Source organism: Lutjanus erythropterus, chromosome 8 (assembly GCF_056507025.1).
Source record: "Lutjanus erythropterus isolate fLutEry1 chromosome 8, fLutEry1.hap2, whole genome shotgun sequence".
NCBI classification, from domain to species: domain Eukaryota; kingdom Metazoa; phylum Chordata; class Actinopteri; order Lutjaniformes; family Lutjanidae; genus Lutjanus; species Lutjanus erythropterus.
The window spans coordinates 24,046,689-24,118,777 of NC_139324.1; the positions used below are offsets into that span (position 1 = coordinate 24,046,689).

The 72,089-nt window shown below is 39.5% G+C and overlaps 2 protein-coding genes across 2 annotated transcripts; both read right to left on the minus strand.

Annotated features, from left to right (window-relative positions):
- Window positions 1–8,893: 8,893 nt before the first annotated feature.
- Window positions 8,894–18,812, minus strand: LOC146322860 (leucine-rich repeat-containing protein 58-like). The gene is made up of 4 exons (XM_084724970.1): window positions 18,068–18,812; window positions 11,902–12,030; window positions 11,438–11,715; window positions 8,894–10,444 (listed from the first exon to the last, which is right to left on the minus strand). The coding sequence occupies exons 1-4, from the start codon at window positions 18,541–18,543 to the stop codon at window positions 10,251–10,253; spliced, it is 1,077 nt and encodes a 358-aa protein (XP_084581096.1). The 5' UTR covers window positions 18,544–18,812; the 3' UTR covers window positions 8,894–10,250.
- Window positions 18,813–21,554: 2,742 nt separating this feature from the next.
- On the minus strand, window positions 21,555–55,803 carry LOC146322861 (follistatin-related protein 1-like). The gene is made up of 11 exons (XM_084724971.1): window positions 55,645–55,803; window positions 55,467–55,526; window positions 35,024–35,125; window positions 34,775–34,904; window positions 32,839–32,871; window positions 32,315–32,445; window positions 31,301–31,419; window positions 29,985–30,097; window positions 27,402–27,512; window positions 27,194–27,288; window positions 21,555–23,024 (listed from the first exon to the last, which is right to left on the minus strand). Exons 1-11 carry the CDS (start codon window positions 55,645–55,647, stop codon window positions 22,983–22,985), a joined length of 939 nt encoding a protein of 312 aa, XP_084581097.1. The 5' UTR covers window positions 55,648–55,803; the 3' UTR covers window positions 21,555–22,982.
- Between the last annotated feature and the right edge of the window lie 16,286 nt (window positions 55,804–72,089).

Below are 72,089 nucleotides of genomic sequence, written 5' to 3' on the forward strand. Positions count from 1 at the left end.
TAAAAGACAGAGCTTCTGTCTGAGTGCAGTGAGCCAGCAGAAATATTTCTACATTTGTCCCGGCAGCCATAAGAAGCATAAAGGTGTTATTAAGATGTCACAGAGATTTATAGTGTGAGCCTACATACAGGGTCATTCCTGATGAGGGAGTGTCACCACCACTGACAGCTGTAAGTGAAGAGCAGAGACACAAAGAGAGACTCTAAAAGAAGAGGAAGATATGCAGATATTCATTCATCCAATCATCAACCCCCACATTCAGTCACACGCACACGCAGAGTTTTCTTTTTCCTGAATGCACATCACATCAGACAATACAAAAATTGTCCTCACTTTTAAATGACAATTAAATCCTGGAGAAATCTGAAATCAGAAATCTTTTGAAGCACTGAACCACTAGCAGTCACCAATCATGCTTTCTATTGTGACAGCTTTTTGTTTGCACAAATTCCAGTTTCTGCCAATTAACGTCAGCATGGGGGCATTCTTTATAAAAGAAAATGAAACAATACGATACAATACGATACGAAATGATACAATACGATACGATATGATACGATACGAAACAATACAACACGATACGATATGCTAGGATGCGATGCGATACGGTACAATATGGTACGGTAAAATACGATATACTTAACTGTGCCTGTGCAAAAATTTAGTTTGGATTGAAATGTTCCAGACATTCATCAACAGAGATGTGTTTTAACGCCTAAACAGTAACCCCTATTTCATTGACAGGGTACAGTGCAATGCAAAAAAGTTTTAAAAGTTTAAGTTTTATGTAATTGCTAATGCTATGCTAAAAACTCCTGTTTCTGTCCTGTTAGTTTCAGTCCTGGTACAAAAAATGCCTAAGACTGATTATTATACATTTTGAATAGTTATACATGCATGTTATTATAGAGTGCTGAAAAAATGTTTATTTAATTAATTAAAAGTTTAATTTTGAAAACTTACAATATGCAAATGGCACCACTTCTGCAGAATGGCCCAGTAACTGTAATTGGTGGTAAAGCAGCTATAATCATGTCAAAAACCAGCAGTAACAAATACTGAACTAATCCACTGACTGTCAACCCGTCAGAGATGAAAAACTCTTTGGCACAGAAATTACAAACTCTAGAAGAAAATGAGACATTAGCCTGTAAAGTCAACATTTTCACTTATGTGTTCAGATCAAGTGACACCACGTAAGCAGCCCATTGAAGGACTGAAACACTGCTGTCAGCTCTGTTACACCCAAAGCGTGGCGATCACTCTCAGGTTTCCTCCAAGATCAGGTTCAAGATAGACTGCAGGTGGACTGCGCCGACGCTCGGATTACCAGGAGCTTGAATATTTCATCTGTGGACATGCAACTGTTACTCAAAAAGCAGGAGTCAAAGAGGAGAAGCTGGTAGGAGGAGGGTGAACTGGATGAAACAGGACACGTGTCATTCTGCTGAGGTTACTAGGGATCAAGTCTAACATTAAGATGTCGTAATTACCAAACACAGATGTCACTGACAGTTGCCATTTTTTTATAAAACTATCTATCAGCTGGAAGTCCACCAACCAAAACAAATAACACGCAAAGGTTTTAGTGTGATGCACTATTTCCTGTTGAACCACTCCTGACAGGCCGCACCACCACATGTTTCCTGAGATGGAAGCATCTGCAGCTGTGATTCAACATCTGACCACAGTGCCAACAAGTCTGTCCCACTATTCTGTATAGTGCTTAAGACTGCGTGGGTGGAGATGCATTGTTCTCTGTGTATGAAGCATCATCAACCCCTGTCCTTGCCAGAGCGTGGACGCTCCCCTGTGACATGCCCAGGTTTGCCCACTAACATACTCAGAGACAATTCTTTCTCTGGAACACTGTGGTTCCTCCTGCGGTGTTGCTATGGACCTGGATTAGCAGGATCAAAGCTCCCCAGCAGGCTCCATTCATGGTGTTTCTACTGAAGGCAACAATCATGTTAAATGTTGGGAAAAGCATCAGTCTATGACGCTCTATTTGCAAGAAATGAGCATAGCAACTGATGTTGCAATAACTGCTAGAATATGTGATAAGTGACTCTGTGAATGAGATGAAACTGCAGGTTTAAATGCTTATGACGTAGAGACAAACTCATATGTAACTTTAGCATATTATACCAGAATTTAACATAAAACAATAATTACTTAAACCTGCATTAGCTGTGTTTTTGGCCACTTGGAAGCAGTGCAACAAGCTGTAGACACAACACTGACATTATGAACATGCTGAACATGATATATCTAACAGACAGAGAGAGATATTTGATATTTTTGACAGAAATATTAGATTTTTTTTAGTTGCTAAATACTTCACTTTATTCATTAGGTAATTTCTAATTTTGTCTGTCTGATGTTTCATGCAGGGCCAGTAGCATAACCATTTGATCCATCTGGGAATAAGAATTTGATTAAAGCAGATTTGAGGCTTTAAAATTGAAGCTGAAGTAACAATAAACATTATGCGACACTGAGCCTTTCTTGCTTGCCAAAAGTGTAACAATATTCAAATGATCAGCTCATCATCAAGCCTCTGCAGAAGCCTGACAACAGCCTGATCATTTGAATCAGGTGTGTTGGAGCAGGGAAACATCTAAAACATGCAGGGCAGTGGGCCCTGAGGACCAGGGTTGGGCACCACTGATCTAGATTCAGTTTATCGCGTTTTCAGTCTCTGTGCCTCTGTCTTCTCCTACATGCTTGAAAGTGAGATAAAATGTTTGCAATCTGCAAGCTCACCACTGGATGCCACCAAATCCCATAAACTGGTCCTTTAATAGTTTTTTTCCAGAGCTTTCAAGAGTAATGTGGGAAAGAAAATACTAAAGTTCCACTTACCAGCGTTTTATCTGAACTTTCCACAGTTGATAAGACAAAATCTTCATAAATTAAGAGCTATTTACTATCACCTCCAGAGCTTTCAACAATAATTTGACAAAAATAAATCAGGGTCCGCTTACTAGCTTTTTTAGATTAGCGTGATGTTTTGCAAAGAAATGAGTTTTTCATCTCCATGACAACTAAACAGCATTAAGAGAATAAAAATTCTGGGAAAACTGAGGGAGACTGCAGTTGAAAGCTCTGTTGAAACAAGAAAATATGTTTTTTCTTTCTTTTTTAGTGATTATTACGTTATCAGTCAAAAATGTGGAGGATGGAAACAATATATAAATGCCAACATCTCTCCCCACCTGCTGTCTGACTCTTTATTATCGCTATTTAATGTAAAATGTTCAGAGGTAAACTATTATACCCTTCACAAGTCACAGTCCCAGGTTTGCCTGATAATTTTATCACAGCGTGCTTTTTTTGCATATTCTGCACAGCTGGAGGAACATTTTCTGATGTTGTGATGTTATAACAGTGTCAGCTAAGAGACGAATGAACACAGGAATGATGTGGGGTCAAGAAGTTATTCGCAATCAAACATTGTCACGCAGCAGTGGGTGAGTATTTGCCCACCACTTCTTTTCTTTGCCCTGCAACCACCTCCTCCTCGCTGTCGGCTCCAACCAGACTTTTCTCCTGGCAGGATTAGCCATGTGGACAACGTGTGATTGTTGTGAGGGTGTCTGGAGTGTGTGGCTGTCGTGTGTAAAAGTTCAGCTGAGTGTAAATTTGAAACTCGTCATGTGTGAGGTCTGGCATGCATGCTAATGCACACTGGCTATACTGTGTGCTGATATGAGCTGGTATGCCCCTGACTGAGGGCGATAAGAGGCTTAGAGTATCAAACATCCATATGCTCTTTGATCTGCTGATTACCTGCAATGCTGTGTGTATTGTTCACAGTTGCTGTGAGGGTCAAGAGACTGGTGCCCCCTTCAAATTCAGAGACCAAAAAAATAATTTAGACAGATTTAAGGGCACCAGATTCATTTCATTCAAGTGTCAGAGCCAAAACGTCTGTGTGTGTCTGTTTTAGCGCACACTGTATACATTTGATTGGTGTGACAATGTCCTTTCTGATTGAAATTTAAATATTTTGTTTTGTGTTTGCCTGCTTTATTTGATCTAATATCTTCATGTGGACAGTAATGATTGAAACATATTTTTTTTGAGTGTTGCGAACATGGTTGTCTAGTTATTATTAAAGGGGTGCACTGCAGGGAAACTATCATTTAATATATATCTTGAAGTGCCATTTCCCATTACCCATACACATATTAATAAATCATTTATCAAACCAATAACTACCAGCAGTCAATGTCAGATAATCGTATACTTTAGCAGTTACCTTGTGATGACAAAACGTTAAAAATATACATATTAGCAGTTGCTCCCTGACTCCCTGGAATATGACATTTTAACAGTTCCTTATGTGTCCAGAAAACACATAACTCTAGAAACACAAGATGAAAGGCATTATATGTTGATAGATTTCATTCAGCTTTAGTATAATCCATAAAGACAAACGGTAAGATTTATATTGAAGTATAATATTTTAGATTTTTTGGTGCTTCAACCAGCCACCAGCTGAACTACTTTCATTAACACCTTGGGAATGAGAGGCAAAGCATTTAAAAAAATAAGATTACTGAAATATGTGGTGGTTGGTGGATCAGATACATACCAAACAAAGACTCATAACACTGTTGGATCACCGTCTATCGTGTGTGTATGAGACAATATTTGAGTTTTTTCCGGCTGCTACCAAAGTAACTACACTGTTTGTTGAATTTTTGTTTAATGATGGAGATAATCTTTAGATATTATTAAACATATTTTATTTTACCAGAACATCAAGGCAAGAAAAGGACTTTGGACTGAGTTTAATGCCCACTTAACAGATGATTCGATCGCGTAACATTTTGTTTTTAGATGTGTTGCAGATTTGGAAATAGAGAACACCTCGCTAGTAAGAGAGATGCTGTGTGTGCACTTAAGCACCAGGCACAGCAGTGCAGCTTCATTGATTATTTGTTTCTGTTTCCTCTGGAAATTGTTAAAAATATTCATACATAAATACAACACATTACAAAGAATCACCTGAAAAGCTTGGTAACCATGGCTTCCCAACTTCCACGGATGCCATGGATTTAATCCTTAAATTCAACAGAGATGGTGACAAGGTGTATGAGAAATATGACCACACATTTACCTTGCAGAGTTGTAGACACCTAAAACAGAAACAGCATCTTCCTTCTTCAGACCAGTGCCACCTGAAATCCTTTTTTCAAGGCCCAAATTCAAGACTTATCTTATGCTCTACTGTGACTTTAAATATAACCTCAGCTGAAGCTTATTTGACTCCTGAGAGTTGGTGGCAGCAACTCTCCTCATCTGCCAGTCACAACTCATTGCTTCCAGTTCATCATGGTTGCATCAGAGTTGCATCTCAGGTTGCATTTGTGACAGCATCCTCCTGTATCACATACAAAGCATGCAGTGTGTCAGCTCATGCACACACAAGTCTGAGGTGTAATATAACTCCACACACTGCGCTTGAAAGTTTCCTAGGTGCCTGCTGTTTGTAGACAGGTCCTATATGTGCACGTGTTTGAAAGATGTTGAACAAAGAAACAGTGCAGGAACACTGGAACCCAGCTGTGACCTGGTCAAAGACCATTCAAAACAAACAAAATATGTGAAATCCAAAGCATCACTCTTGCCAGCCAGTCTGAAAGAAACAGCGAGGTGAAAAGGAATTGAATGAGACGCTGAGATAGGAACAGAAAGTGTGAAAAGAATCGAGAGAAAGTAGCTAGTGGCTCTTGGCAGGTGATGTTGAGGGATTAGCAGATTGTATGAGGCAAAATGCACTCGCCCTGGCATCTCTCGGTTCTGGGTTGCTGAAAGGTCTCACCAGTATTCAGCCTCCAGAATGAACTCACCTTCATATGCAAATGAAACCTGGACACATTCAAACTACAAAATAGTCTGATTGGTTCTTGTAAACACACACACACACAAACTCACATTTCAAACTGTCCAACAGTTGTTGTACCTCTTTTTGTGCACAAAAACCACATTCTATGTGTAAATATCTTGCCTTTTAGCAACTGACAATCAAAATGTCTAATACAATGGAAACTTTAAAAGGTAAAACAGTAAAATGCAAATATTTTTAACATTTGTCAAGCTATGGCTAGACAAAATATTGATATATTGATATTGTAATATGAGACTAGATATCGTCTTAGATCTTTAAATTTAGTCTTTTTCTGGTTTTAAAGGCTGCGTTATAGTAAAGGGATGTGATTTTACCAGACTGTTCTGTATGTTTTATTATTTGTCTTTATGCACTTAGTCATTATATCCACATTACTGATGATTATTTATTAAAAATATCATTTTGCTAACATTTTGTGAAAGCACTAATAGTCATCCCAACAACACCGTCACAATAGCAAGAAGGATTTGGTCAAAAATTGTGATTTTCTTCATATCACTCTGCCTTAACTCCGCTACAAATAAATGTTTTGCAACTAAACTTTAAATGCCTCATTTGCAACATTTTCCTAAAAAACAATGTACAGATTCATAATACATAATCCCTTTAAATCATCTGGAGACACCCTGCTCTCTGCCTGTATTTCCTTATTCTTTGTCATTGTTTCATTGTGCTTGGGATGTTTCACCAGCCCAAAACACTGGTATTTGACGTACTGATGTGTTAAAGAACTCAAACAAATCCTACTGACTCTACTTTAATAAAAATATATTAGTATTACAGCAAAATTTACTTAAATTAGTCACTGTGCAATAAATTGGTCAGTCAGTGTTCTCCTGTTATCATGATGTTTTTGGATTAATATTACTCCTACGCATTAATGTATATGTTGCATTTCACCGCTGTAGATGTTTAAAGTTGAGCTCATTTTAACTACTTTATATGCTGTTTGGTAGTTTAATCTACAGCAATATAACATTTTCCATATGACCATCATATTATTGCACCTCATGTAACCTATTACAGAGAAAGTGTGATATTAAGATATTTACTGTGTATGATGAAATAGCCTAAAAATATTGAGGTTACCATCCAAATTCCAAAAAAGTTGGGATGTTGTGTAAAAAGTAAATAAAAACCGAATGCAATGATTAGCAAATACAGTACTTTGCAAATTGTATTCAATTGAAAACAGTGCAAAGACAAGATGCTTAATGTTCAAACTGATTCATTTTATCGTTTTCTGTAAATTCTACACTCACTCTGAATTTAATACCTGTGACACATATTAAAAAAGTTGGGAAAAGGGCAACAAAAGACTGGGAAAGTTGTGCTAAAAAAAATTAATAAAACAACTGTGTGAAACATTCAACAGGTGAACAGGAAAACTGTTAGTAAACAGTTTGTGGCTGCATCTACAAATGTAAGTTAATACTGCAAAAGTGCATGCAAAGTTAAAGCCATACAGTAGATATCAACAACATCCAGAAACACTGCTAATTTCTCTGGGCCTGAGCTCGAGTGACGGAGAGTGTAAAAGTACGCTGTGGTCTGATGAGTCCACATTTCAGATGATTTTCAGAAATCGTGGATGTTGTGTTCTCTAGGCTGAAGTGAAGGAACTTCCAGATTGTTACCAGCGCTGTCTGCAGTTCAGATCGGTTTCCTGTTCCCAAACGCTTACCGAGTATTGTTAAAAAAATGCCCCAAACAAGACATCAACTCTCACTGCTTTCATTGTATCACAAAAGGCCACAATACACACTTTAAAGATATTACAAGCAGTCTTTATTATTGTTATTATATACTGTACAGTCTACTTACATGATCTGAATGGGGTACAAGTACATACAATTAATATATCTCATTATTATAAATTCTGTTTAAGTGCCATCTATTCCGCAGGTCATTTAAATAAGCAGAGTGTTAAACATTTGAAAAAGAATTTCTATAACAGCTGTTCATTTTGTTATAAAAAGGTTAAGTGTCCTATTTCTGTTTAGAGTAAGCTGATAAGTACAAAATCACTCAAAAAGGAGTTTATAATTCATAATGTTATTCTGGTCACATTTCAGGGTGCATATATCACATTTCTTCATACTCAGTTTCCCTGTGTTAGACGTCACCATTAGTAAGGCACATAGATGCTCTAGAATAGGTGCTATTGTAACAAAAGCCACGGGAACCTTTGGAGGAACTCTGCTTTTTCACCACAGGGACTGGGGTCTAAGTTAGGTTTCAGAATTGTCCCTGCTCAGAGGGTAGTACCTTCCAAAAGTACAGGAACTTTGGGGGTGGGGCTTGCAGTGCTGAAAATTCCTGATTGGCGTTCTGGCTACTCCCGTATAGAGCAGTGCAACAATTAGCCGACTCATCAATTAGTCAATCAAAAGGAAATAAGTTGACAACTGACAAATAAAAATGTAAAACTTTTTCAGTTTATTCTTCTTAAATGTTAGAATTTGCTGCTTTTCTGTGTCAATAATAACAACTTATAATGACAATGATAGTCAGTTACAGCTAGAGTATCATTTAAAAAATGTCAATATCAGTACCCTTAAAGTGATACAGATACCAATGGAGTACTTTATTAGATAACTTTTTTCAAAGGTTCTTCTGTATAAAGAACACTTGTGGTAATTGGCTGCAAGCAAAACTTTTTAAAGAGTCTTTTTTTCGAGGTCTGTGCACCGACAGGATCGAATACAGATATCGTTTGACTGGAGAACTTTTGTTACTCCTTCGCACTGGGTAATTTCAATCAATACGGTTACCTAACCCTAGTTGCAGCCCTACTCCCCTCCTGTCACCTTATAAGGTGTGTAGTTGTTGCATAGTCATGCACTGATGGTCAAAGAAGCTGTCACTTTTTCATACATCAGCAGACAGCTTTACTTAATCTTTATGGGTCTTTAGACCAAGGTGGAAATGCAGACAACATGGAGCTGAAGAAACCGTTTAGTTCTTTGGAATGTAGTCCCTGGGACTAAAAGTTCTGTGTACTTTGTAGTTTAGTTTGTTTAGAAAGCAGAGGAATGCTCCTCCGTAGCCGTGTTTCCACCCTAAGGTCTAATGTGAAGCCAGTGGGAGGTTTTCCTCCTCACTAACGGACACAAACTGTCCGGGAGGCTGTAAAATCTCCCAGCTTTACAAACAAGCAGAGATGTAACCAGGAACAGAAACGGTTATTTCCTGTTTGAAATCAAGGAAACTAAAAGGTTAGTTCCCTTGTTTAAAAGTTTAGTTTCCTTGTTCAACACGAAGGAATTTCTGCCTCAAAATGAATCAATTCAGAAAAAAGAAACTATCTCTGGCTGTGGGCTCCATTCACACACATCTATATTCTTCTGCTCAGAGAAAACCAACAGCTCTCAACATAAACATGAAGCCTGCCACTGTGTTTTGCTGAATAGCTATTGTTTCTGAGTGAGCACAGTGAATGGCTTCCCCTGGTCCAGCCCACATCCATTTCCTGTGAGTAAGCCTGGACGAGCTTTCTTCCACAAACTCACATAAACCATATTCTCTGTTAATTTAAAACAACTCTGCCATCATGGCAAGAGTTTTCAGGATTGGTGTGCAATGACCCAAACCAGATAGACCTCGATCTTTCAATATTGTGTGGGACAGACCTTTGCCCAGCAGGACTACACACAGTGTAAATAAGGCCATCTCACACACCGTACTCAGTCAATTTAGACTGCTGTAGTGTGTCACTAATGTCTTAGTTTCTGCTGAAATACTTTTAAAAAAAATACCAGACTCCTGGCCTAGTTGGCATAGCAGCTTTGATGCTCAGCTGGTAAGAGAAATTTAAATGAAAGTCAGCTGTGTGTTACTAGCTGCTGGACAAAAACCACAGTGTTCATATCCAAACTTTCAGAAAAAGCAGAATTATGTGCTGTAGCTACTAAAAAGCCCATAGTGTCAAAGGAAAGATAAAGTATGCAGCCATGAAAAGGAAAAGAATCCTGCAGCTCCTTCATTCCTCACTGAGTTTTACTGCCCTCCTCTGACCAACCATGAGAGCAGCACTTTGATGGGGTCATGATTGGCAGGCTGTGGATTTGCATTGCTACATGGGAAATACGAGGTTTCCTTTACTCATGATATGTAATGATGTGTGGTGAGAGAGGGAATGGATTCCTTTCCAAAAACATGTTTTCAGGGTCACAGCAAGAAGAACCGCAGTCCGTCTGTGCGTTAGTTTTAGCGATTTTGTGTGTGTGTGTATTTAAGCCTGACAGCCAAGTTCATCTCTCATCTGTTGAAAACTGACAGACTGACAAGGCTAGGTTTGGCCAGGCGTCAGAGGTTCCTCCATGTCATACTATCCCAGAAGGACCCTCTGCAGGCGGTAAGCAGGCACGCTGCTCTCGTCCTCCGACTCTGCGTCGCTCTGCGGGTTGGAGCTGCAGGGAGAGGTGCACTCCGGGGAGCACAAGTAGTGCATGAGGGGCAGCCGGTACTTTCCACAGAAGTCCACAAATTTGATCTGGCGCACACATGAGTCAAAGTAGACGCCTGGAGAGAGTCAAGAGTTACAGACAAACAAGGCCAGGTTCAGCTGGAAGGTCAGTGACTTGTATTATTCTGTGCAGATATATGCTGACTACACATCAACACAGTACAATATTCATAAATTAGCAAGACCGTACAAGAAGGCAGGAAACGAGAAAGGGAAAAACCAACACAGGATATATTATCACAGTGGTTCAACCCCACAAGGGGTCACAAGACAGAATTAATAGGACAGTTTGTCCCAAAATCAAAAATACATGTTTTTCCTCCCACCCGTACCTGTAAGTACTGTTTATCCAACCAGACTGCTTTAGCGTGAGTTGCAGTGAGTACTGGAGATATCGGCCTTCTTTGGAATATAAAGGCACTGGACTTAAGGTGCTCAAATGGCAAAAAAAAGAAAAAAAAAATCGACACCAGTGTCTCTTTCCAGAAATCATGATGCAGTTACTCAAAATAATGTACAAATAAATAATTATTGTGAGCAGTTTAATATAGGAACTACAGTAGAATCTACCAGAACTACTTTCTTTCTACTAGAAAGAGAATATTTCCCACTTGAAACTACTCACAACAAGGTCTGTCGATTATCTTGAGTAACTGGGTCATGATTTCTGCTGCTGAGTTTTTCAAATGTGTTTGAATGTGTCTGTGTCGAGTGCCGTTTAGTCCATATTTTTAAGAGCAGGCATATCTCTAAAACTTGACAACTCACACCAAAACAATCTAGATGGATAAACAGCACTACAGGCCAGAGAGAGGAAACATATGTATTTTTGGGGGAGGAACTGTCCTTTTAAGGGGTCACAAGCCATGAGAACCCATGTGTTAATGCATATTGGTGGAAAAATGACAGAGCTACACATATAATAATTAGAGATGGACTCAAGAACAGGTTCCTCTAACAATATTTTTTAAAAATCTTAACATTTCACAAAATAAAAACAACTCAGCATCAGCATCTTCTTCAAATTCTGAGGAATAGAGGAGTCTTACCGGCACACTTGGGGTTGGGGCACTTGCTGGCCAGGTCGAGGTAGCGCAGCAGGTTTAAGGGCAGGTCGCAGGGCTGGTAGGGAATATTTCGGCTCTTAATGGTACGTCCTGCCAACTCTAGCAGTGACGGGGGGTCGTAGGTCATCTCCTTGACAAAGCGCACCACCAGTGGGTTGCCACGGAGACTGAGCTCTTGCAGGTGCACCAGGCTGAGGATCTCCCTCGGCAGGTAAGTGAGCAAGTTGTTGTGGAGACTAAGAGATCTCAGTGAGTGGAGCCTGGAGTGAGAGAGAGAGAGCGAGAAGTTTGAACTGCTGTAACCTAAAAAAACAAAACTACAGGAAGGTGCAATTATCAGATCTGTGCAGGGCAATCACACGCACACATTTAGCTTTAATGTAATCTTTAAGGATTCAGGTTTACTGCAGAGAGAGTTAAGAGACTGGTGGTGTTCGAGCAGTTACCTGGTGAGCTGCGGGGGGACACTTTGGATGCGGTTGTCACATAGCACCAGGTAGCTGAGGTAAGGCAGGTTGGCCACTTCAGGAGGAATGGCTGAGATGAGGTTCCCACCCAGATACAACAGCTCCAGGCTAATGAAAAAAAAGAGGAAACAAGTCCATTTAAAATTTGCTATTTTATTTTATATTTTTATTTTAAAATATATACTCATCTGTTCTGAGGAATTTTAAATCATAATGTTACCATGGTCGAGGGCTCAGTGGATGATGACTGATGGCATCACCCTATTTGTGTTAATGTAAACTATAGTTTGAAAAAGAAAACAACTTTACAGGCCACAAGGAGAGGAAGATATTTTTAAAGAAAGACACTACACTGCGAGACACTAAATAGTTTAAGATAAGATATGCCTTCATTAAAAATTTGCAATCACAGTTGAGAACAGGTAGCTAATAACACTTAAAAACATTATTTTATGCTTTAGAAAAATAATAAATACAAAAAGCTGTAGCCATAATTTCCCAATGCATTTTTTTAGAAGTTTGACTTCAACATTTGCAGTTCTGCAGTGTCACAGTCAAGGTAAAGTTACTCTGGCCAGCAAGGTTGATTAATTAAAACTAATACACACCACAAGAGGGCGTTAGAGATGCACGGTTTCAAGCTGAAGAGTTCGCGTGCATGGCACTTGAGCTCCATTGTGTCAAAAGTTGTTTGTAGGGCCATACTAACAAATTGTGAAAAAGACAGAGGTAAACAGATAAAAGTCCAAAATGATCTCTCAGAGTCAGTGTGCAAATATACACAGAATAAATTTATATCTGTATTCATTTTCTTAACAAAGATAATGTTGATTACATATGTGATGACCCAAAAACTACTGCTTTCAAGTTTAATGACAACAAAACTGGTAGGTGCATGTTTGTTGTATTAAGACAACAAAGGACCCTGGTAGGTTAATGGAGGTATGAAGTACACAGGGGGGGTAATTGGGAGTGAAACAGAGAGATGGGGAGAGAGCAATGGATGGCTGGTCAGCAAAAGTAAGCTGTCAGGCCATCTGCCTGCTGGAACTGATGACACAGCGACTGCGAGACAGGAAGCCATTATACTGTCCTTGGTGGCTGAGCACTGAGCAAGCCCCCTCTGTGACAGGAACTGAGACATTCAGGGTCTGCTGACTGCCCTCATGGACACAGTGACACAAATCAGCCAACAGATATGACAGCGGTTAGTTATGGTGTGTATCGGGGACAAAGTACATTTTCACAAGTAAGAAAAATTAAAGCCTTTTTTCTGGGCCATCCACCCAAGAAACACTGGGTCAGTGTTTCTCCCCTACAAACACAGAGTCATACTATGAAATTTTAAATGTAAAAGTGACAACAATCCCTAGAAATGTGTTGAAATTGAATGCAATTTGGCCTTTCACACACAGCAGGTGTTGAGGCTTGTTAAATGTAAAACTAGGTACAACACAGATGTTACTAATAACATTAATGATGGCTCTGTTCTCTGTAAGCATGACAATATGACAGTAAGCCAGCATGCATAAAACCACAACCCGGAATCTGTAGCAGCTAAATGGAATTCAGCTACAGCCATCATTAATTCAATTACTTACACCTGTGATTTTCCTACTGTGACATGTCAAGAAGTCCTCCATCAAAAAGCGGATTTGACACAGGTTGAGGCTGCACTAAGGTTTTATTCATGTTCCCGTTTAGCCAACCCACTGACTTCCTTCCTCACTCTGATGTATCCTGTGTTTCCCCTGAAGTTACAGCAGTATGTGACCAAATTAAATGTCCTGTTGCCTTGAATTAATTACAAATTTCTCTGGGTTTGAACAGGGTTGGAGACATCTGGGATAATTTAAGAGCCAGGGCCTGCCCTGGACTAGATTTTCCTCATCAATTAGCAGTCATTAGTTAAAGCTAACAGTCGACTTAATATTGCATGTTAAATGCTAACAGCAAAAGCAATACTGATTCTGAATGTGTCTGAACAACCAGCAAGGAGGCTGAACATTTTTGCTTATTTCAACACAGCAATACCCTTAGGGCTGAACAACTAACTGAATTTGTATCAAAATCAAAATATGTCCTACTGCAATTTTAAAATTGCAGGAGGTGCAGTGTTTGTTAAAGGCAAAGTGCCATTTTAAATTAGATATTGTCATACTGCAGAGACTTCCCAAAAAACAATGCAAAAACTCATAAAAATAACCCCTCTAAATCATCATCCACGACTCACCACAAGTGTGGTGAAAGGTCCATGTTGCAACAACACCCCATGCCAAACAGCAAGGTACAGCCCCTGAGAAGAGGTGTTTTTTCAGCGACTTGTAAAGAAATGAAAATATCAACTAAGCCTCTTCTCACCATCTACTGGTTTAGTCAACTATTAAGGGGAAGCCCTACAAGTGTAAATGCAAATGACTGTGGAAATGTTACATTATTGCATGTTTAAATGGTATTTACATCATATGGCAGCTCTTAGCATAATCAAACTTAATACTTGTGGGAAAGAGTGTAAAAAAAAAAAAAAAAAAAATCAACCATCTTTCCAACCTGTGTTTGACCAAAGTCTCCCATTTCGGTTAGATTTTATAAAGCCTGAAATCAGAGCCAAGAGGAGAAGCAGAGGTCTAGTTTTCATTATTCTTACAGGTTATTATGGAACTGACACCAAAGATAAACTGCTTATCCCAGCTTTAATGCATATTTATTTGTAGAGATTTTTTGTGCCGACAACTGGCCAGTTCCAGGCAGCGAAAACTTAGGCTTTATAGAGAACTGAGACATCCTCAAATTAATAACGCATGATTTCAAGTTATGTGCCCTTTTCAACTTCTGCCTCTTTACTCACTTCAGTACAAAATGAGCCACACTCGTGTGCATGTGAGAAAGACTGGGTGTTTGATCTTTGGCCTAACAGTGGGTCACCATGAGTTGCTACTGTTCAACTAAATGATAAGATAAAAATAACTTAGAGGTGGCCTGCTTTTCTGTCAGTTCCCTCCACTATACAGAAGCAAACATACACCTTCCGAAAGCTTGAAACTGACTAACACAATAACTGTTCTTTTGAAAATAGTGCCCTTTTTCCAGTTAGTGTTGTGTGTTCCTTCTCCATTCTTTTTATTTTCTTTACAGAATAATTTGGTATCTCCTCTGCGGCCACATGGTCTCCATAACCAGGCCGTGAGTTACTGCAATCGCTCATTATCCTGCACACACTGTGAGTCATGATGTCTATGGGATAAACTGACTGGAAATGAACGTGACACACAAACAATTGTGAAAGGGGTAAATACCATTAAATTCGTAAGAAAAGAGAAGAGGGGGAGCAAATGACCATATTTAGATCAGATTCAAAAACACTACAGGTTGCCTGGGTGTGACTGTGTAATGCTTTTACAATTTTAATGTTGTTGCCAGGTGAAAGTGGTAGGTCAACCTGTCTGACTCACGAAACAGCAGGTCAAGTATGACGTAAGTGGGTTTAGGGTGTTTTCTACGTCACAAGTCATAAAGGGAGATTAAAAGCTTTTCAATGCAGCACACAGATAACTGCAAGATAAAAGCCGACTCTGGCAAATACAAACTAAGACAGCATCAAACATTTTAATCGCCAGGATGAACTTTTGCAATGCATGGAGAGTAGAGACTGGTGCTTTGCTTCTAATGTTTGGCTACAGGCTGACATGGTTGGAAAGTGGACTCTGAATGTGTATTCTCAGAATAGGCATTTTATATGTCATTATGTCTACAGCCAGAAAGATATATCTGTCGGCCAATATCATTGGCCTATCACAGCTATATCAGCCTATATCGGTGTCTGTGTATTGTCCGATATGCAAACTTTTTTTGACAGCCCACAGTGCAGGTTGTTGGCCTATCACAGCTATATCAGCCTATATTGATGTCTCTGTATTGTCCGATATGTGCTGATATGAACATTTTTTACTGACAGCCCACAATGCAGATTGTTGGGGACTGAATGTGTGATCTCTGCTCTTTATTCTAGTTATATGTATTTTTCTTTTTTTTTTTATTTATAACTGTTAAAAATACCAGTGAAAGTTTACTATATTAAGTTTATTGTTAAACTGTAAAATATTCTACCACCATTGCATATCTTTGTCACAAGTGTTTGATGAGCACATCTGAGGGATCACTGCAATGTCGGCTGATATTGGAATTGTTCTACTCCCTAATATCTGCATCGGCCCAAAAATCCATTATTGGTGGGGCCCTATGTCATTACATTAAACAAAGAACAACCGTTAATCCTCACAATTAAGAATGATAGATAACTGCTTGAAAAAAATGTAAATGAATGATCACTCATCACACTTGTTTTTGTCACATAAATTACAGAAAAGTACGGAATTGTTTTGCTTGCAAAAATTATTTCAACGGATTATTAGACCTTCTCCAAGGCTGCCATATTGATATGAAATAGTAGAGCAAACACCAGTGTTACCAATGATACTAATTAAGATCCCTTTTCATTTAGTGTAGCAGGGCCAGTAAGACAACATAATAACATCCTGACTTTGTTTGACTTGAATGGAACGGAACTTTAATTAGTATTATTATCAACACCCTACTATTTCAGGTGAAAATGGCTGCTATGGAAAAAGGTCTATTACTTATCAAAACAGCACATTCATTTTCTGTTGACTAAGCAAGTTATCAAAACAACCATCAGTCATTTCAGCTCTAATTTCACATTAACTGACTGATTTATACGTTAGTTGTCTGTCAGCAGATTTACCACCATTCTAAGTGAAGAAATTAAGTCAAACGTCATACAAAACCACAGGTTACCATAACAACAGCACATGGGAACCACATGACAAACCAACAATAATTTGAATAACTGTAGGTTAATTGACATCGGTATAAACTCGTTAATATGCCCCTAGTTGTCCTTCTAAGTCTTCTGTATTTATTAGCCAGCTTTGGACTATTGTTGATTGGGTGAGCGTAAATGGTCAACTAGCATTAGCTACAAATAATTAGAGTATTCTGGTAACTTACTTGATTGTCAGCTGTTTTACCGCCATTGTAAATCTAATCAGTGAATAAGTCATATAAAACAGCAGATTATGATAACAATAGCACTTGTACCAGATAACTGAACTCATCCACAGGATAAACTGACATCAATCTGGATGATTCACATCGGCATAAACTCAGTAATATACTCTCAGCTGTCCTGGTATGAAAACTCATCATGACTCTTGTCTTTTTCATCCTTATTTATGTATTAGTATACAAGTTAGCTAGGTATGGATTAGCTACAATTGTCACATGGCTTTCTTACGTGCTGGATTCTGATTGGTCAATTACAGCATTCTAAGGTCTGTTATTTTTGTATAACAGCGTGTTGTTATGAAGAACAGACCGTTGCTATGGACTCAGACCATAGACTCTGGAGGAGCAATAAATTCAGTGTTAAACTACTAAAATCATTTTAAAATTAAATGTTGATTTTTCGGGTACATGACATGATACAGGCGGGATAATGTACAGCAGGTCACTATTGTGAAATAAAGCCATAAAATCATTTTAAAATTAACGTTTTGTGTCACATAAATGCGCGACACACTTTTTGGTAAGTAACCATGTAATAAGCGGGATAAAGTTCAGTGAGGTCATTGTTGTAAAATAAATTTATTTCACAAAAATGACCCAACTGTATATTGTCTCTTGCATTGAGTTTATAGGTAAATTAGTTGTCTGTCAACAGTTTGTAAATATAATCAACCAATAAGTCAAATAAAACAGCAAGTTACCATAGCAACAACATGCTCTGTACCAGTTCACTGCAACAGACCACAGGCTGAACCGACTCCAATCTAGATAATGGTAATTGACATTTGTCTAAACTCTATTATATAGTGCTACTTGTCCTAATATGAAAAGCTACAGACTCGAACTGAAGCTTTCTTTCTTCGTGTATTTATTAGTATACAGCTATATATGAAATATCGTCAACATGTTACAGCAAATTGCCAACTAACGTTAGCTTTAAAGAGACTAAACTCAACGTTAGCCTACTGACAGTCGCCCCTTGCTGGACGGACACCTGGCCTTCGTACTCATTGGACTTTTGACAAATCTGCTACTTGTTGAGACAACCTCCATGACCTACCTTGTTAAATTTTCTATCTCTGCAGGTATACTTTTCAGTCTGTTTCCTCCGAGTGAAAGTGACTGCAGACGCAGCAGTTTCGTGCACTGAAGCGGGATCTCCTCAAATCGGTTTCCACTGAAATTCAACACCTCCAGCTGCAGAGAGCCGAACTCTTTGGGCAGCGAAAACTCGTCCAGGCGGTTGTTCTTGGCTATCAGCGTTTTCAGCCTGGTCAGTCGCGTAATGCCCTCGCAGATGGCCGACAGTCCGTTGTTGCTGATGTCTAAAAACTCGAGGTTGCAGAAAAGGCTGACCGACGAGGGGAGCGAGGCTAGCCGGTTGTAGTTCAGGTAGAGTTGTCGGGTGTCCCTTTTCCTCTCGTCGCTGATACTGTCAGTGCTAAAAGTGTTCAGACTCAAACGAGAAAAGTCCAACACGCCGTCGCCTGCTGCTGCTGCTGCTGCTGCCGCTGCTGCCCCTTCTTGAATCTCCATTTTGGTGATTTTTAGCGTGAATTTAAACTCTGAACGAAGTCCTTGCAGAAGTTTGCCTGTAAACTGAACGCCCCCGTAAACGGCGAGTTAGCTCCAGGACTTGGTTGTTTTTGAAATGAAGAAGAGAAAAACCTGTATACACCCGCCGGAAACATTTAACCACATCTCTAGCATAAATCTAGGTCACTCATTTAGTAGTGAGGACAAGCTACTCTAGCTACATGTCACTACATTGCATGCAGTGTAGCCGATTTACAATGCAGCCGTTCATGACGGGAATATTTGCTTTCGTGTTTAGGGATTGGCTAATTCCCCCACAGGCCCCGCCCGTGCAAGCCGTCGATTGGTTAATCTCCCAATCTGTCATTTTACAACCGTAAGGGATCGTGACAGGGTTATTGCACTTTTGTCATTTTACAGCGGTACACGTCGTAACTTTGCGCTATTTTGATGATTAAGTTTTAAAGTCTTGCAACAGCAGAAGAGTGGTGGCTGATGATCCATCATGTAAGACACCCGGTTTGGTCTGCCATTATGCAACACCCCTCTTCTGTTACATTATGCAATACTCTGCTGACTTGAACGTGCGTGGTGTGAGAAATAGGTACAGAATAACCGGGTCCTCCCACTGTATTCAGATCAGTCCATATGGCCGTCACAGCTCTAGTCTTTTCATGGTACTGAATGAGGAGAATTAGGGCAAATTCTAAGGGTTGAAAGTGAGATTACTTAAATACTGTAAATGGACAGAATTGAGGAACTGGTTTTGTTGTAGTTACTATGTCACAATGCCATAATGTTAAGTTGTAACATTTCTTTTTCTTCTTCTTCTTTTTTGATGCCACAACAAAAGGTCCTTGCCACACTATATAAACATATTTCCTTTTTTCCTGTTTAAAATGAAGAACTGGCACACTGTTGGTACAGAAAGAGTCACTGAGCTAGGGCTACAACGAAAATTTATTTTCTTTGTTAATTAATACATCGATTATTTTTTCAACTCAATTAATTGCTTGGTTGTTTGATCCATAAGTGGTGAAAAATATTGATCACTGTTTCCCAAAAACCCAAGGTGATATCCTCAAATGCCTTGTTTTGTCTGCATCCCAAAGATATTCAGTTTACCGTCATAAAAGAGTGACGAAATTAGAAAATATTAACATCTGAGAAGCTGAAATCTGTGAATTTGGACATTAAAAAAAAAAAAAAAAGATAACGACTGATTGTTCCAGCTCTTCACTGAACACTTATTATGGAAAGCCAAATTTCAGGTAGGACAATATTGACTGAACCGAACTGAGGTTTGTAATGACTTACATTTTTTTAATATCTTCAGTACTTTCAATAATATATTGTGTCGTTTTAAACATGTGGTATTGAAAAAATATTTAAATATCAATACTTTTGACAATTTTACTAGTTAATATGTAGACTTAGATTTTAGTGTCAAAACATGACATACTCTTTATAAGATAAAATGCTTTGGGACTGTTAAAACAACTGAACAGTATATGCAGATAGACTTGCACTACATGCTCATACGGTGAATTTTTAAAATTGCTTTTAATATATTTTATTATAAGAATGTATCCATATTCCATGACATTATAATTTTGTGTTTTTCATTAGTATTAGTTTGTATATCTCCAAAAACAGGCCTGGATAGTTACTGGAACAGCTTCAGTGCACAATTATCCTGCACCCGCTGTAAATCATTATTTATATTGGATAATGATAATAGAAATGAACGCCAAAGACCAAAAACAGTGGGAATGTTTCTGGTAATGACAACAGTCCATATTTGAACTGAACGGGCATTACACGACTGGCCCCTATGAAATATGTAAAGGTTTATGTATTTTGCACTTTTCCAAACAATATTTCACAATATAAAAAACAACAACAACTGACATACTATCAAACAGGAAAAGCACTAATGCACACAAATAACAAGACAGAATTTAACAGACAGGTCAACCCAAGATGTCTACCCTCTGTATATTTCTGTCACGTGGCTTGTGGTGCTCAAAGTGTCAAAAATCATCACCCAGTTACTCAAGATAATCCACACACTTTGTTGTGAGCAGTTTCATGTAGGAACTGCTTTCTTTCTACGGTGGAATCTACTGGAACTACTGTGTTTCTACTGCAAAGAAAGTAGTTGCTGTTGTTTTCCAGTGGTTGCTAATTGTTTCTAACCTGACATGTCAGATGGTTTGTTACACAGAACCATCTGGGAAGTCGACCATAGGAACTGTGTGGAAAAGGGCATGCACTTTCAAAAAAGCACTTGGCAGGTGATTGGATGAACCATCTGTCTATCACGTCTAACACGGGTTAGCTTCAACCTACCAGATCAAACTCTTGCTGAAGCCGGGTGGGAGAGGAGCAGAAACATCCTTTCCATCAAGAAAAACCTTCAGTGCTCTTCTTTGCTCTTCTTTCAATGAAGAAATACTCTCAAGTTCTGACATAACTGGTGTTATTGCAGTATCCATGCAAACTTCCTCAGGAGGAAGATTTCTGGAAAGGAGCACTGGTGTTGAATTTTTCCAGTGTATTTTTGTGTCACTTTGAACGCCACAAGCCAAGTGCCATTTAGTCACATTACAGTGGACAGAAAGCAAACATCTCTACAGTCTGTCTCCTAAACTTGGCAACTCATATCAAAACTATGGATAAAGGTCACTACAGCCCAGAGAAAAAAATATGCATTTTAGATTTGAGGGTGGACTTTCCCTTCAAGAAATAACAATAAAAAAGTGAAACATTTATGAATAAAGGTACACTGTGCACTATACCTGATGGGTAATACAGTACACTGGCAGGTGGACCCCCTGCGCTGCTGCGTTGTTAGAGGACAGAGTAGTAGAGTACTTTTAATTCAGACCGCTTTCTAAGTCAGACGGTTATTCTCCAATAAAAACTTCTACTTTTACTCTTTTACTCACAATATTTAAAACTAAAATTTGTCAGATAAAAGCACACAAACATACAAAGTGACAAAGCTATGTCGTGGTGTATGGGCTTTATTGGCATACATACATATTCCTTACAGTCTCTGCACTTTTAGTGGAGTATAAAGATTTAGCTTGAAACCTAGTAATGCAACTTTCACACAGATGTTTATCAGGGATAGAGTCACAGAGCACTAGTTTACTGCTAAACTTCAGCAAAGCACACTCATTCTTGCTATGCCACATGGCATAACAATAGGCAAAGGTAGAGACATACTGTTTGCAGGTCTAAGGCACTGATTTTTATTGTCAAACCTCCCAATTTAGAGACAGGATTTTAACAAATAAACACATTTAACAAACCAAACTACTCTCAGCATCACACTTTCATAGCATACACACACACACAATCATGCACACGCACACACAATTTCTATGCACCCAGTTATTGATGCGTCTAAGCTACTTTAGCTGACAGTGAGGCTAGTCCTTCTGTTAGAGTGATTTTGAAAGCACAGGTATAGTGTTGTTGCTGGGTCCAGAGTAATGTGTTACCTGGAGAATTTTGTACATCATTCAAACATCAAGACTTTGGTTTCAGTTTTCACCGTGCTATATTCAGATCAGGTCTCACTTGAGTGCAGTTGTGCTGCTCCACGCTGAAACATGGAACATTATGTCTTTGTCTTAGACATGTTAAGACACAGACGGAGAACTGTTTAACTGAAGAGCACCAGAGAGACTCATCTGAGCATAACACGGGAACAAGATTGAGTTCTAACTCAAGCCAATAACATACTGTACATAGAAGCAAACGTTTCTGTAGCAAAATTATTTTCGCATTAAGATATAAACAAATTTCAGGCTTGTGATAACCTAAAGCCTAAGAAAGCTAGAGAGAAAGAAAGCGAAGTGCATTGGTCAAGTAGTGGCCTAGTGTGGCAGTTCTAAATGGCAACAACATCACTAGTAGCTTTACCTTCTTATCAAACCTCTCAAACCAAGATGCTCACTGTAGAAACCTGTGAGGGTGCAGAAAAATACGCCGCACTTGGTGTCAAGTGGTCAGCTTTCTCTGTGCAGCTCCCTCATTTCAACAGCTGGATTCTCCAAACTCCTACCCTCACTACCTACTCAAACAATGACTTCCATATTCCAAAACAGTGACAACTTGATTTTTTTTTCATAATAACTGTAAAAATATAAGGATTGTAGTAAAAACAGCCCCAGGGCTAGTGTGGAGGCGCAGTAATACAATGAAATATGACAGTACTGAACACGAGGGAATCCTATAATACTCTTTGATTGCCCCTGAATCTAACAAACATCAACACAAACACTTAAACAATGTAAAAAATGTATAATAATTAACATAGCAGAGAAACATGAAAAAGTCAGTTTAATAACAACACATGGCCGCAAGGTAAATCAAGTATGGAGGAAGGGTGATGATGTGCATCCTCTCGTTCATTGCGTCCTCATTTAGGCCTCCTTTGTGCTGCTCTTCATCTTCTCAACTGTTTCCTGTATTGAAACAATGAAAAGAGTTGACATCTAGTGTATCATTTGACACAATGAGTAATTTGTAAGTGAGTAAGTAAGTAAAAAAACGGATCACTTGAGCTTAACTCAACATAGCAACAACAAAGTTGTATTTTGAGTCAAGGTTCAGCATACAGCTGCCCACACCAAACTTTTACCCACAGAGCCACATTTGTTTACGGTGGCATTAAAAGCTACCCTTCTGGAGTACAGAGTACATGACCTTGCTGACTCAGCCATGGCCTCAAGCCAGAGCCCTAGTTTTACCTGAACCTCATGCTCTCATGCAAATAAAGAAGCAAGCATTCTTTTATGTTCTGTGTGTAAGTGAACTGATAGTAACACCAAGTCCCTTTCAGGCATTTTTGGAGCCAAGTGTTTCTAATATTGTTTTATTGGTCTCACAGAGCCAGACCTTTATTCCAGGGCACTAAATGAACAGCAGCCAAAATATGCAAGTGACTGGTAGATCTGCTTTCAACAGCTATTTGGCTGGTGGAGAAGAAAGTTAATTTTGCACCCTGTTGTGTCCCCAGTAACTGTGTCAGCGCTGGACAAAGGTCAGGCTGCACACATTGCCGTTCTGCTATAAGGGAAATGATCTGGTTTGTTTGTATTTCTTTTAACCAATTACAATTGTCTTGATGGCACAAAGCCCAGGATGCAGCATCGATGCAACTGCAAAATAGGGTTGGGGAGAACATTTTTGGGGGGTCATTTGCACGAGGGGAGGCAAGCCCTGGCAGTAAAGTGGCTTAAGAATAGTGAACAGTTGCTGGCTTGTTTACATTTATACTCTTAGCAATGTGGGGGCACAGTAACTTTTGGGAGCGTAGGTTTCTAGCTCAGAGGTTGTTTCCCATAGTGATAGGGATTTTGATAACATGCAGATAGCGGAGGGAGAGGGGAATCTGGCCTGAAATGGGCAGCCAATGGCAAGATGTTACCACATCACAGTCTAGACTCTGAATCATCTAGAGTCAGACTCTTGGCCAGTGTGTCAGTGTTATGTTATGAGGCCCTTGAGAGCTGACAAAGGAGATAATCTGTGCAATTCACAGACACAGAATACACAGACGAAATGTTCCAGAATGAATCCCAATTTTGTCATTCCCACACTGAAGGTGTCTAGGCGGTAGTATAGTGCCATATAGCTGTTTACTGCAGTGGCACTCAAGCAACATGCTTGTAGACAACACAAACCGAAACAATTCTTATTCTTATTTTGACTTTATAATGTATACTACTTTGTATATTTATTTTTTTTCCTCAAATTACTGCTTTCAGTGCCAGTTATTAATTATTCAGTTATTGCGTAAACCAATAATGCTCAAATGCAGAAGCAAATATGTAACATGATAGATATATTTGTATTGTCTTACAACTGGCCCTTTGAGGGTCACCATAATGTTGATGTGCGATGAAAGTGGGTTTGACAGCACCGCTTTGGGCTGGGTAACATCACTTGAGGCAATTCATCAGACTTGGCACAGCTCCCTCTGAAGCCAACAACTTTTTTTTTTTTCACACATGCAGTACCCGCCAAGACCTGTAAACAGACTTTAATGTGTAAAACTGGTGGAGCTCCCCTTTAAGACTGCGAGATAATGGTGGGTTTCTTAGTGTAATTCCAGCAGTGTATAGTAAGTTATTTGATATTCACTCTTTGGAATAACTAACTGTATAATTTGATGATTCTGAATAATCCACACAATTTTGAAGACACCCCCTCCCTTCCAGAATCTATCATAAAAAGGAAATTGTTAGTGATCATTTGGCTCTTTTTTTTCTGTCATCTACCCTCTCTTTTATATCCATGCCCATTTCAAAGTTTTATCGATCTAATTTGGAAAACATTTCTTTATTTCACAGCTTTTGATTTATCGTTCCACTTTTCAAGCCAAGAGTCATAAACCTGCTTATACGCTGGCTCGCTGAGCTGTGTGAGGTTGGTACACAGTCACATAAAAATTTACACCTACCAATTCCTCTGTGAATTGTTCTGTGCTGGCTGAGCAGTTTGATTTCTAATGCTCTCTGCTCAGAAACACATTGCAAGTAATCAAGGTTATATCCTGAAGAAATCTAAAAGCAGACACTTGGGTTCGAGCTCATGTCAGTGATATTTCATGAACCTCATAACCAAGTGGAATCCTTTGAGCTACAGGCAATGATGGAGCTTTGAAATGAGCTTTAAAAGTTGTGACTATGCCCAGGTGATTTGTCTTGTTCTATAGAAAAATTCTGGAGTACACTTTCTGGGGCCATATTACAGACGCGTCCCATCTTATGTTAAGATGTGAAGAGTCTAAAAGAGGACTTCTGTCAGTTTGGTATTACGTAAACAAACCCTAACTAACTCAAGGAATTGTAACTTATTAAATCCAATCTTAACTTACGTTAGGAAATCCTAAATATTCGATCAAACGTCTCTTATCAATTTTTATGTCTGTTACCTCGCAACAAATGCTACTTCATCTCATCAAGCTAAACAACTTTGTATCTGTTGTTTTTTTAGCCTAATTGAAACACAGTGTTCATTGAAACATACAAAAAATGAGCAAAAACGACTAAACAGATCATTTAGAGTTTTTTGATAACATGCATCAATGAATAAAAAAAAATCTATTTAGAAACTTGCAACAGTGCAACTAGCACTACTCTTCTCATCTTGCCAAGCTAAACAACTTTTTAATGATTGGTACATACATATATCTACACAAAAAAAGGAGGAAAAACAATGATGGGTACTTCGAGACAGGTGAGTTAAAGGGTTTTGGTAACACTGACAAGACATTCTTGGGAAACTAATTTGGGAAATAAAACAGAAAGTGAGGTATGATAGCAGACAGTTTCCACCTTATCTGGCATTCATTGTGTTAAAGTAATGAAAGGGGCACTATGTTAGCCAACATTATGGTTAGCTAGTACTTAATTAGTTACTAACTACTAGTTAGTAAGTTAGATACAACTACAGGTGGAAAAGTGAAAATGAGGCCAGCTGAATGATTATCCTAAAATTAGGAGAGTTTATGTAAGAATTTGGGAGCTTAGGATGCTTTCATAACATGCGTCCCATCTTAAGGCCTTATGCAAGAACTGCTCGTACGAATAGATTTGTACTTAAGTGGTGTGTACAAGTAATTTAAAAGAACTTATAGCATTTACCAATTTTCTCACATTTTGAGTTTTCTTTCAGATACAAACACAATTTTTTGATTAGTCCAGACCTGTCATAGAGTCATGTGCAGACAGTCTGCTGGTATCCAAACCACATTTTTCACTTAGGACTGCATATTTCATTCATTTGAATGATTAATTATGTCGACATTATCCCGTTTGACTACATTTCAAATTATAATATAATTGTAAATTTTCACATAAAGCCTATCATCATTCATTCAATTATCTATTATTACCTGCTGTCTGGTGTATCTATATCTGCACATGCAGGTTTATGAAGTCTCTGCCCAGGCAAACATCCTTACTTATTCTGTCCTCTGTGTCCCTGTTGAAACCTTCCCCTTAACCCTCTCCTCTCGCTGCAGTCATCGATCACCCCTCACTGTTTCTTCTTCATTTCAGTGACAGTGTGACCCTCAGGTAACGCAGCATTAACAGCACTCACTTTTCTTAGTTCCACTGCTGACGCTGTTAAAATTACAGATTTTCCTTTATGAATCTTCTTTTTTCTCTCTGATGCCATTTTCATGAATAAACACTTCCTGACATATGGAGGATGTGCAGCCTTATATGGTATTATTAGGGCGTTAATTCAGCTAATTTACAAGTCTCGTGCATGTGCAGTCAAATATGCACAGGCGCATAATTTATACGGTCTTCTGAAGTTAAGAGCGTTTGTCAAATCTAATGTGTCTTGATTGTACGAGCCCTTTGTACCAAAAAAGTATGAGAAATTTAAGATAAGAATACAAAAATGTTCTTGTATGAGGCCCATTAACTTAGGAACTGTCAACTGTCAATACAAGTCAGGTTCTAACCATTAATTAGCATGGTTACCATATATTTAGGATCTGCAAGTTAGTAAGTCTATTTAATATTCCCCCTGCTTCTGATTTATATTTATTGATGTGATTGATTACATTACATTTTGTTATTGTTGACAGGAGTTTTAGATTGCAAAGACCGACCTGGTGCTTGTTGAGCTCAGCCACACGGAGGTTCCACTCCTCCTCAGTCATCTCTGCCCCAGTATCTGTTGTCTCATCCACAGCTGCTGTTTTATCTGGACAGATAAAAAAAAAAATAGTCAGAAATGTTCACTTGGCATTTGTCTTAATGTGTCAGTTGATTAAAACAATCAAAAGCATGAAGATCATCTCTGGTATTTTAACTCACCAGTGCAGGTCATAGCAGTGCAGACCCAGTTGCCACATGCACAAACACAGCGGTTACACTCCACCTGGGTCTCTGCTCCGTCCTCGTATGTCTCATCCTCCAAGGCACATTCTGCAGGAAGACACATGAAAAACTATTCAGCCAAGAGCACAGATAATAGACTATAGCAGAATGATTATATGTTGACTGTACTGTAATCAATTCCCATGACCACCAAGACTTGTCAGCATTTCAAGATGCCACATAATTCATCCAGAATCTTAATTTTAAAGTCACACGCCTTTGGCTAGTTACAGCATACAAATGAAAAGTCAGCAAATCTGCCAACACCCAAGGTATGCAGAACTTGTGAAGCATGTGTGTCAGAGATAAAAACAAAAAAAAAACATTTAACATTTAAGATGTGTTTCATTCTCCTCAAATGTCAAGGCTTGAAAGTCATGAGTTTCATGATCAAGGGAATGCTGTGTATGTGATAAATCTGGAATTTCTAAATACAAATACACAAAGCCAACTGTGTGTGTGTATATATCTGTGTGTGTGTGTGTGTGTGTGTGTGTTGGCGTGTGTTTGTGTGTGAGTGTGATTCTGGTGAAGTTCCAGGGTTCAGTGCGCTCCGTTGTGAATGCTTTCTCTCTGCTTCCTGTGAACTTTATCCTAGATGCATCTCGTCACCAGATGACTGAGCAGACTGAAGAGACTAGCACAAAACTCTGAAAAGAACAGCAATTTGAGGCTCATTTCCACAGTCTGCTGACTGTCAGGACTGTCTGACTAAGCTCATTTTAATGCATCCATATACTGTATCTACCAGAGTGTAACTTAAAGAGGAAATAGACAACGATTTTGCTCCCACTTATCATCATGAAAAAAGTATATAATGGCTATAAAATAATGACACCATCTGCATTTTGATTGGTTCCTTCCCAAATTGCGCCCCCTTTTAGCTCTGCGCTCCAGTAACTGTTGAGCAAGTTCTGTCCCTTTTGGAATCTCGGTCAACTTTCTCCTTTCCTATTTTCAGTACTTATATATGCAGTGTGCTATGCTCGTATATATTCAAAAGAAAACTTTAGCACGGTTAAAAGATTTTGCTAGCAGACCAGTAAAAACAACACAGTCACATCTTAAGTTAGCTGATGCTAGCAAAACTATAGCTAACTAACTAGCTAACAACTGCCCTCCTTAGTTCCTGTAGCTACACCTGCAAAAAGTTCTGTTCTTGCACTCTATTTATGCAGTTTATGGTGATAACAGTGGCAAATTTAACATTGAAATTGGGAGTAACTGTTGAAACACAAGGTCCTTGACTCCTTAGAGACATAAACTAAAGCAGCTTCTCATTTCTAGCTGATGACGGTGGATTTTGTCAGCTAAATTATGACTCACAAGCAGTTTTCGTAAGTGTAGCTGGCTGATTTAAGCTACTGCTAACTCCCTGAGTCAGCCAAGAGGTCCGTCTTCAGTTTAATGTTTCCATCTGACATGTTTCAGACAAGAACTTTGTGTAAATATAAAGTTACCTGACAGCTGCATGGCATGATATATCGTTAATGCTAAAAGAATGTGAAAATAAAAATATAAAATAAAATATGATTGTATTATATAGCTTGTCAGCTAGCTTAAAATGTGATGTGAAAATGTGATTATATGTTGCTTTCACATCCCCTAGCAACATCTTTTTAACAGCTTCAAAATTTGGTTTTCTTTTCTATATAGACAAGTGTAGCACACAGCCAAACAGGAAACAGGAAAAGAGAAAGGTTCCAAAAAGGGCGGGACTAAAGACGGGTAAATTGTATTCTCTATTATGGACTAAATTAATGAACAAATTCACACTTTTTCTCCTGATGTTTTCTCTACCCTGATGCCAACCCCTGCATTACTGACCTGTTTATGTGGAGAAAATGATTGTTTCTCAATTTATGTTACTACTAGGCAATGCACATCATTACAATAACTTATGTCTCTTCCCACAATCAATATAAAGTTGTCACAATTTCAACGTATACAGTAGGAGATTTGTTCACTTTTTACCAGTTTCATTCACCATCAACTAACAAACTCACAAACAACTCTTCTGGCTCAGTATTTTTTTTAATAAAAGCAGTCTAATAATATGGTCAAAGCTTCTAACTTGCACAAACCTCAGTCAGATAAAGGATCAATGACCCAGGCAGGCTAGATTAACATATTCAAAAACAGTCCCCTCTGCCCCTGCACTGTCTCTGCTACTAGGGGACGAAGAGGGGGGTAGTTGGATGGATGACCAGTCCCCCCTTAAACTGGCTACTGAATGTACGTCTTCAGTAAACATGCTCACATGTTCACTCTTATTTCCAAAGTTGCGTTCGACAGAGCTCGGCTCTGACTCTGAGGAAACGGAAAGATCGTGTTTTACGCAGGTCCCTCTGTGGTTGATGGTTAGCAGAGTAAGGCAACGGATCGGTAAACATATTTAGACACAACATTTCCTGTGTTTGCCACAGCAGCACAGCGATAATACCACCTGAAAACACTAGGGGGCTGAAAAGTTGTCTGTTTCTATGTTAATGTCATATTATTATATCACTTTAAGCTCACTCTTCTCTGGTGGATTGAAGCCAGGCTTCAGGCAGTTGAGGAACTCATCAAAGCTCAGCTTCCAGTCGGCATTCTCATCAGAGAGCTCAATGAGGGCATCAACGCACAGGCTCCTGGGAAGCACAAGCACAAATGCAAACACAGAATAAATATTAGCTGCTCTATACTGTGACAACAGAACATTACAGAGAAAACAGGCATACAGAGGAAATGATAATCAGTTTAGAGTGTCAAATTCCACAGAGCACAGTTGTTTATGCCACTGTGGACTCCCACAGGAGGCCTTCAGTAAAGTTTGCACTGGTTTGATAGGGTTCAGTGACTTGCTGTGTGCCTTAAAATAGCACCACAGCGAATAGATATGGATGTGTATGTGCAAGCATTGCCACAGAAGCAAAGGGAAGACTACAGAGTTTGGAAGGACGTGCAAGAGGGTCAAAATAAAAAGAATGCAAATAAAATGAAAAAGTGGAGAAAACTCAAAACTTCAATGGATTTTTTAGTTTTGAGCCCAACTAAAAAGTTTTACCAGTTAACAATGTTTTGTTGACATAATTTACTTTTCTTCTTTTTCTAGATAAACTTGAACAACTCAACAAAATATTATAGGCTGACAAAACTTTGTTTAGTTTATTTCAGAAATTTATTTGAGTTTGATTCAAAGCTAGTGAAATGATGAGTTTTCACAGCTTTTTTGTGTACAAATAATCAGACCTGGGCAAAATGTGGTACCATGTGGCTTGCAAGGGCATCATGACCACTTAGAAATATTGTAATTACAAATAACAAAGACAGGTAAATATAATTCTGCTTACACTGTTAGTGAGCCTTTATTCTGAAAGCGTGGAAGTGCTGTGTTCATTGGTAACAATCTTGAACTGTATGTTTTATATTAATCCATAACTTTATTCACTCAAAGCTGTACATTCGTGTTGTTTATGTTGTTCTTCTACTGTTAATGCGATTTCCATCATTGCAACATGTATTCGGCATGCATGACTTACAGTATAACTTAAGGTTTTGGATCCTCCGAACAAAAAATAAGCAGCCCACAATTCCATCACATGACAATTAAAGGTTACAAACAGTAGAAATGCATTACTGTGTTAGCTCATAGACATCTACGTGTCGGTGTGCCCTATATAGAGCTCTTCTGGCTATTCCATTTTTAGAGATACAGCTGTTATCTGGACCATAGTTCACATTTGTGTCTGGTCCGGGGCAGCCTGATTGATTTCTACCATGAAGAAGACTTGCACACACGTGCTATACAAATACACACTCATGTGAGCATGCAAACCCACAAAGTCACTGACCTGAGCAGCTTGTTGCTCTCCTGGTCGGCGTAGGACTGCAACTCTGCGACCGACTCATTTTGCTGGATGAATTTGAGCAGCTCCGAGGAGTCCATCTGAGAATCGCCGTTGTCATACGACTGCAGAAACACAAACAGAAACAACTTTGTATTGCATTTTGATCCATTTGTGTCACAAGCATGTGTGTACTGAAAATATGAAGGAAATCATTGGTATTTTGATAGACAAGTCAGCCTGGGCTGCCAGTAAATTTGCAGCCCCAAAAATACAGAGAGTGCACCAGTTGCCATGACAAAACCATCCATAACTCAGTTGTTAAGTGATTTCATTTTGACATTAGCACATCAAGTACCAGCTGTAGTGAGAGCAGGTACTCACTTTGAAATATTTTAAAATGGGGCTGGAGCAGAAATGGGTGGAGGAGCATAAGAAGTTCTATTCATTTAGTCATTTTAGGCATACATCTTAATATGAATGCTCACATTGAATTATTCAGAGCTTGTTAACCTACAGGCCATGTAATGCTCTCTCTTTCAAAAGCTTTTGAATTAGTCTGTCAGTACTGGTGGTGGGCTCATTATATGACCATGTGGTGTATTTGTGGCAGGCAGATGAAGTGAATATATCTTACATAAAGTTAGCAGTAAGTATGCTCTTAAGAATGTGCAGCATATTTTCATAATGGGAAAAAAACAGACAAATAAATACTGCTTTTCTCTTCTGCTTTAATATCATTAATGTCAGCCCATAGAATGGCAGGGGTCCTCCTCTGCAGGACAGAGGGCCTCATTAAACTCAATTATAACCATCAGCTGACACGCTTGAAAGATCTGTCACATGAATAATTAGACACAGTCTGAGGCGGCTTTAAGGATCAGGGTAGTTGGAGGAGGCCCAGGCGGATAAATAAACTGGGGTATTCAGTGAAAAGAATGGCGGAGCAGTAATTGTGTGCATTAATTGAGACCACTGTTTTGTTTTTTTTCTGCAGGCTGAAAGAGAAAAGGAGCCCACCTTGAAGTATTTGAGCAGGATGTCAGAGAAGTTGGATCCCTTGACAAACCAACCGTCCGGCACGACCTCAGTCTGCAGCCACTGGATCACGCGACTCCTCAGCTCGTTGCGGTCAGCAGCGTAGCATACCACTGCAGGGGTGGAAACATTTCCACGGGTCAACCGCATTAATAAATAATCCAAACAATAAAATCCATCACTCTGTGTTGCAAGCTATTTCCCAATTGCCCCCTGTGCTTTTGTGCATACGTCAGTATTTCCATGTTCATTATGTCTTTTCCATCAGACCATAAAAGCAGATATTGCACAGACATATTAGCCAAATCTCATAGCAGACCTGGTTTAACCTATCTGTGAACCATGACTTGAAGCTAAACCCTGAATTTACGTAGTTAAAGCGAACACTAATGAAATTATCTCACTAAAATTTTGAACACTTTAGGTCACCAGAGCATAAATTCATATATACACATATATAAATACATGCAAAACAAACAAACATGCACACACATACACAAACTCACCTGGACTGGCAGCTGCCTGCTCTGTTTTCTTCTCTAAAGGTAATTAAAGAAAGAGAGAAAGAATGCAACATTGTTATCATTAGGATAGAAAAAAAAAACAATTGAACAGCACTGACTTGATTCAGATTAATGGATATAAACTTGGCTGTCACTGAGCACTTGGCCAAAGGTCTGTAAAGAGAATGATAACTATTTCCCTGTCTACCTTTTCTGCCACAGTGCTGATCAATGTTCAGGCGAGCGGGGACACAAAGAGCGAGATCATCAGCAAGTGTGAGCAGTGAAAGTTCACTCAAGATAAGATGCTAATATTAGATGCATTAATAGATAAGGTCAAGGTAAGGAGCCTGGTTGGCCTCATGTGGCTGACAATCAACCTGGTCACCTCACATTTATCAGTTCTGTGAGATAGTTCAGAGATCACACACAAATCAGTTCAATTAGCTATAGACGGTATTATCAGCACACGCACCAGCTGACACTTGACATCAGTTTGTACTGTACATCTGTACAGATACTACTGTACCTGTACTTCACACCTATTACAAATAGGAATGTAATACTATATGAAATACCGCAATAAAAAAATATCTCAATACTATGCAAGACCGATAAGATAATTTTTATTTTATTTTATAAAAGGACTGCTCCTGACTGATGCTTTTTTTTTTTTGCAGTGGATGCATTACTAAAGACCATTCATACATTTATTTATTTTTTTTTGCAAATGCTGACATCTTATTTATTTAATTTTTTAAAAAAGAAGCATTTAAGTTAAAAGGAAAAAACAGTTTTACATGAACAAAAAATGCTGTATACAGCATCACCAAACTGTTTTTTATAATCATTTAATCAGTTTGAGTAATTTTTTTTAAAAGAAAAAACAGTCAAAAGTCTCTGATTCCAGATTCTAAAATGTCTTTTTTTCTGGTTTCTGTAATCCTCTTTGACAGCCAATAGAATATCTTTGGGTTGTGGACAAAACAAGACATTTGAGGATATTGTCATTTTCAGACATTTTACAGACCAAATGACTAATCAGTTAATCCAAAAAATAATTGACAGATTAATCAATGATGAAATTCATCATGATCATTAGGTGCAGCCCTAGATTTATTATTTACATCATTTTTTCAAATTGACGTTTTTCAGTGTTTTTCAATATTGTGATGAATATAATATTGTGGACTTTTTATCTTGAGTTATCTTTACCTTGAGTTGTTGATATTGTTACTTTCCACATTAATGATCAGAATTTGGATTTGGATTTACAGACCTCCGGCCAACCGCTCAGTGACGGTGAGAATTTCAGATTATTCAATTTAATACTTAACAAAGAGTGATCTAACGAAAAACGGTAGAGAGTCGTGTTGGGATGATAAACTGAGTTTACTGTCCAGCCCCTGAAATAATAAAAAAGATCAAAGGGTTTTCTCTTACACCATCCTAGAGTGGTGATTTCATGCAACTCATTTTTTTAAAGCATCCTTAGATGAAAATTTAAGGAAAACTTAAAGTGTCTTTATGCAAGCGGGCACTGTTTTCTATGGGATGTTGTCTTTTCTTTCACTCTGTGAAGATTTGGCCCCCCTTCTAGAGAAAATAATAAAATACCCCTGATCAGAACACTTTATTGCCCTTGATAAGAAAAATTTCTTAATTACTAATGATAATGGAATTATTATAGTCTTAACCACACTTGGAGGTGTAATTTATTGGGACTGTAAAAGTGACTTTGGAAACAGCAGTTGATAATACTTAACAAGATAAAAAAGGTACTTTCAATCTAAACTTTTAACCCCTTATTGGCTTCAAACTATCATGTTAACATCTGATTCAGCGACAAGTGTGCAAAATCCATCTGCTGAGGAAGTGAGCGTGATACAAGCTGCAAAACAGCGACTGAAGGACCCTGTGGTGAGACTGTCAGTCGTACCCTGGCAGTGTCCATCGTGGGCCACCTGGATCTTCAAGCCAGTCAGACAAGCGTCCCTGTGGAGCTCACAGTGATTCCTGTAGGTCTTCCCGTTGCTGCCACACACTGACCTCTTGTGGGGCTTACAGCTCTGAAAAGACAGAGGCAAAAAAGAAACTGACAATGAAGTGAAAACTGTGGGGAATTTTAATCTCAGAAGTCTTTTTTTTTTTTTTTAAAATGTCCCTACATTCCTTCTCCAGCACTCACCTCTATACACAGACAGCTGGGCTCCCCCTTCTCGTTGACAGCACACTCTCTCCCGGCGCCGCAGAACACATTGGCACACACTTTGCTCTTGCTCTGCACCTCCTGAAAGAAAGGAAACACATTGTTGGTACTTAAGAAATACCATTGCTCCCTACAGGTTTCACACACAGGGCGGCGCTGTTCCCCTATTACAGTAACAGACCCATTTGAAAGCACCGTGAAGGCGTTGACCACATTTTAAAACACATACCGAGCGCTAAGTCTCTGTGGGATCCAAATCGCATGGATTATACTCTCGCATTACACAAAAATTTAATCAAACTTGATCCTCTGTCACAGACCTAGAAAGACTGTTTCCTCCCCTCTGCACTGACATCCAAAATTAAGGCACACTGATTTAGCACTTTTCTATGTTCTCTGAAATTTGGTGGAAAGCTAAGCCAAGGTCAGAGGATGAATGATTAGCCCAGTTTTTGTTGTCTACACGAAAAAACTGCACACAACAAGGCCTTTGGATTATCTTGAGTAACCGGGTCATGATGACTGGACCCGCTGAGTTTTTACAAAGGTGTTTTTCGGCACTTTGAGAACCACACGCCGAGTGCCATCTCATCCCATTAGATTTGAGAGCGGGCAGGCATCTCCAAAACTCCGCAACTCAAACCAAAACAATCTAGATGGAGAAATAGCACTGGATAATTTAAAACGGCTGCACATATCAACTCTGAGCCATCTAGCAGTGTTAGATGATCTCCCCCTCTAGGAGGGGCTACCTCACCAACATGATAAATAACTTTGTGGTCATGATTCTGACTCATTGTACATTTCATCCCATTCATAGTCTTGGGCGTGATTTAGGTATTCTCCAAAACCTATGGCCACAATCTCTGAGTCAGCTGGATTACATACCAGTGTGCATTTTAACTCAGATCTGGATCACAATGCAGGTCTATTGTTAAAATGACAAATTCAGATTATTATGGTTCCTATAGTTACTGCCTTATCCCCGTTCTTTTACACAACCAGTTCATGTGTTAGTGTCTGCATTTTTATTGAGGTCTCTGGAGGCCCACTTATGTTTGCCAGTATGTCAAGAATTACCAGGCTGAGCTTAAGTAGTGACAGCTCCCTGACATACTCCCTAGTGAAGCTGATGACAACAACAATAATAATAATAATAAACTTTATTTATATAGCGCTTTTCAAAAAACAAGTTTGCAAAGTGCTGCACAGACATAACAACAGAAAATACATAGTGCGATTACAAATTTAAATCAACTTGATATAAAATAAAATGTTTAGGAGTAGATAAATGAATATGATTAAGCTTAAGATAAAGTCGAATTAAAAGAGACTTCATAAAAATGAGTTTCTAAAAGAGTTTTAAAAGAGGGCACTGAGGCAGCTTGTCTTATTCTCAGTAGAAGGTATACGCAGTGTTGTGGAGCTCTGTGATGAAAGCACTGCCACCCTTTGTCTGTCTCTCAGATCTAAGAGTACGAGGGGTGTAAGGGGTAAGAAGGTTAAGTAAGTTAAGTAAGAAGGGCCACGGCCAATCAGTGTTTTAGAAAGTATATTTTTGAGCTCTTGTAAGAGGTCTTGGTGTTGTGTTTTGTACAAGCTGGAGGTAGTCGAATTGATTTCTGGGGGAGTTCAGTTCTTTAGCTTTGATTAAACAAGACAATTCTGCAGATTAAAACAGCTGGGATGTTTACAACAGCATTATCTGCTACGGGAACAAAGAACGAAGACAATGAGAACCATACGGGCAAGAAGAATAAGACCTTTATCGACTACCACCAACAAGCTGGCGGCTCAAAATCCTTCCTTAAAATCCAGTGTTTCTAGTGTTTCTGTGTCAGTTAAGCTTTCTGTTCTGGTACATGTAGTCAGTCTCATTTTCTCTTGTTGACACTTTGAGGCCTTTGTGTCTTTATCTTTTGTTTGTTTGTTGAAGAAGATTGCCAGTGTGCTTGCCAAAAAATGAGTTCATTGGAGCTACAAAACCAACCAATCACAAGACGCCAAGCGGAGCTCCGAGAGCTGCTTTATGACCCTCATTACCTCCTCCTTTCTCTATCTGTGTGTCTTTGTATATATATGTGCTTGTGTGTGTGTGTGTGTGAGTGTGCAGGGTGTTTCCACATCTGGAGTCTGAGCTGTGTTTTCCTTTGGGCCCATTCCCATGCTCTGTGAAATCTTTTCTCCTCCCTGTTTCTCTAGACTCCCCTCCTCCTCCTTAAGCCGCTGTTTCCTGTAAGAGCGAGACAGAAAGTTGGCCTTCTGCGTATGAGTGCACGTGAGCTGGCTTCCAAGCTGCTGCGTGTGTGTGTGTGTGTGTGTGTGTGTACGTGTGTGCATGTGTGTGTGACTCCAGGTTCTGGTATGTAGGTTAAAACGAAGCTGGATTCTTGTGACCGAACTCTATAAACTCACTAATGATAGAATATAACAAATTGGAGGGAGGGGAGAGGGCAGTCACATGCAAGCATCGCAGTGTGCACTCACACAAATAAAAGTCTGAACTAGAACCACGAGGAGGTTCTTCAGCTTGTCCCCATAAGAGAATCCTCTTTGGTTTGCAGTGGAACCTTTAATAAAGTTGGAACCCTTTTTGAATGTTCTACTTATTACCCAACATAAAGGGTTATACCTACGACCATCTGTGAGTTTTCACCCAGAGCCCCCTATGAGATGTTTTCAGAGAACCTTTCAATGGTGTAATGGTTCTTCTCAGAACCAGCTCTGGGGGTTCTATCCGACCAGTTTCACCTTTTTAGGGTGCTAACCAGGAACCCCCCAGGATGTTCTACCAAGAACCTTTTAATATACCAAGGGTTTTATCTAGAACACAGTAAGGGGATTCTGTCAAGAACCTTTTTATATTAAAGGGGTTTTTATCTAGAAACCATCCAGGAGGTTCTACCAAGAATCTTTCTATTTGATATGTTAAACACACTCAAGGCGTTCTACTGAGAACCTTTTTCCATTCAAAGGGTTTTATCTAGAATGCACTCAGGGGTTCTACTTGGACCCTTTTATATTCCAAGGATTTCATCTAGGGGGGCTCCAGGGGGTTCTGCCAAGAGCCCATCAAGGAGGTTCTACTGAGCATTTTGTTATATTCTAAGGGTTTTATCTAGACCCCTCCAAGGGGGTTCTACCAAGAACTCTTTTGTATTCCAAGGGTCTACCGAGAACCTTTTTAGATTCTAAGGGTTTTAGCTATAACCTACCTATGGGGTTCTCCTGAGAACCCCTATATAGTATAAAGAACCCTTGATGAAAGGAGAACTCTGTTTTTCAAAAAGGGTTCTCTAGACGAAAAGGGTTCTTTATGCAACCCTTTTGGAACCCTTATTTCTAAGTGTAGGAGCTTTAACCCCAGAGTGGTGAAAGGAGAAGGATTGTGAGTTCATTTCTATGCACGTTTCAAACACACACACACACACACACACACACACACACACACACACACACACACACACACACACACACACACACTTGCACTCCAAAGTTGAGGTCATGGAAAATCTTCAAAGCGCTCCCTGTGGCTTGAAGCATGTTGGACAATTCAGTTTGTTAGACACAGATGGGCTCGGAGCCTGTTGAAACCTGTAGAAACCTCCAATGAGAACATGAATAATGGATGGGCTTCTTAAATGAATCTGGAGTAAACGTGGAGATCTGTCCGTCCATCTCTCTCCAAGTAGAACCAGCAGAGGATTCCTGACATTTAGCTAATGAACACAGAGGCGCATGGCTCTTTTTTCAGCTGATTCAAGTGGATTGTTGCTATGGTGAGAGCATGTACAGGCTCTTGTTGTGGCAAGATCACAGGAGTGTCAGTCAAAAGAGGCAAATGGAACCAAGCCCCATAATGAGATCACAGCAGAGCCTGCTGTTTAGATTTTATAATTGACAGAGACAGAAAACAACGGACAGAAACCATTACAATAACACTGAACCAACCTTCGACAACACAGGGAAACGAGGCTGCCTTGTGTGGTCATACATAATGCCCGTATGAAGCACGGTTCATGGTTGTCATGAACATGAGTGGGCAGACATGTTCCATTATGAGCACCATCACTGAGTACATGTAAATGTACTGTGATGTATCCCGGTTTCAAGTCTTAACCTTGTTCTGATTATAATTCGGGACATGGCATTTGCATGGAAGCTAGCAGAAACTGGTTATTCATCTCCCTGTATACTACAGCTGTATCCAACTCAGAATTTTGTCCCAGCGCTACACTAACTTCTTTATCAGCCTACAACCTATAGTTTTAATGGCGTTCTTTGTCACGTGTGATCCCACACAATCAGAGAAAGTATAAACGTGTGTTCTCCGGCTCATAGGCAGGATTATGCGATCGCTTGCATGTACAGAACTGAAGCTTGTCCACAGCTAATGTCGAATACTACTGCGCAGACCAGCCTAATTTTCCACATTTGCGACTGCAAGCTGAAGGCTCTCTGTGACTTTTTGAAAAACCTTGAAAGACCTTTTTTTTAATGCCTCCACGCTGGTGGTTCTCAGGTGATTCCATTCTTGCGAACGCAATATCTCAAGAACAACTTCAGGGCATTTCTTCAAACTTGGCACAAATGACCACTTGGATTAAAGACTGAACTGATTAAATTTTGGTGGTCAAGGGTCAAAGGTCAAGCTCACTCTGACCTTATGTATGTTCCAATCTCATGAAAGTGATATCAACACTTGGAGAGAATTTCTTCAAACTTGGTACTAGCGTCCACTTGGACTCGATAATGAACTGATTAGATTTTGGTGGTCAATGATCAGGTGACCTCATTAAACACATTTTAGGTGAGGTGATGACATTTTATATCGAAGAGGTCAAAGGTCAACTTCACTGTTACATCATAATGTTGAGCTCTCGATCAGTCCTTTGTACTCCTCTGTAAAAATAGTCACTAAGTGAAAACAGCATACCAGCAGACTTCAGAGGACCGTGCATGTTAATGTCTTGTAAGACAGAGGGTATTAAATAATTTAATAATGCATTTCTTACTTTGTCCAGGTTTGTCCCTACCAATAAACACTTGAAAGCAAATGCACTACAAAACAGGAAGAGAAAATGTTTTTTAACCCATGAAGTGACACACACAATGGCCAACCAATCAATGACTGGTTCAAATGGAGTCCACATCAAAAATGAACCACCCCAGACTTCACTAGAGAGCGGTCCAAGACCACCCCTTCCAGACAGACATGAGAGCAGTTATTCTGGTCACACCAGAATCCAAGCTGTTCACACCAACATAAATGAAACACACCAAGGAAGTAAATGTTCCAGGTTTCGGTTCAATCAGACTAAAAACAAGGCTGGTGTGAACCCATGTGAACCCACTGGAGTTGTTGGATGGCAGACTTTCTTAGCTTTCGACAGAACCAAACCCACTTTTTCCAACTATCTTGCTAAATTAAAGTGAGTGGTATAGAGCTTCTCACCAAACTCCTGGTGATCTACACATTTTAGTGTGCAGATCACCATCATTGATTATGCATTGATTACACTGATTATTTAATTTCCGTTGAGTTTATAGGTAAACTGAATATCAGTATCCCACTTTCAATCACAGTAATAGATAACATATTCCAGTTTCTCAAAACCAAGATATGAGGTTATTATTTAAAAAACAAGATATGATGTTTACATGCAAAAACACATAACCAGAATTCCTCGCAAATAATCAAGTGCATATAAGCACTTATTAACCCAATCATCTTCAGTGCAGACGCTAGAAAAAAAGTACAAACTCAGCACAAACACAAACACACGCTGTGGGTGTCCTACTTAAATTACATCAATTTTTCATTGCGGCGACAAATGCCGCCTTATTTTCCTTCTCTTCCGTTTAAAAACAATCACAGCAGCCTCTGATAAGTGACTGGTGAATCATAACAGACTAAGCAGAGCCCATCACACAGAAAGATGCCTCAAGCATAAAACTGATTGTATATATTACACATTCACAGTTCATTTTTTTCTCAACTCCTGACCATTTTTCTTCCATTTTTCCATTTCAATCTTTTTGTCCCGAGGTTAAAATTATTGGTTTTAAGAAGATTAAAAGATTTAAGTAATATTCTTCAAAACCCTCAATGCGTAATTTCCATCTTCAAGTCGAGTGTAGTTTAATTTCTCCTCCGCTGCAGTTCTATCTGTCTTGTCTTATTCCCAGTGCCATGCCCTTTTACGGCTGCAAGAGACGTGCCAGTGAGCCGAGACCCGCTTCGCAGAGCTGGATGGAAGTCAGAGGAGGAACATGAGAGAGGAAGACGCTGTGCGCAGAGAGTCTGACTATTAAGAACCAGGTAGAAAGCGAGGATACAAGAGGAGACGCAGGGTTGTGAAGGCAATCTCTCCCCTGCCACGTGTTGAATGGATCCATGCTGAGGCAGACTGGAGCTAAAGGGCAATGCATTCTCGCTCCAGTTAAAAAATGAAAGAACCTCTTTCGTTTTCCACTGCAACACGGCTAAATCTGCACCCACTAACACATAAAAAGCACATTAGAACATCTATCTGCACGTCTTTCTGCATCTGTCCATACAACAGTATGACTAATGGAGCTTATCCACCTTCAACTGCATGTTTTGCGCATACGTGTGTGTGTGTGTGTGTGTGTGCGTGTCCTGGTGATGCTCCATTGATTTAGCAGGCCAATCAATGCTTCTCTCCTATGGGTGTCACTTTACAGCCACCGTGAATCCTATTCCCACAATGCACCCTGCCCCTCATTAGCATAGAAAACATTGATTTATGGACAGTAAACAACCTGTCCTGAATATGACTACAGAGACAAACAGCATAACGAGAAATGACTGGAAAAATAAACGTATTAAATACTGAATTCAACCTTTCCGTTAATGAATTACGCAATTATATCAGTTTAATCAATTAGTGGTTGCACAGAGCTTCATTTAATGCAACCCAATACAACAACACAACAACAAATCCTTTTCATATTGAGCTTTTCTTGAGAGATGTTGATTCAGCGCTGTGCTCGCTGTGGAGGGCGTGCTTTATGGTTCTGTTGAACTGTGCTGCATTAAAAAAGGTGAAAGGCGATCCACTTTGTGCTACATCAGTTTCAACAATAACCTAGCGTGAGAAGCTTCATGAAGACATGATTTGTCGCAGGGCTGCTGTATTGGATTTACTGAACGTACCCAGGTGTATCGAGTAAGCTGCCGCCTCGGTGTAAAACAAAACAAAATATTTTCCTCTTTCCCCAGAGGTACAATAAGTCTGTTGAGTGTTTTATGAGCAAAATATTATGCTATTTGACACCTTGAAATATTAAAAACAAAACCATCCTGGAAGGCTGCAAAAAAGATGGACAAGTAATGATGTTTCTGCTCATTCTGGTTTTATTGTCAGACCTGCTTTTTCCTTAGATTTGTCACAGCAAAAACGTCAACACTCTGAATTAAAAAAAAAAAAAAAAAATCTGAACGGAAGCAGTTAATCGTGTTCTAATTTTATACTGCCAGAAAAATAATGACTATTGAATTGAGAGAAACAAAAAGAGTAAATGATCACAACAATTAAAAACTGCTTAGATGTTTTGTTTGGCAACTTACCCCCAAAAACCTCACAGTTATTCATCAAAGAAATTACATTTCAGAACTCATTATGTAGCTAGAACAATGATGCTGACATGAACAGACGAGGCAGTCAAGTCGAGGCAGGCATTAAGGCTCCCAACTGTGTCCTGAAGGCATCAATCTGTCTCTGTTTAGAGACTTTTAGCTGCCATTTATTATTAGCACAACTTATACTCTGTGCTTAAAACCAAACTGTGACATTGAAGCTTTTATTATGCATGGCTGTCTTTACAATTATTGGAACAAAATGTGCATGAAGGCATTTAATTGTACTGTTTTAAAAACATGGCATTGAGAAAGTGTTGCGGTATTGATATTTTTGACAACCTTAATTATGTATAATTAATATCCAGTATAGCTAGCAGCAGGTTAGCTTAGCTTAGTGTTACTTGATTGGAAAACAGCTGGACTGACTCTACAAAGGTAGGTACAAAGGCTCTGTACAAAAACTTAAGAATAGAAATGACAAGACAAGGATGTAAGTTATAACTCTCCATAAAATAGTCATTTTAACACTTGGTGATCTTGTGGGTTTTGCTACATTTGGACTAATTCAGGTCATTGTTTTCCTCTGTTTCCAGGCTTTATTTTAACCTAAGCTAACTGGCTACACCAGGTCAGGTAACCATCGGGTAACCAACAAAAACACTGGGTCAAATATATAAATTCATGAGTGCGGGCACGGGTAAAAAAAAAAAGAACTATTTGCAGCCAGGCAGAAGGTGAGAACAATAAAATTACACATACATAAAATAATATTGTTTCCCCCTAAAGGAATCAGAAACGAATTATTTAATCATTTAAATCCACTAATAATATCAAGTCTAATCAGCCACCAGGATTTTATTGTAAAAACTGATGACACAACCTGTTGACCCCACATCCATCCATCGTGACATCAAAGAATTATGTTGCACACCGTTGCTGAGGAAACACATCGACAGCTGCAGGAGCACTGGAGCTGCACCAGTTGAGAAAACAAGTGAGTGATTTTGTATTAGGGCTTGGACAAAAATCGATTCTCGAGAGTATCATGATTTTATTTTTTTTATTTTTTTTATCAATCTCTGAATCAGTTTTTTTTTTTTACAGAAATAAATAACTAGCAAATATTCCATTAGCTAAATGCTAACACATAATCAGAATTCTCAGTAAAGCAACGGAAATTAGCACTGGATTCCATTTTACTACACATGCTTAACATAAAACAACTGGTGCTCATACTTTCAGGCAAATATTTCTATGTTCTGTGTGAATGGACTAATAGCTGCTGATTTCACGTTGCTATCTCATATTCATTTGGGCCTAACATTCTATTTATTTTCTTTTGGCAATAGCTCGATGAGCAGGAACAGCTAAAATATACTTCAAAAACTATAAATACAGTAATGCAGAAATGATGCTGCTGAAATAAAACTCACAGACTGACAGACGTGTGATGTGCATTATTTTCACAAACATGACTTGTGATATATAGTACCAATATATAATTCAACTTTTTACATGGTCTACTGTTGAAAAAAGCAAACACAAATAGCAATAAATCATAATATTGGATTGCAACACGTGCAGAATTGCAATACATATCGAATCGTGATAGTATCAAATCAGGAGAAACATGTATTGTCCCAACCCTGCTGTGCATGTGTGTTTAATCACAGGTTTGGTCACAGGACTTATTTAGAATTATGGAACTTATTAACAGTTCTGGGTGGACCTAGATTTGACTTAGAGATCAGTGTGGACAATGGATCAATTCTGGTATTCAGCTTTGAGACTGCAGTGTCAATTTTCACATCTAGTTGCAAAAAAGTAAAATGAGCAATTCCTTGTGCAGTTGTATAAACCTACTTTATTTTGATTTTTAAGGGGTTATGTGGCTGAAAGCAGAACACTAATATTGTTACAGACAGTCATTCCACTCCCTACATCGTGTTCTTCACTACAGTCTCAGACTGACAGATGGACGGACAAATGCGCGCACAGCACGGCAACTTCACCCTCACAATCTCAAAATGCAACCCAAGCATGTTTCTAATTACACTGAGGTGAAACAATGGAGGGGGGGGGGGGAGAGAGAGGTGAAGGTGAGGGATACAGACAAGAGACAGAATCGGGAGGTAGGGGGGTTACATTCCTGAGCTGTGTTGTGCCTCAGCTGGGGTCCGACAGAGTTCGTCTTGAGCCAAAATCTCCTCAGTATTTAGGTCAGAGAGGTGCCCCTGCTCTCCCCGGCTCCAGCGTTTCCCGCCTGTGTTGTCTCTCCAGCTCTGGATTGTCCAACAGCTTGTCAGCTTTCATGAGATGCTGGCCCACTGCCAGGAGCAGCAAGGATGGGGAGGACTTAAAAACTGAACGGCTCGTCTCCTTCTGCCCATGAAGACCTCCCTCACACATCTCCTTCCCTCTAACCATGCAGGCCTTACCAGAAGAGAAGTGGAGCACAGCCAAAGAAGAATGAGAACCACTCTTACTTTACGCTGAACGCTAACTATGAACCAGTTTTCCTCCTTTAAGGAATTAATCTCGCAAGGGAGAAACATCAGACCATCATCAGCTCTGGTTTTGAGTCGTCACAGAAAGCTGTAGCATTTGCCCTCAATAATTAAAGTGCCTCCATTTTTTCTTTTCTTCCCTCAGCTGTATCTTCACACTGTACATATCAAATCAGACTCATTTCTTCTGTACTTGACAGCCTCTTGAGATCAGACACATACAGTAAAACCTCCACTGAGAAACACACATTCAACCGGCAAAATGACACAATCTACTGACGCGCCTCCTTTGGTATTTCAGGGATTTTATATGTGACTGAGTCGATAATGGAGCTGGCAGGATGTGTCCTTGGAATAATGAGGCCAAAGTAAGACTAATTTGAGTGTGTTATAAAGATATGAGCTCTTTGTAAAGCTCAACGGGTGGTCTCAAACGCTCTCTGGGGAGATTAAACCCGCAGAAACAAAAAGGAGCCCTGGTAAACGACCAGGTTTACAAAGATCTGCCTGTTGTTGTTCGCTCAAATCTTCTGTTTCTTATTCAGCGTGAAAGGAATGCACCAACGGACAGGATGATGTCACCCCAGTCTGCAGCCTCTTATTTTACACCCACCAGCCCTGTTGTTCGAGAGCTGAAACAACAACACCCTGAAAGAAACGAGAAGAAGAAGCCACAAAAAGGGAGATAGAGGGATAGAGACAGAAAGAACGCAAGGAAAGAAGAAAGAGCGAGAGTGAAACAGAGAAAGTAAGAGAGAAAGAACGCGAGAGGCTGGAGAAAGGCAGGAAATAAGTCACGGTCTGGGCAGGACCACATCTGCTAGCAGTTAAAACGTCACCAGAGAACATAAAATGAACAGAGCACCACCCCGGTGAACCCTGTTGACACGGTACTGAGACAAAAGTGTCCCCTGTCCCCACCACCTGACCTACGTCAATCCAATACAGAACTAATCCATCCAATCCTCCACTCACATGCCTCTCTTGTCATCCTTTACTTTTTAGATGTCTCGTTTCTCTTATTCTTGATCCAATAATCCTAATGTCCCCCGAAACCTTTGCTCTCTTTTTTTTTTTTCTCTCCATCCACTTTGCCACCTTCCTCCCCTCCTCCCGTCTCTCCCACCCCCTGTTCTGTTCTGGGCATTTTTCCACTGCCAGCAAAGGAAGGAGGGAGGGGGGAAGGGAGGAAGGGAGGGAGGAAGGGAGGGAGGGCCCATGCTAGGCTCAGTCCAGGGGAATGAGTAGATTCCCTGCCCTCTTCTCTGCTCCCTCTCTGAGGCCAGTATCGGGGTTAACGGCTTGAACATGTTTGTAGAAGGAAAAAGGCCCATTAACAGACATGTTGAGTGTGTTCAGCCATTTAAAATCTGTTCTGAGAGACCACAACTTTGACCATGTCAGACAATCAGTGGAGCCACGATGATGATACATCCATACAACTTAATCTTTTTTGACTTGTGCCAAAAACACGCATCTTTAAGCAAAGCCTGGACTTGACGTAAGTGATTTTACTGCTGGTTATGTAGGGGTACAGCAGTTTGTGCCAAAACCTACGCCCTTGCATTAGCTTTGGCGTGGACATTGATTGGCGTTTACAGCGGCTAACAGCGCTGCAACCTTCAGCTACAGCAGTACATAGTTGCAGGATGAAGAGCGGTCCAATTGGCTGACTCTTGCTGGACTGAGAGTTCCCAGTGAACACGGACCAAACCGGCCTCCAAGACCAACAGAGACCAGTCTGAAGACAAGGAATAGGCCTCAGGACAGAGGAAGCTTTCTCTCGCTAACTTACTTCAGCAACAGGTGAAGCTATTCGCCCATCAGGAAACGCCTCAGACGACCTCAGTACTGTATTCTCTGTCAGAAGAAAGTTATACAGTTGTGTTTTTTTTTTTTTCAATGAGGCCCATTCCCCAGAGACACTTTAGTCTGCTACCGTGAATGGATGTTTTCTCCTTTCATGCTCAGCGTCATAAACGAGAAAGTATTTCATTGGATGGAAATTTAGTTACGTATCTGTTTGCAGGATGAGTCATGAAAAGTTTTTAATCGTTTTACAGGGAAAAAAAACTCTGAAATACCATTAAAATACTTGAAAATAATGACAGAATTACTTTTTTGTCATTGTTTGGTCAGATACTCGCATCTAGGTGATCTAGAGTGCAATATATGTGTTTGGCTTTATGTGTTGCCTGGCTTCAACCTCTTTTACCATCACCCCAATCTCATTTCCCAAAATGTTCACTCTTCTCTTTTGGTCCCTGACTACTCTCAACTAAACCCTCATTTGTGTTGGCATGATAAGAAGGGAAACTGCTGATTGTAAGGCAGGTGTCGAGAAGTTCATTTGAACTTTATAGATCACAGGTGCAAAAGTTATAAATGGGTCTCTAAGAACCTGCATAAGCAAATTCTTCGTGCTCAGTATCAAACTTCAGCATACTGTCGGTAATAATCTTAACACTCAAGAACATTTTTATGAATGAGACCTCACATCTCATGAGCTCTAACTTGGCACGTTTGTATCAACTTCACCCATAGTTCATAGAAAACCTATGAGATTTCTCATATGCTTGGTTCAATTTAACAAGAATCAGACAAAAGTCAGGATTCAATTAGAGATAATCCATTAATCAATGACTTGATTGACAGAAAATTGAATTTCGATTTAAAATAACACTGTCTACCTCTGCTTTTTCAAGTGTGAGAGGAGTTTGGTGCTTTTTTTTTCTTTTATGCAAAGATTAAAACTTGAGCTCTGAGAGATTTTTTTTACATTTATAAACAAAAAGATTAATCAAGAAAATAATTAGCAGATTCATTGATAATGAGACTAATGTCTATTGATGATAACTGTTGATCATACTGTCAAATCATGCATTTTTGATACTTGTAGTTTTGTATTTGGGCCTTGGATGTTGAGCTTTCTGTATATTTTTTTAGACTTTGTCATCTCAATACACCCTAAAACAGCAATATAATATGTACTATGCAGTTGAAAAGCTATTATGTGGACGTCTGAGTTTAGATCATTGTTACATTCACTGCCCTCAGCGGTCAGGAATGAACCAGAATGAATAAAATAGTTTTGTGTCGACTCAATCTGGTGAACAGATTTATGCTCCCCAGAGATCCTGTGCTGAACATGTTTTGTCCAACAACTCTGTTGATCTCGTAAACAAACCTGCTGACCTGCAATATCCACATATCAGGTCATATACACAAGACACGGGTATGAGACGGGTCAGCCAGCGCCTCACATAAGTGGTTACGCTGTACAACTGTGACACATTTTTTAAAAAGTTTATTCAGAGAGTACTTTTTTAAAAACATTTTTTGACCAGATTATTTCCTCAATTAATGATTCGGTCTATAAAATATCAGAAAAGTGATTCGTCAATGTTCTTTTTTCTGATCAACTCTCCAAAGTCTAAATGTAGTGAGTTTACTATCAACAGTAGTGAAAAATAAGTAGGCAACATTTACTCAAGTACTGTACTTTAGTACAAATGTGAGATACTTGATACTTGTTTCCATCTCATGGTACTTTTACTCCATTTATAAGACAGCTGAGTTACTGGCTACTTTACAGATTAAGATTTTCTAAATCATCTTTTAGCTACAATATGATGAATTGTCATAGATTAAACAACAGTACATTAAGTAATTAAAGTTACCCTGACAACAGTAAAACGCACTTACACATTAATGCATCAATAATAATAGTCAAACATTATTATAGTAGGCTTCTTATAGTAGGTCATAGCACTCAAAAGGGCTAACACTTGTTTACTTTTACTTAAGAAACATGTTCAATGCAAGATTTTTACTCATAACACTGCTTCCTAACATACAACGAGGAAGCGAACACGAGTGGATATACTACAAGCAATGTCACACCGACACTTGTGATTTCTCCCTCTGCAAATGAGTAATATAAGCGTACAAGTTAATTATTCATAACTAACATAATTTTCTTAAGCTTGTTTCTATATAGTTAGAAGACAGTTTATATACTTGTACGTCCCAACAGCTGCCTGTTTTCCCTCCAAACCTTGTCGTCTTTGAGGATATTCCTACAAAAAGGGTACTATGGATTATATATGTGCTATTATTCAACCTTTTGTCATCCATAGGGACTGCTGGTTGGAAAAGAAACTGAAACTTCAAATGTCAGCATTGATTTTGTCCAAAGAGGTGAAGCTATTGTGCAAAACTTTGCAAAAAATAGAACTCGGACGAGCACTTTTTCAAACAAGCGAAATGCCACTTAGCCTATTTGCTGACACGTGGAGCAGGTAAGGACATCTTTACTGGGAAGAACTGAAACAATCTGATGTTCATTCACTCGTTCACATGGCTTGTAGCTAGAAAGCAGTATGATGGTATATTTTTCCATTCTTGTATTGTGATTTTTACTTAATTAAATGACCGGAGTTCTTCTGTCATTATGAAACAGGACAAAGAGAAGCAGCAGATCCTCACAATTTGGAGGCTGAAGCAAGGAAATGTTTTTTGTTTGAAAAATATATAAATATAAAAAAAAACAATCAGAAAAAACAGTCTGCCTGTTGCTTTTCTGTCAATCGGCTAATTGTTTCCGCTCTGAAAAATTCTTTAAACATCATTAAATCACTCACAAATGGAAAAGGTAGTTGTTTTGTTGCTGTAAATAGCTGTTCTATGGTTGGGTAATGCAACACACGTGAAGATGATCATTATTATTACCGTTATAATACATCCCAGAAAACACACTTCACAAGAAAATGTAATTCCTTACGTAAACCACTTTAGAATCAAATTGGTATGAATGAGCCATTTTTAAGCTGTAGCAGTTCTCAAGGCTTTCCGCTTAACGGTGGAAGAATTCAACAATTACGACTGGAGAGGACAATGGCAGCCAGTTAATCACTCATCCCATAGTGATCCTCTTTTCACCGAACAGACTGCATGTTAGATGCTGATCTCAAGGTGAGTCCTCAACACAGGCTGCTGAATGTAAGACGACCTCTTATGGAAGTAAATGGGTAGAATTACGTTGCTTTTATTTGTCAATTTATGCTCCTTGAGAATTTCCTTGAAATTCAAACATTTTTTGGAGGATGTCACACTAATGATGCTGATTTATTGCCTTTGACTGTGAGCTAAAAAGCAGAAAACAAAGGAAGATCGTCGTCCTTTATAACCTGCATTCAGGAGAGAGACCTCTTTTCCCCAGTGAACTAATTTAAGACTTGCTACCTATACGTATGTTTAACTTTTAGCATGCATGAGTATGTTAGCACGTTACATATTCATTATCTCTTACTCACAAAGCCTTTGAGTAGACTTTAGTGCCGCTCTTTGTCATTTCTGTGTGAGTGTGTTAATTCATGTGTGCAGTGCCTCTGAGTGCAGAGTGCCGGTAATGATAAGACACTAGTACAGCTGGTAAGCTAAATGAGGACTCCTTTTATGCCAAGCCAAGAGTGAAAAGAACACACTGCAGGGACATGAAACACAGCACACCCCCCTTCCTTCTCTTTTCTCTACCCCCTCACTACACAGCCAAGTCTTACCTCACCCCCAATCTCCCCTGCTATAATTGCATGACTGTGGCTCTGTCTCCTTTCTCTTTTACATCACTCTATCTCGCCGTCCTCCACAATCCCTGCGCAGGATCCATGACTGGATGTTGGGCTCCAGTAATTAGAGCAGGCTGATACAGGCAGAGGACACAGCGTCCCCCCCATGCTCGTGTTCCCTACACCTGGGCAGATATTTTTAGCCCACCTTGGATAAGAGGGAACAGGCATCAACATGGCAACGTGGCAGGGTGCCTGAGAGGCTGTGGCTCAATCAGAGTCTGCTCCAGATCCAAGGGATCAACAAGGGAGGGATCGACAAGGGGACCAGCTTCATCCTTCTTCCTCGTCTTCTCTTCAACCCATAGACGTATATACACAGACGCCACATTGACCGTTTTGGCCCGCTGCTGCAATACGCCAATGTCACTGCCACTCACCATATTAACATGGCGGCCATCTTCCTCTGGCGCTGGGCTGGGTGATATCACGTAAAAATAATACCCTAATATTTTTACACTATGCCATAATGTAAGTAATATTTCAATATATAAATTTTCTCTAAATTAACAGACTAAATTCTCAAACAGCGATGATCTTATAGAATATATCACATTTATGTAGATTAAACTACCTAAGAGTGTATAAAAGTACCTCTGTTGATAGAGAAATAAAATTGTAGGTGCTTTCACAAAATATTAACACATTCATAAGTAATATGGATATAATTATTAAGTTGGTAAAGACGTTTAGAACAGTGTGGTAAGTTCAGAAAATTACATCACTTTACTGTCATGCAGCCTTAACCACGATATCCAAAATCAAATCCAGGGGAAGTTCTGATCCCGCTATCAGAAGGATAGTATCATACTGCTGTGTTTCAGGTTGTAAGTTGTTTTAAATCTGATGGATTGCTATCATTTCACTGCTTCCTGATTGTTCAGCAACAGAAAACACAAAGGACAGTGAAAATCCAGCAGGACATCTGACCATATTTCAAGGTAAAACAACTTGAAATGTCTGATAACCAATTAGCTACCGTCAAAAAACAGCTAACGCTAGCATTCAACCACTTCCTCACTAACATTACCATTTATTAGTATTACATAGCACCATAGTAAAGATGTAAATTAATTCTGAAATATCAACTGAAGAACTTAATTTAGTCCTTTGAGAATTGTTTGGATCTAAATGATTCTGATTAGCGATTTTGGTTGCTAGCGATTCTCAACTATGATTCTTTAAACGTCCTCCTGCATTCTTCACAGCAGAGTTGTGTCAAACGCTAATAACCATGGACAAATGTTACCAGCGGAAACACTGAGCTCAGCTTACATTAGCTAGATAACCACAGCAACAGTGTTTCTTGAATATTTGGGGGTTTACTTAGGCTACTTTACTGTGACAATAGAGAGTATTCTCTCCATGTAAAGCATTTTGTAGCACAGCATTTTCTCAATAGATGAGTAGGTTAGCTGAAAAAAAAAATACAATTTAATTTGAAGCTAGCATGAGTGAAATTTGTGTTGGCAGAATTGATGTCAACATTTCTGAATGATTCCTTCAGAAGCACAGTTTTGGGATCGATCCATGCAGCATCTACATATATATGTCTATGCTTTAGCCTGACTTCTCTTTCCTCTCCAGTCTTGGACTGTCTAAAAGGAGAGCTTGTATGGCTGCCTTGTTGGCTCACTTCCTCTTGACATCTGTATTTTTCAAGATCCAGAGCTGGTGCAGATAACTAAATTAACCACTGTGTCATTCCCCCTTGTCGTTGCGCATGTTGGTGGATAGTACAATAACACCACATGCCATAAAAACAGAAATATAAACACTCTTTTCTCTCTGTTTATATGCGAGTGAGAGTGTGCGCACACGTCCCCCAAGGCTGAAGACTCTTATGACTTTTACTATTCCTGCATCTCGGCCTCCTTTGCATATCAAGCTAACAGCGTGTTTGAGTAAGACTCCAACAGTTTATTCACAAGATGCATATCTCCCTCCCAGCCTGCACACACACACACACTTTTCCACACACAGTCTCGACCCCGGCCGCCCTTCCCCACTACATCTCTGAGCTGCTTCTCTTTAAACGCTGCATTTCTCACCTCAGGAAGCACACAAGCATTGTCCTTCATGATAAATTAGGAGTTAGCGTCCGGATTTTAATACCCTATATTTGCGCCAGAAAATAAACACATCAATTCACTCACAAAAAAAAAAAAAAAAAGCGACTGTGTATCATCCAGCTCTTTTTCACCTAAATGTTACCTAAACATTCATCAGATCCACTCCTGAGATAACTTTGCTCCAACTTGTTGACCTCCTTCAGACAGCACACTGGAATGCCAGATCAGGCCCTTCCCACGGCCAGTCAACAGGCCATATATTATCAGGGTAATTACCTTTGGAGAATAGATGTCTTCCTAATGTCTCCCCATTAACTTGGTGGGTACACTCTACAGACTCTGCTGTGTGCTCTGTCTTCAGCATGCCATACCTCACAGATCACGGCCATGAATCCAATAAAGGCACACACAATAGCACATTTTTGCAGCCAGCGGGCAAAGGTAGAGAGCAGGGACGGCAGTGGAAGGTCAGCGGGGAGGGGGGGGGGGGCCTACATGACTAATGTTGTGGCAGTTGACACGGTAATGGCCATCTGCGTGGAGCCATTAAGACAGACCAGGCAGCAGACAATTGGTTTATCTTGTGTTTCGCATTTGGTGTAGCTGTAAGCGTTTGAAAAATCCATCCTCTAATTAGGCTGCAGCTATTTTCTTCTGCCTGCAACTGTCGTGCAGGTCAACAGAGGAGTCAACACAAAGCCAGGTGTTCAACAGCTGTGTCCGGTGAGGGTATGAGGCCATCAAGCACCACCTGGTGTCTGTGTGTCTGTGTGTGTTTGTGTGTGTTTCTATTTATTAAAGGCCCGGTGTGTGGGATTTAGTGGCATCTAGCAATGATTGTGCAGATTGCAAACACCTTATCTCGTTTTCCATTTCCAAGCACATGGAGGCTCATGAATAAGTTTAATTTCCCATAAATTTTTTTTCACAATAGAAGTCACCTAATATTTTGCTATTTATAGCTTTTAACTAAGTGAGTAGTGACTAAGTCAAGTGAGCAAATATTATCCACTTGATTATCTATTAGTTATTTTGTTATCTAAAAACTTTCATTGTGAAGCAGTAAAATACGGAAATGTTCATCAGACGTAACTTAAAGCAACTCTTCTGAAGCTGAAAGCGAACATGAAACAGTAAAATAAAGCAGACACCTGAAGGTACAAACAGTGACACAGGAGATAGGGTTGGGTGAAGTCTACTAAATTTGGCATAAGATGATGTCCACAGTGAAACACTGTGATGGACGATGATATCATTGCTGGGTCTGAGAAGATTTTTTGTCTCAGCACCACATGTTGGTAACTTAGTTGTCTTTAATAAGAAAATAATAAACACATGGAGACATAGAGCAATGAACAGCCGCTTCTTTTTCTTTGGAAAAAATGAAACTCCCTAGAGAACGACTCAATGGCAACTTTTCAAAATGTGAAAAGACGTATCTAGAACCAGTGTTTTGTTTGTCCGTTCTGGGCTACTGTAGAAACATGACAAAGTAACATGGCGGACTCAGCAGAAGAGGGCCCACGCCTTCTGTGGATATAAACAGCTCATTCTAAGGTATCTTAAACACAGCAATTCACATTTTCAGGTGATTATACGCATACTGGTGAATATTTTGCTTCAGTTCTGCCATATTCTACCAATGGATCACCGTAAACGTACTCAGTGGACCTTTAAAAGAATAGTTTGACACTTTGGTAAATTTGCTGAGAGTTAGATGGGGACAGTGGAGGTGGTCGTCCCTCTGTGCCATCAAACCAGCTAATCTAACAGCACATTATCTCTGTGTTTACTCAGAGGTTGGACCACTTAGCGCTGCGGTGCGAGACCCATAAGGTGAGTATTCTCACAGTCCCTGAGCACACAGACAAACACGCTGTGTTCTCTTGACCGACCACCCAAACAACGGTGTTTGTATGCCATTAGAGCAGCTGCCAGTTGGCAGAGCGTTTTGCACCGAAGCATCCTACAATATCGATGATGAGGGGGGGCCGTTAAACCCCCAAGGCGAGCGGGGCTTTGTGAAACACTGACCCTCCCCTCTTTTCTTTTCACAGCTGTCTGTCACTCTTGTGTCACTCTGGTTAACTTCACAACTGTACAAAAAGAGAACAGGAGTATTGCTCTGTGAGTGTGTGTGTGTGTGTGTGTGTGTGTGTGTGTGTGTGCATGTGTGGTCCAGGAGGATTCAAAACCTATTTGTTTGAGGTTACTGCCAAAAAAAAAAAAGGGGGGGGGGCAATAATTTTTAACATTAACAATGAAGTCCCTCTTGAAAGGAGCTGTCCAAGTGGCAATTTAGTTAAACCGTGAGCCTGATTGTCTCCACAATGAGGCTCATAATTGCACAGTGGCAACAATAATGGCATAATTGGTTCTCCTGAAGATAAAAACAAGCCGTGGGCTTAGTACAGCCATGAAAACCCAGCTGTATGTCTAGTTTTCTCCACAGCACTGTGTTGAGTCAGATAACCGACCCTTTCCAGATGTTTTCTAGCTCATCTGTGAACAAAGCTGCTGTGTTTCTCCGGGCGGACAGCTCGATACACGGCGTTTAGTAGCCTACGGATGTAAGATTAAAACATTTGAAACCCGACAAAGAAAACTTACCTCAGCGTTACAGACGGCCACGGCCAGCAGAAGGAGCACAGCAGCGACACTTCGCGACATCTGGACATGAAAAAAAAAAAGAAACAACAAAAAAGTAAGGTTTAGCGAGGGAAGACGTGATGATAAGAGTGGAGGAAACTTGAGGAGGAAAAAAGCTACTTTTAATATTTTACGTTACCATTTTGTAAAGGGGAAAAAAAACACAGAGGGTGCCCCGCTCGGAAATGTGCAGGAGGAGGAGGAGGGGAGCTGCTGGTCTGGATGTTTGTCGGGACGGAGTCGAGCAGGAGGTCCGTGATTTGAAGGAAATCTGAGGAGCGCTGAGGAATTCGTGCCAGTCCGTCAGTCTCTCCTCCTCCTCTCTGACCGCCGCGGCCAATCAAAACGTCTGGACTCCTCCGAGGACGTTTACACACAGCAGAGGAGGGGGAGGAACCGACAGAGGAGCGAAGTGTGTGTGTGTGTGTGTGTGTGTTGTGTGTGCAATCTGAATCTTGCTCCAAATACATTTTTTGCAAGAACTGTTAATTGTATTATGTTTATTGTGTGTACAGGTCCCTCACCATCACATTATCGCTCACCCTGATCTTAAATGGAAAATGATTTCAGATAATTGTGCATGCCTCCAGCAGGATATCTTTTATTGTACTGAGCCAAAAAATACAGATTCATACTTGTAATAATTGCACAAATCTGCTTAATTTAGGTTTAATGTTGTAATGCATGAATTAATGCAGGATGTAGAATGAAATCCTGCTGCTCACGTGCACAAATTGTCAAGCAACCAGCAATTTATTTGATTAGTTTAAACTTAAAGATCCAGTGTGTAAAATTCACAGAGCCCTTTCTGTAGAATATGGCAGAAATTATATAATATTCACAAGTATGTGTTTATTAGTGTATGCTGACTTAAAAATATGAATTGATGTGTATTTGTTGCCTTAGAACAATGATTCTGGCATGTTTTAGAAGCCCCCCCCCCCACCCAAATCAATCAATAACACTTACTTTTTAATGTACCTCTGATCTAGGGAAAACTACTATGCACCACGGGCATGGATTTTGTTTAATGTGTTGTATTTGTTGCATTTTATGCTGCGATTGGCTGCTACTTTGGCCAGGTCTCTCTTGTAAAAGCAATTTTGAATCTCAACCTTGGACAACCTGTTTTAAATAAAGGTATATGATAGGGGAAGCAACTACAATGAAAAATGATCCAAGTTGAATTTTAGTGAAATAAAGGCAGAGTGGCAAGACCCTGTCTAGTTCATGTGTTCCACAGAGTCCACCATGTTTCACCACCTGTGTTTCTGCAGAAAAACTAAACCGTGGTTGTAGAGACAGCCGTTTGCATTTTGCGTGAATCTCGTGGCCACCGTAGGTTCTCGTACATGTATGTAGGAGAGTGAGGCAAGGTGTGTGCAATCTACAAGCTCATTGCTTGATGCTACTAAATCCTACACACTCACCCTTTAATAGATCATCAGTTAAGGATTGTTAATTCAGTTACTTCATACATGAATTGATATGCATAAAGTTAGCTGAATTTAAGTTACATTAAAGTTTAGTTATGTAACTGTATCTATGTTTATTGTATTAAAGGGGTATTTTGCATTATTTGAAGTGGGGTTGTATAAGGCACTTATTCACAGTCAGCGTATTACCTTTAATAGATGGCAGTAGGCTGTAGACAGGGTCAGCAAAGACATTTTTCAGTTTAAGTGTACACTATATTTTGAATATTTTTACCACTTTGCAATCTTAAAAAAGCCACATATCATCCTCTCCAAAGCAACCAAAGGAGTCTCGCAGTGTGAGAGTGATATTTAGTTTACATAAAACTCAATCCTCATCTGTGGCCCCTTGCTTTAATTGTAGCTCCACTCCGTTTCCTGCCCTCGCTTCTGCTGTCCTTTCTACGAAGGCAAAAAAAGGCCCACAAAACAAAAAAAGAAAAGTCTGTCTGACAGCAAGGAAAGGCAGTGAAAATTCTATAACATACACTTAAACTAATAGATGAGCCCTTTTTAAAGTGGCTTAAGTGTGTTTTGCTGCTGACCCTGTCCATGGCAGTATACTGCATTTCTTAGCTTCTACGCTGGCACCTCGCTCTGCTTCTCCAAACTGGCTGCATGTTGACCTCCATCTACTGTAGGTGATGCACTGACTATGGATAAGTACCTCATGAAATCCCACTTCAAATAAACTGAACTATCCCTTTAATGTTTCTGATGACCAGTTTGATTAAAAACAAAGCTTCGTATTCCTATGAAAGCGCTGTTCTGCTTTCAGAGAGGCTGAGCAAATATACAGATCTAAAAAAAACATTTATGTAACTGGAATTAATTCATGTTCATTCACAGTTACTTCATGTACATTAATTTACTGATGATGTGTAAAGTCAGGATACATCCTGCATGAATTCATGCATTAAATCATCATGGACCATGCATTCACTAAGCATTGCTTAAGTGTATGGTTAATTACGGTATTATATAAAGTGTTACAGAGGACAGCAGTTATAATGAAATCAGCCAGTAGTCTATTTTTGGCTGGACTGCAGCAGGGTCAGCCCTATGAAGTCTTTGACTGAGCCGATAGAGTGAGTGATTAAATTGCCTCATGAATAGACACAAACAGTCCTCAATTACATCCGCGGGAGTTTTTTACAGAGGCACAGGCAGCCCTGGACTATATACAATTTACTGGTTTCATTGACCATACATGGTTTGTTTAGCTTATAGTTCAAGTCACTGAAACTCAGGCTGGTTTCAGCAGTTTCTTAAAGCTGCACTTGTTGATTTTTGGTCACTAGGGGGCAGAAGAACCCCAAACCAAGCTGACAGATGCTCAACTGCACAACTTTACAGGGAAACTTCTGTACATTTTAAGTTTTTGTCCAGTCAGATCTTCTGAACATCTGAAAATGTTTTGCTACAGTTTCCAGACTGATTGATGTGTTTCCTCAAAACTGAGGAACAGCCTCTCTCACAGATGTCACAGATGTTACCAAATCAGCAGTGATGTGTGTAGAAACACCGGTGTATTACAAAGTCAGAGCAGTACAGTGCATTTATGTACACAACAGGATGTTCACACACCACCACTTTTGTTTGAATAAACATTTTGCTTCGTTTTCTCGGGGCTGAATGCGGCCCTGTGATGTCCTGCTTGTGGAGCCATGCTGGTAGTGCCTACATGTACCAGGATGCATTGTTGCTTACTACCCTAGCCTATAACCATCACTTTATTGACCAAAACCGTAAACAGCATAATAATTAGTGGATGTGACACCATTCATACGTGTCTGAAAAGCCATTTTGAAAGTCACAAAACTCCCTACTAATCCCAAAAAATGAGCAAAAAGGTGGAGTGATGGAGCTGAAGTGGACAGATAAAGTGTCCTCTCACTCAGAATGGGCACACCCTTGATTATGCATAACTTTAAGCCTTAATACAATTTTAAAAAAGGGATTTATATAAAAAATCATCCCCGCACAGTTGTCATGAACAGGCAAATTAGCTCTAGAGACCAAAACTGTCTTTTGTACCAGGCTGTAAACATGCTAAATTCTGCTATAAAGTTCTGTGTTGGTTTAAGCCCCGGAGGTTGCCACTGGCCAAAAGCAATAGGTGACAAAAATACTCATCTGGTACGCCCCCGGAATACCCAGAGTTGGAGACTAGAAATCTGGGGAAAAAAAACAACAGATTTTGCAGCAGAACTCAGTTTTCTCAGTCAGTTTAGCAGACACTGAGGAATTTATGGCCTCAGTTGACTACATTTACCGACAACAACACAGGTCGGTCTTGAGACAAATGTTCAGCTTTCTTCATCTCAGCGGTGAAGAAAAGCTGTTGACTTTGTGTGCAAAGGTCTAATCTGATCATTTGTTTTTACTGAAAATGACTACCTGCAGCTGCTGGAAATTAGGTTAATAAGAGATGGACTGAATCATGTGATAAATATGTGGGCCATAACAACAAAAAAAAAGAAAGAAAGAAAGAAAAAGAAAAAAGAAAGAAAAGAAAAAGAAAGGCCTTGCTCTCATTAGATACAGTAGAATTTCCTGCAGTTTTACCATGAATTCCACACAAACAGATTTACTGATCTGGATTATTAATGGTCTTATTACTGGAGTGAAGTAGATCTTGTTATCTTGTTAAGTCATTTTCTGTTTTGTTTTTTAGATGCAATTAAGTTTCATCAGCAAAATGTCTTCATTTGAGTTCTTAGAGGCTAAATATTGAGATCTCAGTCATGTTTAACTTTAATGAGTTGTCATGACTTGAAACACAAAACAAAAGCACAGTTTGATCTGACAATCTCGTTCTTTGTGGTTTATAATGTATAAATTATCTGTATTACTGACAAAATAAAACCAAAATAAAACCAAAAACGTGCATCATGGCCTGGATATAATCAAGAAGACACTGTTATAGCTTCTGTTCGAAATGAGTGCAATTAAAAGTGATACATAATGACACATAAAACGTTTCTGTGTCAGTCTTTACACAACAGTTTTAGATTTTACTTCCCCATTCACCGCTCTAAATTGAATCAGGATCAGGTTTGTGAATTCATTTGTATGACCTTCATGTTTCTTCCTTTTCTTCTTTTTCCTGTGCAGAAAGACCTTTTCACCCACATGTACTGAAAGATTAATGTTCAACGATTCTTAGAATTGAAGTATTTCAGGATTACAAACCACCGTTGGTGTGCATGCTCCAGTGAGGAGTAATTAAAGAGTGATTAAGAAGGACAGTCGGAGGCTCTCAACACCGCAGCACACTGAATTTTGAATAGAAAAGGAGAGGATGAATGAATTTTTTCCACTGCAAGCTATTAATTATATATAACTTCATCCCCTCTGAGGGAAGCTACCTGTTTAAATAGATGCTGTGATTATTTGACACCCCAGGGCTTTTTGTATGAACGTGTGTGTATTTGACAGTGTGCATGCATGTGTGTATGTGTGTTCTGGTGTTTCTCATTCTACCTGCATTGATGTTGAATAACAAGCAGTGGAAAAACAAGCTGTTTTTAAATTTTATGCTCTCAAGGTGGCGGCCTTGTGCATATAACTGTTGCCAGATATTTTGACTATTTTTTCATATTCTTTCAATTATTAAAGGTACAATTTACCCGCAAATCAAAAATACATATTTTTCCTCTGGCCTGTAGTGCTATGTATTCATCTAAATAGTTTTGGTGTGAGGTGCAGAGGTATCAGCTGTAAAGATGTTTGCCATAACTAAATAAAACTTGGCTCAAGTTGCTCAAAGCACAAAAAAGAAAAAATGATTTGAAAAACTCAACAGCAATGTCTCTTTCCAGAAATAATTACCTGGTTACTCAAGATAATCCACTGACTTTGTTATAGGTAACTTACTCTTTTTGAGTTTTTAAAATGTATTTTTGGTGCTTTGAGCACCACAACCCAGTGCCATCTAGCTCTGTTATTTTCAATAGAAGGCAGCTCACACCAAAACTATAGCACTACAGCCCAGAGGAAAAATATGTATTTGGGGGGTTCAACTGTCCCTTTAAATGACCTCCTTGTTTCGCTGGCATGCAGGAAACTGCATGAAGGCTGGTGGAGGCTGCAAAACAAAACCACACAACAGAGCAACACTGATAAACTTAATTTAGCATGCTGGTGAGATGACTAAGATGTTGCCACTAACTGTCTAGGTTAAAGGTTACAACCCACTCTCAATCATGTGTAGATACCAGGACACATTTTGAAATAGGGCAACATGCAAAATATAACTATTTGAAAGGGCACTGCAGACTGTATACATCCATGTCAGGTCTTTGGGATTACTTCTCTATATGGTATATAGAAAAACAGCAGCCATTCTCAATCTGTAGGCCGTGAACCCACTGATGGGCCTCAGAGTGCCATCTAGAGGGGCACACATGCACTGATCCTGCCAAATTATTTTTTTGGAATTTGTAAAGCCAGTTGTTTCTAAATGTGCTCAAGAATTCACACGGATGAAAAACATTAAATCAAAATGCAAAATTCAATGAACCCGTCATTGGATAGACGAACTGTAAGATGCAGCCTCGGATGCAGTCACACAAACTGGACTGGTTATTGATGAATTAGAATCTGGATTCTGGAAGTACAAGTTGTGAGTCTGAGCTGAAAGCACAGTGTGTTGAATGGTTTGCCATGTTTGGAGATTTTTTAACAATCAGAGGTGATCTTAACATTACAAAAGATTGGGAAGCCCTGTTTTTAAAGCCTTCTGTGGCTCCAGAAGGAGTTGTGCAAAGTCCGTTAATGCCTCAAGTGGTGTCACATGCTGTGAACAACAGCTACAGCTCCCCAAAGGTGAAGCCAAAACATTTTCCTTCCATCTGCCCTGCAATCTACTTATTCCCTTCACATAGTAAGAGCAAGTGGGGTCACAGTGGAGATTCATAGTCAGTGGCGCTGGCTGAGGTTGAAAGACTACAATTGTGAAAATAAAAAAAGAATTAGGATGTGGTATGGTAACGTAGGCGGCAGGTTTTGACCAGGAAGAAGAATGCATGCTGCATCAATTGTGATAATCTTTTAAATCGTCCATTGTGAGTCTGACAGTATTATAACAGTGCAGTACTAAGATTTTTACTTTTACTCCTTTATCTTATTTTTCTTTTATCTTGTTCTTTAATAATTGCGTTGTTCTAACCTTGAATTGTTTTGTTTTATCCTTTTTAACTTGTTTCAATTCTGTACAGTGCTTTTAACCCACCTCTGCATATGAAAATTTCTGTGTGGAATACAATAGAAGACAATAGGACTGTTATTCAGTTTCCCACCAACCTCCCCTCTCATGCAAGACAACATCTGCTTTCTAGTTACTAAAGAATGATCGGTGTTTTTTGGTGGTTTTGTTTAGATCCTCACAGTACGTGGTTCAGGTAAGGGATCGACTTTCTTCTTGTTTCAGTTCTAAAAACGTCAAAACCGAATTGAACCTGAGAAACTGTGGTTTTGTTTGACATTTAACTGAAACCTCAGTCTTTCCGATTTCTAACAACACATATGATTCATTATGCTAATATCACCATCTCTGGAGTGCAGGATGGTAAAAACAGCCCCAAAATATGCTTTTTTTCATAGCTTGGTATGTCTCTCTAAATAATATTTTAAAGAGCATGGTCTAGACCTGCTCTATATGAGAAGATTTTGCATTATATAAATAAAAATAAATAATAAGAATAAAACTGACTTGATCTGACATATGAAGATTACTGAAATAAATTGAAATCAAAGTTTAATCAAAACCACCAGTCGATTTTCATGCTCCTGACACTCCATTTAATACATTTTTTTTTCATAGCCATGTCCACCTTCTATAAAAAAAATCAGCAGAAAAAACTGCAAACAGAATGTGTCTGAGAGCAACTGGACTGATATGAAATGGAAAAGCTGATAGACAGTGCATCCTGTCACCCGCTCTCAGTGTTTGCCACCTGTTTCGTTTTCTTTTTATTCATTTCCTGTGCATATATGCACACAGACACACACACACTTGCACAAACATATACAGATACGTGTGAAATATTAAACACAGACTCAGAAAAGGACACACATTTACAGGAGATTTGCTTTGACGATGTTCTGCGAGCAGCTGGGAGAAGATGAATACTTAATCAGACAAACTGTTTAATCTCTCATCTTGCTACAACGTCCAAGAAACAATACACACTCGCTCTCTCTGCCATCAGTATGAAGACTGTTCTCTGCTACCACTGATTTAAATTCATGCACTGTGCATGCACATACGAGTGAATCATACAGTATTCAGGATGGAGAACAGAGGTATTAGCTTGTCTGATGTCTCTGTGTTCTGCCACAGGCTCTCTGAGAGGCATCTCAAATATTCACAAACATCCATCAATGCCTGAAAGGGTCAGAGACTAGCCACAGTCACACACAATCACACTCACACACACGCACACACTCGCAGGCAACAAGACACAAAGACACACGGACGAAGCGTACACATTCAATTAGGTTTCTTTTTGCTCCTGGAGTTTTCTTTAATCACGTTTTTTTCTATCATCTCTGTCTCTCTGGCCTGCAGATGTGTGTGTGTGTGTGTGTGTGTGTGTGTGTGTGTGTGTGTGTGTGTGTGTGTGAGTGTGTGAGTGTGCACACTTCATAGGTTTCTATTCGGTTGTTGAAATGATGTATTCTTGATTCTGTGTCTACTTCTGTTTCATAGTGTGTGGTTACGGTTTGAGGGTTGAGGCTTCCTGTAGTAGGTCCTGCAGAATCTGAAGAGGATCAGGAACTTAAAGCGAGGGTAAGCAACATTTTTTTCTTTGGCATCAATGAGCAATAATACCACATTAACCTTTCAACATATTGTATTGGCCTTTTCAAATCAACCAAACTACATTGGTGAAATCAGTCATTTTACCCCACAGAACACAGGAGCTGCTGATCTACCACTATCACACCTTTTTGTTTGTTTGTGTTATTGTGTAACTTTGGTCAATCCAAATTCACCCTTTAAAACACCCAAGTCCCACAGTAACACAAACAAACTAACCAACAGAGGCAGCGATAGACCAGCAACTTCTGTATAAATTGTTGATTTCACAAGTGGAGTTTGGTTGAGCAAAAAAGGGTGGTGTTTGACTTATGCAATGGCAGTTTCCTATCAGAAAAGGCTGTCTGACAGCAAGATAAAGCGGTGAAAATATTCTAAATATAGTATTGACTTAAACTAATATTAACTTATTTTAGGTAGGTGTTTTTTAAGTGGCTAAAATACCTTTTTTTGCTGATTCTGTCCACAGTAATTCATTGCTTAGCTTCTGTGCTGGGGCTCCTCTCTCCTCCAAAAAGTGGGGCTAAAACACTGACTATCAATAAGTACAACAAATCCGAACTATCTCTTTAAGGTCTCTTGTCTCACTCTAATGCTCACAATATTGCTCTGCCCTCATAATTTCCCAGATGCAAGCATTGGAGAGAAGGAGGGATAGTGAATGCAATCAAAGCAGCTAATCAGTGCTAATCAGGGTTGCGTTTAGAGAGATGGTTTGGAGAGGTTTTTCTAACATTAATGAAAACAAATGAGATTATGCTGAAGGCATTCACAGGTTGTTGTTGAAAAGCAATGTTTTCTTCTCTTGCTTGTTTTTCCGACCTCTTCTCACTCTCAGTCTCTGGTGAACATGGCCAAAGGCGCCTGCTGTCTCCTCTTTCTGAAGACCTCATTCATTAACCTGGCATTCGGACAAAAAAAAATCTTAACATGTGCAGATACACATACAATTTTACACGGAAATTAAAAACCAATTTGCTTGATAAAGGCATATAGAGTGGCAGGGGGCATGTAAGATGTATACGATACATGCTCTGATGCCTCTTCACACATGCACACAAACACACTCAAATACGAGACACATTCAAAGGGATTCTTCCTGAGCATCAAATAAATTGAAAAGGCTTGTTTTTACTTTTGTTCTGGCTGTCACAGCCCTCTGCAGACCTTTTGTCCACCTGTACCCTTGAAATAGATCTTCAGGCAATAATCAAACTTCGCTACATCAGCCCTGCATTAAAAGAGAGAGAGAGAGAGAGAGAGAGAGAGAGAGAGAGAGAGCAAGAGGCAGGAGGACCTATGACAGTGAAGAGGCTTGCATGATAAACCTTCATAATGCAGTCCTAGATTTACAGAGTAATTCCACTGTACTGAGTAACCAGGTACCAAAAAAATATTTACCAGTTGCTGGTAGTTGAAGCTAGGGACAGTGAGTAAATAATCACACATCCTGTCACTGTGTTACTTCAGGATGGAATTACAGTGAAAATAAATCACTCCTCTTTTTGCTGAGGACCCTCTTGAACCCCCTCAAAGAACCCTGGGGGCTCCCAGACCCCCAATGGAGAACTACTGCTTTGGAGGAAAGGAGAAATAAATTATATGCTTCTCTGTATAAGGATTCTGGTAATACTGGGTATGTAAGAGGTAGTCAGTTCGGTGCTGGGGAAAAATACTATATTTAACTAAAATGCAGTTTGCAGTAACTTTGCACAACCAGTAACATAATTATGTAGCTGAAGTTTTGTCCATAAAGAGAGGAGACCTGCGTTAATAACGAAGCCAGAGTTATAGTTACTGTCATTTATATTTATTGTTTTAATAGGTGGTCAAACTTAAATATTAAAGTTTGTAATCAAGGCAAGACAAAAATGATGGCTTAATCCCAGATTCCTGTGTAAGTTAATTTCTACAATAATAATATTAATAAACTGACACTAAAACAGCTGAGATTTAGCATAAATACAAATAAATCCTCTGTCGTCCATGATTAAAGCCATGTATTTCTTTCATGTCAGGACTGTCATCTATATTATTCCATTACTTTTCCTGGTGTTTTAGCTTTTATACTGTGGTGACCTTTCAGCATCGGTATCGAGATATTTTAGGCAGGTACCGAACTGAAGTCATAATTTTGGCGTCGTGACAACACTACTGGCAGCAGATCACCTACCAGCCTTGATTCAATCACAGGGGAGACTAAAGATTCATTAATTAACTTTATTGCCTGTTTGACAGATCTCTATGCTTCTTTAGCAATGCAAATGTCATTACGCCATCAGCTGCCACACACACACACACACACACACACATACACACACACACTTTCTGTGCATGTTCCCACTAATTTGCTGTTGTGAGCAGCAGGATGAATAAGGAAAAAGGTGAGTACAGCACTCCCTGCTGGTACTGTAGACAATAAAGCACTTCCTCACCATTCAGTGCTTTAAAGCCTTCTCTGCTTTTACTAGTTATCCACCTCCACCACTGCTTACCTCTCCCCACACATAATCAACGCTGCGTTGAAAAGCCTGGCAAATGCACAGCCTGGCCTTTTTATGCTAAATATAGCACCCTCTGGCAGAGCATAATGACAGACACAGTGATTATTGATGAAAATGACAATCTGCATCGACGGCCAGACAGCAGAATAACATGTTTATGGCATGTTTATAATCTAGCCAGGGGCTCTGAAAATCTTACAGTTTATAAGCATATAATATGTATTGGAGTTGTGTCACCTCTGAAACGTGTGAATTTCCTGTTCCTGTTCTTTTTTGACAGTTGAGTTTGTGGCCCATCAGTAAGTGTGTCTGCGGGTACAAATAAAGGAAATGAGAGTCATCTTGTAAAGTTACTGAGCATGTGTGTATTTATATGTGTGGGTGGTGTATAGGTGCATGAATATTAGTATTATTGTATAAGCTGCAGCCAACTATATGTCATGTTCATATGTTCTTATTTGTTAAATAGATAAATCTGAATTGGTTCTACTGGTTAGCAGGCCGTGACAAGTTTATTAAAACAGTTTCTCCAGCCTTTGGTTGGTTTGGTTCGACCTTTCTTTTCATTGCCATCGGAGTGGAGTGGAGCAAAGTACATCTGCAAGGTCTCATGTTTCACAGCAAGACTGCATAGCCAGACTCCACAACAAAGAACAATAAATGATATGCACATAAAGGCCGTCATCATCTTTTCCTTCATCTTTATGTCACACTGGTACTATCTCTTAGCTAGTTCCAGCGCCTGCATTGACACAAATGTTATACATTATACACAAATTTCTCCCTGATTGTAGTCTACTACTATTACTACTAATAATAAATAATCAAAGATAAGTTTCCTGATATATAATTCTGTCTGCAAATATTAATTTTCTTCTCCCAAAAGTGAAGTCTCTGTCCATGACGCTGATCCTCTGGGATTTTTTTAAATCTTAAATAATAATAAAAAACTTTAGAAATAACAATTTCTTTTATTTTACTACACAAGAAATGTCTTCTTACACCCCTAAAATTCAAGAAGGCCTCGTGATCTCACCCATGAACCATTTTTGACTGCTAGTTGGGGTCAGGACCCCCAGATTGCAAGCCAGCTGTTTGGATAATGGATTATTAAGAATAATTTTAAAAAAGAGGATAGGATTTTTTGATCAGTGTTCTGTGTTTTGTATTTCACTCTCAAAATCCGACCTTCTTCCCTTTGATATATAGTTGCTTTGGTTTAATAACACTCAGGGAGATCAAAACGATTGACAAAATACATAAATGTCAGTTTTATTTTGTATAATTTATATAAGGTCCAGTAAGTTCCAATAGTTTAAATACACTGCTAAAACAAAGATAGAGGTTTTAGCGCAAAATGCAATGCAATGCAATTTCCTATCATGAGAGGGTAAATGATACATAATGATCAAATGAAACACACTTTGCATGTGTCATTTGAAAAGATAATTAGAGGCACTTTTGTTATATGGTGCAGAGTGTTTTTAAGTTAAACTATTTCATGTATAAGGACATGTCTGACTCTCTTCATAATTGCATCATTAAAACATTTTTCTTTTTCAGTTTTAGAGGCAGTCAGATGAAGCACAACTGACCCTTAGCTAAGGTCCGCCTCCAAACAGCAACCAGTGTTTGACCAATCTTTGCTTTAGCATCAGTCTTAACGTTATGTCATGTCTGTAGCTGTTAGGTAACTTTACACGTTTAATAAACATTCACAGGGTTCTTGTTTTAAAATGAGTCAGATGGAAACATTAAAAGGTCAACTGGAGACAGACTTTTCAGCTGACTCAAGGAGTTTAAGCATTAGCATTAGCTTACATTAGCCAGCTACACTGTAAACAGCATGGCACTGCCAGAATGGCAAGCTTGACAGGTGTAGCAACAGTAATTAAGGAGGGCGGAGCTTAGTGAAGGGTCAGCTGGACCACTGATGGCTTTGGCTTGTGTATGAATTAATTGTTTTGTCTTCAACTGACCGTAACTGAAGGTTTGTGTCCCTCTAGGGTTGTGTGTTGTAACACCAGTATGTGTTGCCTGTGCTATTGTTCCTTTTCCTCTCCAGCTCTGCCCCTCTGATTACTCATTGAGGTGCACCTGGCCTAAGTGAAGCGCTTAAAAGTACCTGCAGTAAACAAAAAGGCTCGTTCGAGATGAACTGCACCTCACCTGGAGAGCAGATGAGACCAGCCAGCCACAGTGGGAGGTGGGGGCCAAGCAACTACAGTGACAGAAATTTTCACATCCTGTTAGACCTAACTGTAGGCTACTTGTAGTCTAAAAAGAGATCTCCTTACTGTTACATGATTCTCTGTTCTTTTAATGTCTGCCTTGTAAAGCACTTTGTAACAGCTCATTTCATCCTATAGAAATAACCTAAATATTTATCAACCACACAATATATGCCTGTTAGCAAATTAAACTTAAATCGCACAACATAAGACTCATATGTCTAGCATTAAATATTAAAATTACTCAGAAAATTAGATTTTTCTAGAACATGTGGTGTTGTCAAAACTAACAAGCCAGTTGGAGCCAGTCATGTCACGGATCAAGTGACAGACTGTTCGCCAGCAGGCCTAACTCGTGCTTGCTATTTCGTCTTTATGAAACCCCCTGAAAGAAAACTATTTTTGGAAGCTGATTTTTCTTTTCTCGGCTGCTTTTCAGTCATCAAGTATGTGACACTATGAGGTAGGGGTCTTGACTGAATAGGGACAACAAATACCGTCCACACGCTTCTCTAAAAAACAGTGACAAGAAATGGCAGTGACAGCACAATGTAATGGTCAATGGGAGTCTCTTCAAATGATAATGGAAAGTCATGAAAATAAGAATCTGGTCTTATGTGGAATGTTATTGGAGGCTTGTGTGCATGGGCCCTGGTTGCTCAGAGGTCCTAATGCAGCTGTGGTACCTGCGAATATGGTATTTCTACTGCTGGACACAAATCTGATGGCATGGCATGCATTGTACGGTAATCACCACTGATCTGCGTAGGCCTGGTTCATCTGGATTGAGCCTAATGGCTTCTTGCAGAGGGACTCATGGTGTTGCTGACTCTAAGCATGGGATTGTTTGTGTCGCTGCAAGCATTTGTTTTAAATTTGTGCCTTTTCAGTCTTGGTTATCTGCATGTTATGTTAATAGATCCCATGGATCTGGTCGTTCTAGGTGTTTTTTTGTGATGTATTTGGGTCAGGAGTGGAGTTTTGTTCGCTCCAACAGGGCCGCTTATGGGTGGGGTGTAACATATGTAGCTTAGACATGTCCATCTTTGTGAAGGGACTAAGTGTTGGCCAACATCCACTCTGGGATGTGGTCAAATACTGCAGAACGTAAAATTAATATTGTTGAATAAACTGGCGGTTTGGGTTGGATGCCTTGTGGGGCATTCTTCTTAGGGGAGGAGGTGTTATGAACAGTGTAATTTTTTTTATGCACTTGGGGTCTATTCTTGGTTTTAGAAAGCTCCCAAACAGCTCATGCCTCCTTTCCAATCAGTTGCATCCACTAACAAATTGAAGTACATCTGACCTTATCTAGACAGAAGTTGTGAGTGTGTGTGTGTTCTAATCAGACCTGTGTACCACCAAGTGCATCACGTCTCAGATCTAGGACTCCAATGAAGGGGTGAATTAACCTTCACTAAGCTCTGCCCTCCTTAGTTACTGTTGCTATGCCTGTCAAGGTTTCCATTCTTGCAGTGTACATATGCCTTTTAGAGTGATAACAGTGGCACATTTAACATTGAAATTGTGAGCTATTGTTGAAACACTAGGTCTTAGATTCCACAGAGAAGTTAAGAAAAGCGGCTTCTCATTTGTAGCTGATGATCGTGGATTTTAATGGCTAAAATGATGAATTTCTTTAACAAATTTCACAAGTGTAACTGGCTAATGTAAGTTTATGCTTAAAATCACTGAGTGAGCGGAGACGTCCGTCTCCAACTGACTGCTTGATGTTTCCATCTGACACATTTTAAAATGAGAACTCTGTAAAAGGGCCTTGTCAGACAGTGAAATACAACACCTTTATGTTTATGATAGATGTCATTAACATGGGAGAAGGAAGCACATGGATTAGATTAAGTGCAGCAGACCTTGAGACCATCAACCAGCCGGACCGCGATCACCTCAAGAAGAGACCCGGTATATAAGCAATGCTAAACCGGTTTAGACCTAAGAGGGCTATCCAGAGAGATATGCATTGTCGGCGGCTCACTTTGATTTTGCACCGCCCCACATCCTCCACCTCAACCCCCCCCATAACTAATCCCAATTTAATCCCTGGAAATAAGGCATTAGTTTGGCAAATGCAGTAGCATCTAACACAGGTGTTAAAGGTAGCAAATAAATTTGACCCCAAGTGCAACACACAGAACTGATGCAGGGAACTGGTGCAAGCAAGGGAATTTATGTCATAGTATTTAAGTGAAGGAATTAGTCTCTAGCAGTGGGGAGAGGGGTTGATGTTTGAGCCACGGTATGGAGCAGAGCAGAGCAGGGGGAGCAGGGTCTGAGCCGTGAGAAGGAGCGGGGAAGCCAGGCAGAGGGAGTCCAGAGATCCAGAGTGCAGAATTAGTAAAACAGCTGAACACAAAACAAGAAAAATAGAGAGGCTTGAACGAGACTAACTGAGAAAGCAGGGTCTATGACAGCATGGTGGAGTTGAGGCCTGGTATATATAGCAGGTTGATTGAGGTGAGTAGCAGCGTGGCTTCTGACACTTCTGAGAGAGAGAGAGAAACCCCTGCTCGAATGAAGTAGAGAGGGCATGACAACAAGTTTGGCTGGAGATAAAGTTACTGCAGCTATTAAGCTATCATTAGTTAGCCAGATATGCTGATGTTCACAGCTTATGTTAGAGCAGATAAATTAATCCATTCACCACGTGTGTGCTCTTGTGTTTTACGTATCTTGAAGAAGAAAAGAGATGCAACTGTCCAAATTCTCTTCTTAATGACCCACAGATGCCGTGATTAAGGTGTCAGGTCTGTGGCACCTTAGTTACAGTTGCTAATCTATGATTGAAGAGTTGCTGTTTGGAGGAGAGGCTTAATGAACGGTTGATTGTTAAAGATTTAAGCGAGTTTTATGTTGAATTCATAGACATATAATATGAATTAGACAGGACACTGCAACTCAGCCTTGCTGCCAGTGTTTCTCAGTGGCCACTCATAGCACTCTAGCAAAAAATTCCCCACCAGTCAAAAAGCATTTTCGCCCATCAGCCACCATTATAAAAGAAATGATTATGTGGCACATGACATCAATTTGTTTGGACCTGATGCCTTTGGCTTCTCTTGACAATTAACTGTTTTGTCTGCAACTGGCCTTAGCTGAAGGTCTGCATCCCTCTAGGGCTGTGTGTTGTAGCGACTGTGTATGCCTGTGCTTGCTAGCTCAGCCGCTCAGATTGCTGCTGAGGTGCTGATTCCTCTGATAGCTAAGAGCATCTGGCCTGAGTGAAGCAGAAAACAGAGGCTTGTGCCATGAGGACTGCTGGTGTTGATGCTTGAATGAATGTTGAATGAGTGCCTTCAATAAAGACATGAAAGATCAGAAGTATTATAATTTTAGGCACATTATATTTGTCAACACTCTTGACTTAGATGATGATCAGATCATATTTTATGACAAATTAATGCGGAAAACCATGAAATTCCAAAAGGTTCACATGTTCACTAAGAGTTAGAGATTGTTAACAGGAATTCAGTACTAAAATACATGTTACACCACTCTAGTCACAGTACGGTGATAGTTCTGCCTTCAGCTGT

Coding starts and splice junctions, on each gene's coding strand:
- LOC146322861 (XM_084724971.1), bottom strand. Junction 34,905..35,023: donor CCAGCTGTCTGTGTATAGAG/GTGAGTGCTGGA, acceptor CTGTCTTTTCAG/AGCTGTAAGCCCCACAAGAG. Junction 31,420..32,314: donor TCCTGCTCAAATACTTCAAG/GTGGGCTCCTTT, acceptor GTGTTTCTGCAG/TCGTATGACAACGGCGATTC.
- LOC146322860 (XM_084724970.1), bottom strand. CDS start 18,543: ATGGAGATTCAAGAAGGGGCAGCAGCGGCAGCAGCAGCAGCAGCAGCA. Junction 12,031..18,067: donor GAGATAGAAAATTTAACAAG/GTAGGTCATGGA, acceptor TTTTTTCATTAG/CCTGGAGCTGTTGTATCTGG. Junction 10,445..11,437: donor CCCCAACCCCAAGTGTGCCG/GTAAGACTCCTC, acceptor GACTCTCTCCAG/GCGTCTACTTTGACTCATGT.